This window comes from Choloepus didactylus, chromosome 1, assembly GCF_015220235.1.
Source record: "Choloepus didactylus isolate mChoDid1 chromosome 1, mChoDid1.pri, whole genome shotgun sequence".
NCBI classification, from domain to species: domain Eukaryota; kingdom Metazoa; phylum Chordata; class Mammalia; order Pilosa; family Megalonychidae; genus Choloepus; species Choloepus didactylus.
The window spans coordinates 49,519,720-49,591,808 of record NC_051307.1 but is presented as its reverse complement, the minus strand read 5'-3'; the positions used below and the strand labels follow the sequence as shown (position 1 = coordinate 49,591,808).

The 72,089-nt window shown below is 36.3% G+C and overlaps 1 protein-coding gene across 4 annotated transcripts in view; it reads right to left on the bottom strand.

Moving 5' to 3' along the window:
• Positions 1 to 71,377: 71,377 nt before the first annotated feature.
• The window catches only part of CADM2 (cell adhesion molecule 2), a 1,163,401-nt gene continuing 1,162,689 nt past the window's right edge, over positions 71,378 to 72,089 (bottom strand). For all 4 annotated transcript variants that reach the window (XM_037833793.1, XM_037833816.1, XM_037833802.1 and 1 more), the window contains one exon: positions 71,378 to 72,089. This exon is cut by the window's right edge and continues 7,034 nt beyond it. The gene's annotated coding sequence lies outside the window, so the exon portion shown is untranslated.

Below are 72,089 nucleotides of genomic sequence, written 5' to 3'. Positions count from 1 at the left end.
ACCCATTTGGCAAGGATTGGCTTTCTATCAATGTTTCCAAAGTTTATTATCTCTGGAAAAATACTAATCATTTATATTGGGACAGAATAAACATAAACATGTTTCACACCTGATATATGCCTTCAACTTTAGTCTTTTTTTCTCCATTTTACTATGAAAATTTTCAAACATATACCTAAGTTGTGAGATTTTACAGTGAAAAAATATATACCATCAATGTTTTCCTAAACTTGCTTTTTCTCAAAACAATTCCTCTATTCATCATTAAACAATTTTATTTTGACATCTTTCCAGTAAATTGTACATATTAGTAAACTTTTCCCTAAATACTTGAGAGCGCATATCATTGCTAGAGTTCAAAATTTGTTTACCACTTTTCTCTTTCTATATAATTTACATAGAAGTAACTCCATAGAGTGAGTGTACATTCACTAATTTTTTTTATCTTCATTTTATTGAGATATATTCACATACCACGCAGTCATACAAAACAAATCGTACTTTCGATTGTTCACAGTACCATTACATAGTTGTACATTCATCACCTAAATCAATCCCTGACACCTTCATTAGCACACACACAAAATAACAAGAATAATAATTAGAGTGAAAAAGAGCAATTGAAGTAAAAAAGAACACTGGGTACCTTTGTCTGTTGTTTCCTTCTATTTTTCTACTCATCCATCCATAAACTAGACAAAGTGGAGTGTGGTCCTTATGGCTTTCCCAGTCCCATTGTCACCCCTCATAAGCTACATTTTTATACAACCGTCTTCAAGATTCATGGGTTCTGGGTTGTAGTTTGATAGTTTCAGGTATCCACCACCAGCTACCCCAATTCTTTGTAACCTAAAAAGCGTTGTCTAAAGTGTGCATAAGAGTGCCCACCAGAGTGACCTCTCGGCTCCTTTTGGAATCTCTTTGCCACTGAAGCTTATTTCATTTTCTTTCACATCCCTTTTGGTCAAGAAGATGTTGTCCATCCCATGATGCTGGGTCTACATTCCTCCCCGGGAGTCATATTCCACGTTGCCAGGGAGATTCACTCCCTGGGTGTCTGATCCCACGTAGGGGGAGGGCAGCATTCACTAATTTTTGACAAAAGGCTATAGTTGTATGAACCAAACCCCAGTCAAGGTATAGACATTAACTTCACCCCCAATTTTTCCTCAGTCTCCCTTTCATGCCAATCCCCACTCTACTCCACCCTCTAAGGTAAACACAATTCTGAGTCCTTTGCACTATGGATTTAGGCAGCTACTAATCTATATCTTTGAGACAGGAGATTTAGGAACTTTTATACAGAAAAAACAAAATGAGGAAAAATGATCCACAATGACCTCTGAAAATCTGCTTCTCCATAAAAGCAACAACGATACTGAGAAACACTGTCAAAACCACTTTTTCAGAATTCAGGAAACTAATTAAAGGCTTACAAAGGAGCCTTTATTCAGGAAAAATGACTGAATCTCAGTAAGAATAGTGAGCTTCATGCCACTTTAACTTGCTACAATCCCACATCTGTCTCTCCAGTTCTGCAGTAGTTAGGAACACCAATAGCCATGTAACAATGGTAGATATGAAAATCATCAGCATAGCAGCTTTGGTGGAGGAAAGAACAGGTCAGATTTTCCACCAAAGCCTTATGCCTAGAGAACGATCACTATTTGAACTGTTCAGGAGTTTGCTGAAAATCTCTATCCTTAGGTTTCATCTTTATTTGACCTGACCCAGAGGTTTGTGTGTACAGCCCTACCCACAGGACATTTGTGTGAAACAGTCAGGAGTAATCATTTAACATTACAGCTGCCTGAGGCAATATTACCAATATATTTTGAAGAGCATAGATTTTCATTTTGATGAAATCTGTTTTTCACATTTTCCTTTTATTTTCCATGCTTCTTGTAGTCCTTTCTAAGAATTGTCTGACCCAATGCAAAATAAACTTTCTCCTATGTTTTCTTCTAAAATTGTTAATAGAGGATCTAAGATGGTGGCATAGAGAGGAGTGGAAGCTAAGTAGTCCCCCTGGAACAACTGAAAAAAAAAAAAAACAGAAACAACTTGTAAAGAATCCAGAATAACTATGGGGGAACAAACGTGACAGTCCATTCATCATACACCAACCTGAATTGGGAGGAATGCCCAAGATCACAGCATAAAATCTGTAAGTAAAAACTGTGCATCCAAATCAGGATACCCCTCCCCAACAGCCCAAGCTACAAAGCCTGGTGGTGCCAGAGAGAAGCTTTCTCCTAGTAAGTGAATATAGCTCAGCTGAGCTCCAACTGAGGTTTTAATTAGTGGGTGTGAACTGCTCACTACAAGGTTCAAATCCCCAACAAACAGACAGAGGCTTTGGGTGATGACTGACCTTGAAGAGCTGGAGGGTCACCTTGGACTAGCTCTGAAGGGGACTCTCTGTTCCTTTTTTGGCTCAGTGGAGAAAGCCTCAGCCATTTTCAGTTCCCAGTTCTGTGACCCAGACAAGGGTATAGCACAGGCAGAGACCATTGAAATGCTAATGACCTCCATGTAGGGGGTCTAGCTTCTCTAAGAGGAAAGGGGTGGGGCCCAGCTCTACTACCTGTCTTTCATTCAGAACTTGGGGAAAAAGAGCCACACCTCCTCACACCAGTCAAGAATTATAGGTTAACAGGTGCCACCTGCTGGGCAGAAAAGCACAGTGACTGGAGGCATTAGAGGGTGTACCAATTTTCTAAGACACACCCTCAGAGAAACTGGATACTGAATATTTCTTCCTTCTGGGACCTGAGCCCATTCTGGTCTGGGGAGGCCTGATTGAGGTAACCAAGGAAACCATGCCTAGACAACAGAAAACTACAACCTACACCAAGAAAAATGAGATTATGGCCCAGTCAGGGGAACAAACTTGCACTTCAACTGTGATGCAGGAATTGAAACAACTAATAATAAGTCAATTCAAAAAGTTTAGGGAAGATACGGTGAAAGAGCTGAACCATATAATGAAAACATAGGATGTACATAAGGTAGAAATTGAAAGTTCAGAAAACCAACTGGCAGAATCTATGGAAATGAAAGGCACAGCACAAGAGATGAAAGACACAATGGAAACACAACAGCAGATCTCAAGACACAGAAGAAAACACTCAGGAACTGGAGAACAAGGCATCTGAAAGCATACACACAAAAGAACAGATAGAGAAAAGAATGGAAAAATATGAGCAACATCTCTGGGAACTTAAAGACAAAATGAAAAGCAAGAATTTACATGTCATTGGTGCCCCAGAAGGAGAAGAGAAGGGAAAAGGGGCAGAAGCAATAATAGAGGAAATAATCAAAGAAAATTTCCCATTTCTTATGAAAGACATAAAATTATGGGTCCAAGAAGTGCAGCATACCCCAAACAGAATAGATCTGAATAGGCCTATGCCAAGACACTTAATAATCAGATTATCAAACATCAAAGGCAAAGAGAGAATCCTGAAAGCAGCAAGAGAAAAATGATCCATCACATACAAAGGAAGCTTGATAAGACTTTGTGTGGATTTCTCAATAAAAACCATGGAGGCAAGAAGGAAGTGGGTTGATATATTTAAGATACTGAAAAAGAAAAAACACTAACCAAGAATCCTATATCTGGCAAAACTATCCTTCAGATATGAGGGAAAACTTAAAATATTCTCTGACAAACAGGCAATGACAAAGTTTGTGAACAAGATACCTGCTCTACAGGAAACACTAAAGGAAGCACTGCAGACAGAAAGGAAAAGACAGGAGTGAGAGGTTTAGAAAACAATTTTGGGAGATAGTAGCCCAGCAATGTAAGTACACTGAACAAAGATGACTGTGAATATGGTTAAAAGAGGAAGGCTGGGTTCATGTGGGACACCAGAGCAAAAGATGAATGATAAAGACTGGAACTGTGTAACTCAGGGAAACCTAGGGTGCTCAACAATTGTAATAAAAGGTACAAATATGTTTTTACATGAGGTAGAACAAATGAATGTCAACATTGCAAGGTGTTAAAAAGAGGGTGGGATTGGGGGAAAATACAATCAATGCAAACTAGAGACTTGAATTAACAGAAACATTGTATTATGCTTCCTTTAATGTAACAAAAGCAATATACCAAAGCTAAATATGGGGGTGGGGTGAGGAGTAGGGGTAGGGTATGAGACTCCTGGCATTGGTGATGTTGTTTGACTTGTTATTCTACTTTAGGTTAATGCTGTCTTTCCTTTTGTCAGCTTCTAGCTATCAAGTTTTTTGTTTGTTTGTCTGCTTTTCTCTCTTTCTCTTGCCTTTTTCTTTTGCCTCTCTGCCTTCTTTGACTCTTCCTCTGCCTTTGTGGAAGAAATGTCCTTATATGCAGAGTGGCGATGGTACTCAATACATAAATACGTGACTACACAGGGAACAAACAATTGTTTACTTATGACAGAGTGTATAGTGTCTTAAAAGAAATGGGTTGATGAAGAAACCTTGAGGGCACTATATTGAGTGAAATAAGACAGACACATAAAGGCAAATATTGCAGGGTCTCATTGATATGAACTAATTATAATATGTAAACTCATAGACATGAAATATAAGTTACCAGGATATAGAATGAGGCTAAAGAATGGGGAGTGGTTGCTTATTATGAGCAGAATGTTCAACTGGGGTGAACTTAAATATTTCGAAATGGACAGGGGTGATGGTAGAATGTAATGAGAATAACTAACAGTGCTGAAAGGTGTGTGAAGGTGGTGGAAAGGGTAAGCTCAGAGTCATGCGTGTCACTAGAAGGAAAGTTGGAGGTTAAAAGATGGGAATATATAAAACAGTAAATCTTATGGTGAACAATGTCCATGATTAACTATATAAATATTAGAAATCTCTCTCATGAACTAGAACAAATATATGACACTATAACTAGAAGTTAATAATAGAGAGGAATATAGGGAAAAATATATACCTATTGCAAACTATATACTACAGTTAGTAGTAATTTAACATTCTTTCATCAACAGTAACAAATGTACTATACCAAAACTATGAATCAATAATGGAGAGGGGGCATGGTTAGGGGTATGGAAGGATGTGAGTTTCCTTTTTTTGTCTTTATTTCTTTTCTGGAGTAGTGAAAATGTTCTAAAAATTGAAAAAAAAATTGTTGATTGATGCACAGCTGTATGGTGGTGCCGTGGGAAATTGATTGTACACTTTGGATCTTTGGATACTTGTATGGTATCTGAACAATCTCAATTAAAAATATACATATAAAAAATAATAAGAATAAAAATTAAAGTGTAAAAGAGCAATTAAAGTAAAAAAGAACAAAAAATTGTTAATAGTTATAGTTCTTAAATTTAGGATCATCTTACTTAGAGGCAAATTTTTAATATAGTGTGAAGTAAAGTCAAGGTTTATTTCTGTGTTTGTGGACATTGTAAAGGAAGAGTAGAGTATGGATTTGAAAGCATGAGTCAAATGAAAGAAAATATTTTAAAAATAAACTTTCATTTGGAATAATTTTAGACTTACAGCAAAGTTGCAAAGGGAGTAGAGAATGTTCCTTTTTAACTTGTAAGGTTTACCATAATAGGAATGCCTGGACCTTTTTACTCTGTGGATCTTTAAAATGTAATGTCACTTCATTGTACTATTTAAAATATCAAGGTTTAAAAAGAATAAGTTTTTACTTGTAATCCCAAGGGCAACCACTAAGGAAATAATTCAAGATCATACAGTGAAAGAAACAAAAGTTAAAATTATATACTAGAAAATATTGCTTTAACCCCAAAGTAGGAAGTAATGAAAAGGAACAAAAAAGAAATGACATGCAGAAAATAAATAGCAATATGGCAGACATAGATCCTACTTTATCACTAATTATGTCAAATAAAAATGGAGTAAACACTACAATTCAAAGGCAGATTTCAACAGAGTGAAGGAAAAGAAATATGATCCTACCATATACTATCAAACAGCAGGGAATTTAGATTCAATGATACAAACAGGTCAAAAGTGAAAAGATAGAAAAAGCTATACCATATGATCCATATCCAAAACAGAGCTGGAGTGACTGTAGAAACATTAAACAAAGTAGATGCAGCAGGTTGAATACTGTTCCCTCCACCCCTGAATAAAAAAGTCATGTGGACACAGAACCTCCAAACGTAATTAGTTAAGTATCTTAAGGTGAAATCACCCTGGAGTGAGGGTGGAACCTAAATTCAATGACAGTGTCATCGTAAGATAAAAGTGAAGGATATTTGGATACAGAGAAACACACAGGCAAAGAAGAGATTGGAATGATGCCACTACAAGCCAAGGAATGCCAAGGACTGCCCAGAGTAGAAAGATGCAAGGAAGTATTCTTTCCTTGAGCCTACAGAGAAAGCATGGCCCTGCCAACACCTTGATTTCAGACCTCTAGCCTCTAGAACTGAAGGAATAGGTATCTGTTGCTTTAAGCTACCCAGTGTGTAGTCATTTGTTACTGAAGCCCTAGGAAGTTAATACAATATACTCTAAAAAAGTTTTTTACTAGACTTAACAGACATTTTAAAGTTACAAAAGGGGCAATCCATGTAGACACAACAATTATAAATATGCATGCATCTGAAAACAGAGGCCTAAAATACTTGAAGCAAACATGACAGAATTAAAAGTAGAAATAGACAATTGAAAAATAATACTGGAAACTTCCATACTGTATTTTCAAAAATGGGTATAACAACTTAAGCATAAGATAAAAAGGAATTAGAATGCTTGAATAATACTATAAACCAACTAGATCTGACAAATATCTATAGGATTCTCACAACAGCAGAGTACACATTCTTTTCATACCTTGAGATGAATAAAAAACAAAACACAACATGTCAAAATTTATGATTTGGAATGAAAGCAATGTCAAGAGGAAAATTTATAGATGAGAATGCCTATATTAAAAAAGATTATAAATCAATCTTCCATATACCTTAAAAAGAAGGGCAAACTAAATCCAAGGCAAGCAAAAGGAAAGAAATAGTAAAGATTAGGGTGGATGGGGGGAAAAATTAGAGGATAGAAAAACAATAGAGAAAGTCAAGGAAACCAAAAATTGGTTCTTTGAAAATATTAACAAATTTGGCAGAACTTTAGGCTAGACTAACCCAGAAAAAAGAGAAAATGCTCATATTCCTAAAATGAAAAGTGAAAGAGAAAGGACATTACTAGTTACTTTACAGAAACTAAAAGGATAATAAAGAACTACTATGAAAAGTCATATGAAAATAAATTAGATAACTATATGAAATGGGCACATTCCTAGAAAGACACAAATTGCTGAAACCAAACCAAGAAGAAATGGATAGTCTAAATAGATCTATAGCAACTAAGGTGATTGAATAATTTTAAAACAAAAACAACAAAACCAAAATCTTCCCACAAAGAAAAGCCCAACACAGATGGCTTAACTGAATATTTCTACCAAACTTTTTAAAAAGGGTAAATACACAATCAAAATCATGGAGTGAGAAGCTTTGGGGCTCCACTGACTCCAAAAGAAGCTTTGAACAACCAGCAAGAAGTAGCAGAAGGATCTTTCTCAAAGCTCTAGAAAACAGTTAAAAGACTGCAGTAAGAGAAAGAGAACCAAATCAAGAAAAAGATTACTTAAAAATGGTAGGATCTCATGGCTGGCCCCTCCCCTATCTCCTCACCAACTTGACATGGAGCAGGCCCAGGCCTCTAGGGCAGATCCCTGGTCCCAAATGTGGAGGGAGCAGAATAACCCTTGTGCACATACTGAGAGTTTGTAAAACTGGTTCATCATGTCTGGTGGTGGCATGTGGGACTCACTATTCCAGAACTTGTCCTGCATGTATAAGGTAGCTCAGGGAGTTCTCCAACACAACACTATTGGAGAGCAGTGAAGTTGTGCTGCCTGGGGCAAGGGATTGCAGGCTGTAGCACATTCTGCAATGTGCAGTGCCTTGCACTGTGAAGAAAGTGTTTCATAGGGAATATGGGGACAGCAGGAGAATATATAAACAGGGCAATTCCTATGGGCTCAGGCACATGCCCAAGAAAAGACATAGCCACAGAAAGGATCAGGGAGTCTCTATATTTTGGCCTGGAGATCTTCTCTAAACTCAGTGTATTGATAAACCCTGAAAGAGAGCACTTGTCCAGGTCAAACTACAAAGACTTGGAAAGGTGTTTTATTTTTCCTTTTACTTTTTTTGCTGGTAGCTCCTGGCATTCAAGGGAGGCTGTGTCATAAGACTAGCTGGATACTAGCTTAAGAAACAGGTGACTCAAAGTCTAAATTCCTGCAATAACACATTAAAATTCCAAAATGTCCATATTTCAACAGAAGGTTACAAAATGTATAAAGAACAGCAAAGAAGAAGATTAAAGCATTATAAGCAACCAATGAGGAGGGACAGGCCTGGGACACACAACTCAAAGACTTAATGAAAATAATTCTAAATATGCTCAAAGAGCTGAAAGGAAACATGGAGAAAGAACTAAAGGAAATCAGGGAAACAACAGATGAACAGAACAGAAAGAATATCAATAGAAATTGAAATTATGAAAGGAACCAAACAGCTGAACCACAAAAAGAGAAATTTAAATTCAATAAAGAGATTCAACAGCAGATTGGAGATGGCAGAAGAAAGAATCAGTAAATTTGAAATCATTCAGTCTGAGGAGCAGAAGGAAGAAAGAATGAAGAAAAGTGAGCAGAAGCTGAGGAAACTGTGGGACACCATCAAACATACCAATTTAAACACTGTGGGCATGTCAGAAGAGAATAAAAAGGAAAAAAGGGTAGAGACAATATTTAAAGAAATAATGGCTGAAAACTCCTCTTCACAGCCTGTGGGGGGTTTGTCACTTTTGCAACTGGAGGACTGTAGAAAGCACCTGACACCATCTGAGACACGAGCTTTTCTTTAAGGCTTACATACAGTGTGAGAAGTCAGTGTAGAGATCATAATGGCTCTCTCATGCCTGGTAGGCACCTCATTCACAGGGAAGTTGAGCATTCAATTAAAGAAGCTGGCCAAGCAACTTATAAGCATTTGAGACAAAGACATTCCTAAAGCCTGGGAACAGTGTCTTCTGACATGACGGAGGAGGGTTGGTGCAGGAAGGAGAGGAGGATCATAGGATGAGGCTTTGAAGATAACCACAAGAGTGATAACATTTTAGGGAGTCAGGAAGAAGGTAAATTAGATTAACATTTGATTGTGGGAGGTCTGACTTTACATTTACATTTTTCTCCTTTGTGAAACCAAGAGTTTCTCACCTCCTGCTTACTTCCTGTTTTAAAATTACATTTTGAGGAGGTGGGGCAAGATGACGGACTGGTGAGCTGTATGTTTTAGTTACTCCTCCAGGAAAGTAGGTAGAAAGCCAGGAACGGTGTGGACTGGACACCACAGAGCAATCTGACTTTGGGCATACTTCATACAACACTCATGAAAATGTTGAATTGCTGAGATCAGTGAAATCATTAAGTTTTTGTGGCCAGGGGACCTGCACCCCTCCCTGCCAGGCTCAGTCCTGTGGGAGGAGGGGCTGTCAGCTCCGGGAAGGAGAAGGGAGAACTGCAGTGGCAGCCCTTATCGGAAACTCATTCTACTGATCCAAACTCCAACCATAGACAGACTGAGACCAGACACCAGAGAATCTGAGAGCAGCCAGCCCAGCAGAGAGGAGACAGGCATAGAAAAAAACAACACGAAAAACTCCAAAAAAAAAGCAGAGGATTTTTGGAGTTCTGGTGAACATAGAAAGGGGAAGGGCAGAGCTCAGGCCCTGAGACTCATATGCAAATCCCAAAGAAAAGCTGATCTCTCTGCCCTGTGGACCTTTCCTTAATGGCCCTAATTGCTTTGTCTCTTAGCATTTCAATAACCCATTAGATCTCTGAGGAGGGCCCTTTTTTTTAATCCTTTTTTCTTTTTCTAAAACAATTACTCTAAGAAGCCCAATACAGAAAGCTTCAAAGACTTGCAATTTGGGCAGGTCAAGACAAGAGCAGAACTAAGAGAGCTCTGAGACAAAAGGCAATAATCCAGTGGCTCAGAAAATTCACTAAACACCACAACTTCCCAAGAAAAGGGGGGTGTCTGCTCACAGCCATCATCCTGGTGGACAGAAAACACTCCTGCCCGTCACCAGCCCCATAGCCCAGAGCTGCCCCAGACAATCCAGTGTGACGGAAGCGCTTCAAATAACAGGTACACACCACAAAACTGGGTGTGGACATTAGCCTTCCCTGCAACCTCAGCTGATTGTCCCAGAGTTGGGAAGGTGGAGCAGTGCGAATTAACAAAGCCCCATTCAGCCATCATTTCAGCAGACTGGGAGCCTCCCTACACAGCCCAGCAGCCCAGAACTGCCCTGGGGGGACAGCACTCACCTGTGACATAGCACAGTCATCCCTCAACAGAGGACCTGGGGTGCACAGCCTGGAAGAGGGGCCCACTTGCAAGTCTCAGGAGCCATATGCCAATACCAAGGACTTGTGGGTCAGTGGCAGAGACAAACTGTTGCAGGACTGAACTGAAGGATTAGAATATTGCAGCAGCTTTAAAACTCTAGGATCACCAGGGAGATTTGATTGTTAGAGCCACCCCCCCTCCCTGACTGCCCAGACACATGCCCCATATACAGGGCAGGCAACACCAACTACACACGCAACCTTGGTACACCAATTGGACCCCACAAGACTCACTCCCCCACTCACCAAAAAGGCTAAGCAGGGGAGAACTGGCTTGTGGAGAACAGGTGGCTTGTGGACACCACCTGCTGGTTAGTTAGAGAAAGTGTACTCCACGAAGCTGTAGATCTGATAAATTAGAGATAAGGACTTCAATTGGTCTACAAATCCTAAAAGAACACTATCAAGTTCAGCAAATGCCAAGAGGCCAAAAACAACAGAAAATTATAAAGCATATAAAAAAACCAGACGATATGGATAACCCAAGCCCAAGCACCCAAATCAAAAGATCAGAAGAGACACAGCACCTAGAGCAGCTACTCAAAGAACTAAAGATGAACAATGAGACCATAGTACGGGATACAAAGGATATCAAGAAGACCCTAGAAGAGCATAAAGAAGGCATTGCAAGACTAAATAAAAAAATGGATGATCTTATGGAAATTAAAGAAACTGTTGACCAAATTAAAAAGATTCTGGATACTCATAGTACAAGACTAGAGGAAGTTCAACAATGAATCAGTGACCTGGAAGATGACAGAATGGAAAATGAAAGCATAAAAGAACAAATGGGGAAAAAAATAGAAAAAATCGAAATGGACCTCAGGGATAGGATAGATAATATGAAATGTCCAAATATGACTCATTGGTGTTCCAGAAGGGGAAGAAAAGGGTAAAGGTCTAGGAAGAGTATTCAAAGAAATTGTTGGGGAAAACTTCCCAAATCTTCTAAACAACATAAATGCACAAATCATAAATGCTCAGTGAACTCCAAATAGCATAAATACAAATAAACCCACTCCAAGACATATTCTGATCACATTGTCAAACACAGAAGAGAAGGAGCAAGTTCTGAAAGCAGCAAGAGAAAAGCAATTCACCACATACAAAGGAAACAGCATAAGAAAAAGTAGTGACTACTCAGCAGCCACCATGGAGGCAAGAAGGCAGTGGCATGATATATTTAAAATTCTGAGTGAGAAAAATTTCCAACCAAGAATATTTTATCCAGCAAAGCTCTCCTTCAAATTTGAGAGAGAGCTTAAATTTTTTACAGACAAACAAATGCTGAGAGAATTTGCTAACAAGAGACCTGCCCTACTGGACATACTAAAGAGAGCCCTACAGACAGAGAAACAAAGAAAGGACAAGAGACTTGGAGAAAGGTTCAGTACTAAAGAGATTCGGTATGGGTACAATAAAGGATATTAATAGAGAGAGGGGAAAAATATGACAAACATAAACCAAAGGATAAGATGGCTGATTCAAGAAATGCCTTCACGGTTATAAAGTTGAAGGTAAATGGATTAAACTCCCAATTAAAAGATATAGATTCACAGAATGGACCAAAAAAAAAATGAACCATCAATATGTTGCATACAAGAGACTCATCTTAGACACAGGGACACAAAGAAACTGAAAGTGAAAGGATGGAAAAAATATTTCATGCAAGCTACAGCCAAAAGAAAGCAGGTGTAGCAATATTAATCTCAGATAAAATAGACTTTAAATGCAGGGATGTTTTGAGAGACAAAGAAGGCCACTACATACTAATAAAAGGGGCAATTAAACAAGAAGAAATAACAATCATAAATGTCTATGCACCCAATCAAGGTGCCACAAAATACATGAGAGAAACATTGGCAAAACTAAAGGAAGCAATGGACGTTTCCACAATAATTGTGGGAGACTTCAACACATCACTCTCTCCTATAGATAGATCAACCAGACAGAAGACCAATAAGGAAATTGAAAACCTAAACAATCTGATAAATGAATTAGATTTAACAGACATATACAGGACATTACATCCCAAATCACCAGGATACACATACTTTTCTAGTGCTCATGGAACTTTCTCCAGAATAGATCATATGCTGGGACATAAAACAAGCCTCAATAAATTTAAAAAGATTGAAATTATTCAAAGCACATTCTCTGACCACAATGGAATACAATTAGAAGTCAATAACCATCAGAGACTAGAAATTCACAAATACCTGGAGGTTAAACAACACACTCCTAAACAATCAGTGGGTTAAAGAAGAAATAGCAAGAGAAATTGCTAAATATATAGAGACGAATGAAAATGAGAACACAACATACCAAAACATATGGGATGCAGCAAAAGCAGTGCTAAGGGGGAAATTTATAGCACTAAACGCATATATTAAAAAGGAAGAAAGAGCCAAAATCAAAGAACTAATGGATCAGCTGAAGAAACTAGAAAATGAAGAGCAAACCAATCCTAAACCAAGTAGAAGAAAAGAAATAACAAGGATTAAAGCAGAAATAAATGACATAGAGAACAAAAAAACAACAGAGAGGATAAATATCACCAAAAGTTGGTTCTTTGAGATCAACAAGATTGACAAGCCCCTAGCTAGACAGACAAAATCAAAAAGAGAGAAGACCCATATAAACAAAGTAATGAATGAAAAAGGTGACATAAATGTAGATCGTGAAGAAATTAAAAAAATTATAAGAGGATACTATGAACAACTGTATGGCAACAAACTGGATAATGTAGAGGAAATGGACAATTTCCTGGAAACATATGAACAATTTAAACTGACCAGAGAAGAAATAGAAGACCTCAACCAACACATCACAAGCAAAGAGATCCAATCAGTCATCAAAAATATTCCCACAAATAAATGCCCAGGGCCAGATGGCTTCACAGGGGAATTCTACCAAACTTTCCAGAAAGAACTGACACCAATCTTACTCAAACTCTTTCAAAACATTGAAGAAAATGGAACACTACCTAACTCATTTTATGAAGCTAACATCAATCTAATACCAAAACCAGGCAAAGATGCTACAAAAAAGGAAAACTACTGGCCAATCTCCCTAATGAATATAGATGCAAAAATCCTCAACAAAATACTTGCAAATCGAATCCAAAGACACATTAAAAAAATCATACACCATGACCAAGTGGGGTTCATTCCAGGCATGCAAGGATGGTTCAACATAAGAAAAACAATCAATGTATTACAACACATTAAAACTCGAAAGGGAAAAATCAATGATCATCTCAATAGATGCTGAAAAAGCATTTGACAAAATCCAACATCCCTTTTTGATAAAAACACTTCAAAAGGTAGGAATTGAAGGAAACTTCCTCAACATGATAAAGAGCATATATGAAAAACCCACAGCCAGCATACTCAATGTGAGAGACTGAAAGCCTTCCCTCTAAGATCAGGAACAAGACAAGGATGCCCGCTGTCACCACTGTTATTCAACATTGTGCTGGAAGTGCTAGCCAGGGCAAATGGCAACAAAGAAATAAAAGGCATCCAAATTGGAAAAGAAGAAGTAAAACTGTCATTGTTTGCAGATGATTGATCTTATATCTAGAAAACCCTGAGAAATCGACGATACAGCTACTAGAGCTAATACACAAATTTAGCAAAGTAGCGGGATACAAGTTAATGCACATAAGTCAGTAATGTTTCTATATGCTAAATGAAAACAAACTGAAGAGACACTCAAGAAAAAGATACCATTTTCAATAGCAACTAAAAAAATCAAGTACCTAGGAATAAACTTAACCAAAGATGTAAAAGACCTATACAAAGAAAATTACATAACTCTACTAAAAGAAATAGCAGGGGACCTTAAAAGATGGAAAAATATTCCATGTTCATGGATAGGAAGACTAAATGTCATTAAGATGTCAATTCTACCCAAACTCATCTACAGATTCAATGCAATCCCAATCAAAATTCCAACAACCTACTTTGCAGACTTGGAAAAGCTAGTTATCAAATTTATTTGGAAAGGGAAGATGCCTCAAATTCCTAAAGACACTCTAAAAAAGAAAAACGAAGTGGGAGGACTTACCTTCCCTGACTTTGAAGCTTATTATAAAGCCACAGTTGCCAAAACAGCATGGTACTGGCACAAAGATAGACATATAGATCAATGGAATCGAATTGAGAATTCAGAGATAGACCCTCAGATCTATGGCCGACTGATCTTTGATAACGCCCCCAAAGTCACTGAACTGAGTCATAATGGTCTTTTCAACAAATGGGGCTGGGAGAGTTGGATATCCATATCCAAAAGAATGAAAGAGGACCCCTACCTCACCCCCTGCACAAAAATTAGCTCAAAATGGACCAAAGATCTCAATATAAAAGAAAGTACCATAAAACTCCTAGAAGATAATGTAGGAAAACATCTTCAAGACCTTGTGTTAGGCGGCCACTTCCTAGACTTTACACCAAAAGCACAAGCAACAAAAGAGAAAATAGATAAATGGGAACTCCTCAAGCTTAGAAGTTTCTGCTCCTCAAAGGAATTTCTCAAAAAGGTAAAGAGGCAGCCAACTCAATGGGAAAAATTTTTGGAAACCATGTATCTGACAAAAGACTGATATCTTGCATATATAAAGAAATCCTACAACTTAGTGACAATAGTACAGACAGCCCAATTATAAAATGGGCAAAAGATATGAAAAGACAGTTCTCTGAAGAGGAAATACAAATGGCCAAGAAACACATGAAAAAACGTTCAGCTTCACTAGCTATTAGAGAGATGGAAATTAAGACCACAATGAGATACCATCTAACACTGGTTAGAATGGCTGCCATTAAACAAACAGGAAATTACAAATGCTGGAGGGGATGTGGAGAAATTGGAACTCTTATTCATTGCTGGTGGGATTGTATAATGGTTCAGCCACTCTGGAAGTCAGTCTGGCAGCTCCTTAGAAAACTAGATATAGAGTTACCATTCGATCCAGCGATTGCACTTCTCGGTATATACCCGGAAGGTCGGAAAGCAGTGACACGAACAGATATCTGCACGCCAATGTTCATAGCAGCATTAGTCACAATTGCCAAGAGATGGAAACAACCCAAATGTCCTTCAACAGATGAGTGGATAAATAAAAGGTGGTATATACACACGATGGAATACTACGCGGCAGTAAGAAGGAACGATCTCGTGAAACATATGACAACATGGATGAACCTTGAAGACATAATGCTGAGCGAAATAAGCCAGGCACAAAAAGAGAAATAGTATATGCTACCAGTAATGTGAACTTTGAAAAATGTAAAACAAATGGGTTATAATATAGAATGTAGGGGAACTAGCAATAGAGAGCAATTAAGGACGGGGGAACAATAATACAAGAACAGATAAGCTATTTAATGTTCTGGGGAGGCCCAGGAATGACTATGGTCTGTTAATTTCTGATGGATATAGTAGGAACAAGTTCACAGAAATGTTGCTATATTATGTAACTGTCTTGGGGTAAAGTAGGAACATGTTGGAAGTTCAGCAGTTATCTTAGGTTAGTTGTCTTTTTTCTTACTCCCTTGTTCATGCGTTTCTTTGAAAGTTTCTTTTATTGTATGTTTGTTTCTTTTTAAACTTTTTTTTCATACAGTTGATTTAAAAAAGAAGGGAAAGTTAAAAAAAAAAAAGAAAAACAAGGAAAAAAGATGTAGTGCCCCCTTGATTAGCCTGTGGAGAATGCAGGGGTATTTGCCTACCCACCTCGATGGTTGCTAACATGACCACAGATATAGGGGACTGGTGATTTGATGGGTTGAGACCTCTACCATAGGTTTTACCCTTGGGAAGACGGTTGCTGCAAAGGAGAGGCTAGGCCTCCCTATAATTGTGCCTAAGAGCCTCCTCCCGAATGCCTCTTTGTTGCTCAGATGTGGCTCTCTCTCTCTAGCTAAGTCAAACTTGAAAGGTGAAATCACTGCCCTCCCCCTATGTGGGATCAGACACCCAGGGGAGTGAATCTCCCTGGCAACGTGGAATATGACTCCCGGGAGGAATGTAGACCTGGCATCGTGGGACGGAGAACATCTTCTTGACCAAAAGGGGGATGTGAAAGGAAATGAAATAAGCTTCAGTGGCAGAGAGATTCCAAAAGGAGCCGAGAGGTCACTCTGGATGGGCACTCTTACGCACACTTTAGACAACCCTTTTTAGGTTCTAAAGAATTGGGGTAGCTGTTGGTGGATACCTGAAACTATCAAACTACAACCCAGAACCCATGAATCTGAAGACAGTTATATAAAAATGTAGCTTATGAGGGGTGACAATGGGATTAGGAAAGCCATAAGGACCACACTCCCCTTTGTCTAGTTTATGGATGGATGAGTAGAAAAATAGGGGAAGGAAACAGACAAAGGTACCCAGTGTTCTTTTTTCCTTCAATTGCTCTTTTTCACTCTAAATATTATTCTTGTTATTTTTGTGTGTGTGCTAATGAAGGTGTCAGGGATTGATTTAGGTGATGAATGTACCACTATGTAATGGTACTGTGAACAATCGAAAGTGCTATTTGTTTTGTATTACTGTGTGGTATGTGAATATATCTCAATAAAATGAAGATAAAAAATAAAATAAAATAAAATTACATTTTAAGGTTAATTTGCCATTTTCTCTCTACTGATTTACAAAGATGACAAGTTAAACATCAGCGGTCCAGGTCATGCAGAGCGCTATGTATCAAGGTCCACAGGCTTGCTTTGCTCAGGCTGGGTGCTGCTACAATCCACCCCTGCACAGCAATCTGCATTGATCATAGAATGCACATCACATCCATAATCTACAAAAGCAATATGATAAACAATATAGTATTAATTTCCTGCTACAGAGAGATAATAAGCATATTAGGAAGTGGTGCTATGGCCAGGTTAATGAGTTTCACCATTTAGACAGTGAATCATTAGAGAAATGATCAATATTTGTATGTGATTTTTGCATATGGTCAAGAGTTTGTGTTACAGTTTGTGAAATACTAAGCATATACACAGAACATTGGGTATTAATGAGATCAGAAGTACAACCTTTGGTGGCAGTTAGAATATCTAACACCATTTTGTTTTGCAAAACTATTTTTCTAAGTTGTGAGGTTTTATTATTAAACAGTGATATAGCTAGTTTTTTTACCATTTTCTAACTTTGACCGCAGAAAAAATTTCCCTTTCCAAAAACTTTCTGTATCCATTCAGATTTTGTCTCACATTTTCTTTTTTTCCTTCATTCTGAGACAACCAGTCATTTAGGACAAAACTGCTTTCTTTTTCCTTTTAATACAGCACTTCCTTTATATCTTTGATTCTTAAGTTACCAAAATAATTTTGGAAATAGTTTTCAGGCAAAATTCTACAACATACTATTACCATTAAAATTTAACTTGTTAGAATAATGCTAAATACTCAAAACAATTTAGTTACTGCATTATTGAAACAGTAATACACAATTTTTTAACAAGAATTAAGAGCACATGTAGGCACCAAACTGGATGGCTGAATTGTTCAACAGTATACACACTGAGTCTTCATTAGTAGTGAGAAAAGTTCCAGGTGAGGGAGCCCTAGAACACTACACCTTCTCCCCCTGCATGGAGCTGTTCGGGGTCAGATATATAGTCACTTTGGGACATAATGAGTGTTTGCAAAGTTATGCATACAGTCCCCTGGGAAATGGGGGTCCCAGATGGGTAATACAAATAACTTTTGACATCCTATGTAATTCTAATACCACTTGGTCTTAGCATTCTCAACCAGCACGACTGCATGGGCCAGAACCAGAGACAATTGACTTTATTTTCCTCAATTTCTAGCATTTGTGGCACAGCCAAGAGTGCCTTTTGTGACTTGACAGCAGCTGGCCCCCTTATTTGAATTCACAAGGCCTGCATGGGCCCTGTGGTTACCACTTCCCCAGGAGCAAAAGCCGCCACTCTGGGTCTGGAGTTAATGCTGAACAGAGCTGGATTCAATCATCAAGTCCATTGTTGAAAGGAGTTTCTATCATCCTTTAAGTGTTCTTTTAAAAGGCCATTTATTCTTTCAATTAACCCAGCTGCTGTGGGATTATAGGGAAAATGAAATGTCCAAAGGACATCATGTTCTGTAGCCCAGGCCTGGGTAATTGCCCAGTGAAGGGGGCCCCCTATCACTCTCCACATGTGTAGGGACCCTGAAAAAGGCACTTACTTTTTCTAAGCTACCTATGATAGCTCATTGGTTGGCCTTGCTCACTGGGAAGGCCAGCAGCAGTCCTGTAGCCATATCCATTGCAGTGAGGGCATATTTTGCCCCTTTGGACAGAGGAAGGGGTCCAATATAGTCTACTTGCCACCAGTGAGAGGGATCTGGTGTCCTTGGTGCCCAGTTTTACAGTGCAGCCATTTAATTACTTGATGCATTGTTGGTGTTAGGCTGTGGAATTTTGCTAGGGCATTTGCTTCTATGTTACCTGGTAATGAATTGATGTTGTGGGCAGAGACATACAAAATGGCTACCTTGCATTTGTGTCAGACAGTCCAGATGTCTTCCCTCCAGTCAGTGTCAGTACTGGGATGGACAGTCATGGCAATCCAGTTAGTAGGTTCCCTGTGTGCCAATCCATCAGTATACCATGCAGAGTCAGTTCTACTTTCTTGTCCATCAATTGTGGGCATGAGAGGGGCTAGCTTGGGAAGATCAACAGGAAGTGGGACATGCTGATCATCTGCATAGGAGACAGGTTCTAAAATTTCATGCATCTCTGCACTTAAGGAGCTGTTGTTAAAATTGCATTATAGAAGGTAGGCTTTCCATTTTGTCAGCATGCTCACCTGAGTACTCTCCAAATAGGTCTTATTTATACTGTTCCATATCCACCCCTGTAAGGGTATGACCATCTGTAGGGTCACTGGTCACCTTTGAGTTAGAACTTTGACTTGTAACAGAGAATTATAAGCTGTGCATAATTGCTTTTCCAAAGGGCTGTATTTGAGTTCTGCATCCTTTCATAGTTGGGACCAGAATCTAATAGGTACATATTTAGCCTGTTGCCTTTGCCACAAACCCCACCCAAAGCCAGTATTAGCACTGGCCACATCCAATTCACAGGGTATATCAGGGCTCACCCTCATATCTTTTTCTAGCTTTAATTCATTCTCCAAGAGGTGCATGGCTGCCTTAGCTACTAAACTTTCCTCAGTAGCAGTGCATATAGCTTTTAGCAATGGCCAACCTGCCATGGTGGTGATTTGGCAGCCCTTTTTCTCTTTCTGAATCCCCATTGCTCCTGTGGCCTGCTGCAGGATGGCTATTAATCCCACTGGAGAGGTGCAAGCACCATTGTACTCCCTTGGCAGGCCCCATCCATCCAGGAGTGTAGCTACTCCTCCCCACATTGAAGTTCCAGGCCACCCCAGTATACTTCCAGGGGCCAATGTTCCTGCAGCTTGCTGCAGGATGGCTATTAGTCCAGCCAGAGAGTTACAAACATTTCCATACTCCCTCAGCAGATTCCATTAGTATAGTAAGGTAGCCATCCCTCCCCACATAGACATCCATTCATCTGTGAGGGTAGGAACACCTCTCCACATAGTCATCACAGGTCACCCCTGTACCCCACCCAGGGGTGTCCCTTCCCCAAGTTCATGTCATCAGTGCTTGAGATTTCTTTAGTCTTCAGGCTGGCAGCTATTTGATTCTCCTGGCTGTGTTTGCCAATTGTCACAGCCCTTGAGCACTTTGCCAGTCTTGCAACTGGAGGACTACAGAAAGCTCCAGACACTATCTGAGACATAAGCTTTTCCTTAAAGCTTACATACAGGGTGGGAAGTCAGTGTAGAGATCATGATGGCTCTCTCATGCCAGGCAGGTACCTCATTCACAGGGAAGTTGACCACGCAATTAAAGAAGCTGGCCAAGCCAGTTATAAGTGTTTGAGACAAAAACATTTCTAAAGCCTGGGAACAGTGTCTTCTGACATGTAGGAGGGGAGTTGGTGCAGGAAGGAGAGTAGGACCATAGGATGGGACTTTGTAGATAACCACAAGACTGATAACATTTTAGGGAGTCAGGAAGCAGGTAAATTAGATTAACATTTGATTGTGGGAGGTCTGACTTTACATTTATATTTTTCTCCTTTGTGAGACCAAGAGTTTCTTACCTGCCTACTTCCTGTTTTAAAGTTACATTTTAAGGTTTATTTACCATTTTCTCTCTACTGGTTTACAAAGATGATGGGTTAAACATCAGCTGCCTGGGTCATGCAGAGAGCCATGCACCAACATCTGAAGGTCTGCTTTGCTCATACAAAGTTTCATGAAAAGCATGAATATATGCATGTTCAACAAACTTCCAAACAGGTTAAACCCAAATAGACCCACATCATTGCACATTATAATCAAACCATTCAATGCCCAAAATAAAAAGAAAATTCTGAATGCCACAAGAGAGGATCAATATGTCACATACAAGGGAGCCTCAATAAGATTAAATGTTGATTTCTCACAGAAGTCTTGGAAGTGAGAAGACAGTTGGATGACATATTTAAAGTGCTAAAGGCAAAAATACTATCAGCCAAGAATTCTACATTCAGCAAAACTGTCTTCCAACAATGAGGGAAAGATTAAGACTTTCCCAGATAAACAAAAGCTGAGGGAGTTCCTCATCACTACAATGACCTTATAAGAAATGCAAGAGAGTTCTGTAGGAAGGGACAATAGACAATAGACAATAGGAAAGGACAATAGACAATAGATCAAAGCAACATGAAGAAATAAAGATATCCCTCCCCCCCACCCTCCAACCTGGAAAGACTAACAACAGGAGTAAATATAATTGCCAGTGCTATTGTATTTTTGGTTTTAAACTCTACTTTTTACTCCCTACAGGATCTAAAAGGAAATATGTAAAATTCAATGCTAAATCAACAGTTTGTGTTTCATAATGTATACATGTAATTTGTGACAAAAACTACTTAAAGGTGGGGGGATGCAGGTTTACAGGAATATAGTTTTTGTATACTATTAAATTTAAGTTGATATCAATCAAACGTTGTTAGAGATTTTGGAAGTTAAAGTTAAGCTCCATGATAACTACAAAGCAATATTGGAGAAAATTTAAGCCCATGGCAACAGTAATTAGAGAAAAGGTTTCAGGAGCAGGGGCCAGGGGTAAGGGGAAGTTAATGAATAAAGGGTATAAAGGTTCTGTTTGAGGATATTGGAAGGTATTCGTAATGGAAGGTGGGAAGATACTACAAGATTGAGAATGTGATCAATCCCACTGAGTTATAAGCTTGGGAGTCATTGAAATGGAAAAGTTTATGTTATGTACATGTTCCTACAATAAAAAAGGGCAACTAAAGAAACTTGTTGGACAATTAAATACAATACATGACCCTGGATGTATCTAACAAGGAAGGAGAAAAAATCTTCAATGGGAACATGTGAAAAAAAATGGAATCTAGAATAAGCTTCATATCAGTGGTGAATTTCTTAACTTGATAACTGCCCTTAAGGTGTTTACAGAAGTGAATATCCATGTTATTAGGAAATATTCAAGGCAGCATTATGATCAAGGAGCATGATACATGTAATGCACACTCAAGTGTTCAGAAAATAGATAGATAAATAGATAGATAGATAGATAGATAGATAGATAGATAGATAGAGTGTTATGAAAAATGCTGTAGAAAGTCAAAATTGGTGGATCTGGGTATTTGAGGGTGGGTAGGGGTTTGTTGGCGTTCTCTGTATGAGGCTTGTATTATTTTTGTAACTACCCTGCAAGTTTGAATATATTTAAAAGTAAAAAGTAAAAAAAAAGTTAACCATTCCTTCACAAACTCTTCAAAAATATAGAAGAGGAAAGAACTCTTCCTCTATTCTGTGAGATCAGTAGTACTCTTAAAAAATCAGACAAATCAGATAAAAATATCACAAGAGGAGTCTCACAAGACTATAGGACAGTATCCCTTGTGAATATAGATACACACATAAATCCTCAAGAAATATTTTCAAACTGAATCTGGCAACATATAAAAAATGTTATACATGATGACCAAGTGGGACCAACCCCAGCAATGTAAGATTGTTTTACCATGTGAAAAATGAATCACTGTAATACACCATATCAATACAGTAAAGACAAAAATCACATCATCTTAAAAAATAAGGCATTTGACAAAAACATAACACTTTTTCCTGAATAAAATATACAACAAACTAGGAACAGAAGTAAATTTCCTCATACTCATAGAGTATCCACAAAAACCTACAGCTGTCATCATACTTAATCTTGAAAGACTGAGTGTTTTCCCTCTGAAATCAGGAACAAGATGTCTGCCACTTCTATGCAAAATGGTACTGGAGGGTGTAACCAGGGCAATTAGGCAAAATAATAATAATAATTGTTATTATAAATAAAAGACATTCATCTTGAAATGGAAGAATGAAACTATCTGCAGATGGTATAATCCTGTACATAAAATGTCACCCAAAGAATCCACAAAAACACTGTCATAGGCAAGAAATGAGTTGAACAAGTTTAGAGGATAATAGACAAATACACAAAAATCAATTGAATTTCTATACACTCAGAACAAAGAATCTGTAACTGAAATATAGAAAATAATTCATTTTATGAAATACAGAAAATAATTCATTTTGTAGTAGCATCAAAATAAATACTTAGGAATAAATTAACAAAAAAGTGCAAGATTTGTGCGCTGATAACTACAAAATATAGTTGGAAGAATTAAAAGAAATCTAAATAAAATCCAAGATAGCTCCTGTTCATAGAAAACTTGATATCATTAGATGGCAATACCCCAAAATGGTCTGCAAATGCAATACATTACCCTTCAAAATCCTAGCTTCTAATTTGCATAAATTGACAAGCTAATGAAAGTCCAAGGGAAACAGAATAGGTAAATATTTAAAAAGAAAATAAATTTGTAGAACTCACACTTCCTATTTTCAAAACTGAATAAAAAATCTACAATAAATAAAGTAGTGTAGGGCTGGCATAAAGATAGACATATAGATAAGTGGATTAGAATTGAAAGTCTGACATAAACCCTTAGAATTCGGATCTATTGATTTTTGATAAGAGGACCAGGACAATTCAATGAGAAAATCAGTCTTTTCAACAAACGGAGTTTGGACAACTGGATAACCACATGCAAAAGAATAACTTGGACCTCTTTATGTGATACACAATAAATGAACTCAACCATGGATCATTTCTCTAAATGCAAGAAGTAAAACAATAAACTATTAGAATAAATTATAAGAGTAAATCTTCATGACCGTGGGTTAGGGCAAGTTTCTTACATGAAATACCAAAAGCACAAGTGACAAAAGAAAAACTTAAATGGACTTCATAAAAATTACAAATCTTATGCTTCAAAGGACACCATCAGTAAAGTGAAAAGACAAATCACAGAATGGGAGAAAATATTTGAATCTAGTTAAGGACTTGTGTCCCAAATTTATAAAGTACTCTTTCAATTCAATACCAAAGACCCAATTTAAAAAAATGGGCCAAGGATTTTACTAGACATTTCCCCAAAGAAAATATTCTAATGGCCTAAATACATATGAAAATATGTCCATCATCATTAATCATTAGGAAAATACAAATCAGAACCACACACACCCACTAGGACTATTATCAGAAAGATGTAAAATAACTATTGGTAAGAATGTGAAAACTTTCATACATTGCTGGTTGAAATTTAAAATAATGCACACGTTTTAAACAGTAAATAGTTCTGCAGTTTCTCAAATAGTTAAACATAGAGTTATCATATAACATAACAATTCCACTCCTAGGCATATACTCAAGAGAATTGAATAATTCAATTAAATATTGAATTAAAAATTTGCAAATGAATATTTATTGCAGCTTTATTCATAATAACCAAGAAGTGGAAACAACCAAAATATCCATCTACTGAAGAATGTATACACAAAATGTGTTATAACCATATAATGGTATATTATTCAAACATAAAAGCTAAGGAATAGTGTTATAACATGGTTGAAACTTGAAAGAATTGTATTAATTTTATTGAAAGAAGCTGGGCACAAAGGACTTCATATCTTATGACTACAATTATGTGAAATGTCCACAAAGGGAAATTCATAGATAGAAAATAGATTTTTCAGGCTTTGGGTGTGTGAAGGAATGGGTATTGACTAATGGTTACTGAGTTTCCTTTTTAGGTTATGAAAAATTTCTAGAATTAGAAAGTGATGATGCTTGCAAAGCTCTGTGGATATAATAAAAACTGAGAATTATGCATTTTAAAGAGATGAATTTTATTGTATGTATATCATATCTCGATAAATCTGTTGTAAGGGGGAAAAACTCAAGAGAAATTCACAATTTTCCTCCCCTATGTCACAGTTTCTTGGGATAGTTTGTTAGCTTCATTCCCCTTTCAGCTTATCATTTATTTTCCTCAAATTTAACATTTTATCAATATAAAATATTTTCAGTAAATGTGGAATATTTTCTTACTACAACATGTTATGTTATAATCAAAGAATAGCCAACAAAAATTGGGAAAACACCAAAGCACAACATTCCGTATAACTCTGTTTAGAGAGTTTATAAAAATTTAGATAATAGACTATTTAGAACTGAATGCAAATTGGTGTACTATATATTAAGATAAATGAGATGAGACAAAAGTGGCAGATGAGAGAAAATTTATGGTTTTTAGTATGAAAACTGAGAATGAAAAGAAATAAGATATTCAATACAGTAAATGGCCAAAAGGAAGAAAATAAACCTCAAAAAAGTGAAAGACTAAATTAAAAGGATAAAATGGATGTTTATGAAATGAAATATCAAAAAAACAATAGACTTGATTAAGAAAACCAAAAGCTAGTTCTTTCAAAATGAAGGAAAAAATTAAATAATAAAACTTTGTTAGATTTGATCAACAACAAAATGAAAATGTCATAATTAGATAGCATTAGGAATGAGAAGCATAATTTATATATGGAAGAGATTAAATTTTAAACAGATAATTTTATGTGTGACTAAGCATGGAAATGTAGATAAACGGATGATTTCTGTCGAAAAACATAGATTTTCTATTTCAGACCTTAACTGAATGAGAGCACTTTAAGTCATGTCCACCAAATCACAAAGCTTAAATCATTCTTATGTTTTACAAACTTTTCTAGGACACAAGTAAAGATGGGAATAATACCTGCACATTTTTTTTTTGAATCTAGAACTACCTTAACACTAAAAAAAATAGAAAACTATCACAAAAATGAAAATTGTAAATTGAATTGTGTTGTATAGAAAAATGCAATAATCCCTGAATAAAGTATAAGTAAAATGAACCCAGAGATATATTAAAAGAATGTTACTTAATGACAAATTTAATATAATATCCTAAAAAATATATGAATATGATTTTTGTTATTCTTTTTTAATTCAATTTTATTGAGATATATTCAAAAAACATACAATCATACACAGTGTACAATCATTCATAGTATAATTATATGGTTGTGCATTCAACACAACAATTTTTGAACATTTTCATTACCACAAAAAAGAATAAGAATAAAAATTAAGGTAAAAAAGAACACTCAAACATCTGATACCTCCATCCCTCCCTATTATTCATTTACTTTTCACCCCATTTTTCTATTCACCTGTCAATACACAGGATTAAGGGAGTGGAAGCCACAAGGTTTTCACAATCACACATTCACACCATGTAAGCTATATAGTTATACAATCATTTCCAAGAATAAAGCCTACTGGGTGCAGTTCAACAGTTTCAAGTATTTCCTTCTAGCTATTCCAATACACTAAAAACAAAAAAGGGATATCTATATAATGCATAAGAATAACCTCCAGAATGACCTCTCAACTCTATTTGAAGTCTCTCAGCCACTGAAACTTTATTTTGTTTCATTTCTCTTCCCCTTTTGGTACAACAAGTCTTTCTCAATCCCTTGATGCCAGGGCCAGGCTCACTCCCATGAGTTATGTCCCATATTGCCAGGGAGATTTAAACCCCTAGGAGTCATGTCCCATGTAGGGGGCAGGGCAGTGAGTTTACATGCAGTTGACTTAGAGAGAGAGGCCACATCTGAGCAACAAAAGTTGTTCTCTGGGGGTGACTCAGACACAATTTTAAGTAGGCTTTGCCTCTCCTTTGCAGTAACAAACTTCATGAGGGCAAGCTCCAGGATCGAGGGCTCAGCCTTCTAATTTGGTAGCCCTCACTACTTGTGAAACTATCATTAATTCCCCAGGTGGAGAAATTTAATATTTCCACATTTCCCCCCAGTCCCTCAAGGGGGCTTTGGAATACATTTTTATTCTCTGCCAAAATTACTTTGGGATGTATCAGGGAGTCATGCTAATCTGTACAAACCAACACAATTTCACTCCCTAGTCAAAGTTTGTGTAGTTATAGTGTTTGAACAAACTGACCACGCAAGTTAAACTATATAGTATGTTACAAAAAATATAGATTTTGTAACATCACTTCCTTCTAATAAACATCACTAATAAACATCACTTCCTTCAGTCTCACATGGAATTTGAAGTTTTAAAATGCTGTCAATATCATCCTTTAGCCTTTAGTCTGATTTACCTTAGTCCTAACATAGTCCATTTCATTCATATCTAACTGAAGTATGATATTTTTTTCAGACTCTAACATTTGCCTTATGGGGTAATGCTGACATTCATAATTGCTGGACTCTGGCTCTGAGTCTCAGGTGTCACACAGGTACACAAATTTCCAGGGACTGACTAGATTATACACAAAGAGTTCTGCATCTCAGAATTTAGAAATAGCCATTACAACTCATGAATAGATGTAACTGATGTGAGTGCTTACAGTCTAGGAACCTTTACAATAAGCCTTGCCCTGAGAACCTATGCTCTCAGATTTAATTCTCAGAGTTTGAACATTATAGTTAGTCCATATTAGTGAGGGATTATAGTGTTTTTCTTTTCATTTCTTGTTTGTTTCTCTCATTTCTTGTTTATTTCTCTCAACATACTGTCCTCAATGCCTATTTACCTCACAACTTCATTCCTTCTTGTAGCAGCTCAATATTCCATTGTATGCATACTCCACAGCTTGCCATTCCTTTCATCAGTCAATATACCCTTAGACCACCACCATCCACTGCAAGTGGTGAATACTGCCAACATAAATTCCACTGTGCAAATGCCCATTATTGTCTCTTTTTCAGTTCTTCCAAGCATATACCCAATAACATGGTTGCAGGACCATAAGGCAGCCCCCTGATTAGCTTCCTGTGGAACCACCATGATTAGCTTCCTGTGGAACCACCACAGCCATTCAGGCACACTGCAGCATTCTACTTCCCCGCCAATGGTGATTAGGTGCATCCCTTTCTCCACATTTTCTCTAGCACTTTTACCCCTCTGTTTATTTTTAGATGGTTTTATTCACACCTCACACATTCCATCCTAAGTAAGTAATCAGCGGTTCCCTGTATAATCACATAGTTATGCATTCATCCCTACTATGTATGAGGTCATTTCCATTTCTTCCTCAAAGAAAGAGGAAGAGCCAAAAAAGAAAAAAAAAAGAAAACAACTAAAAAGCAACAAAAGAAATAATAAAATTAAAATTAAATACATTAAAAAAGTCAGACAACACCAGTGCCAAGAATCCTATACCCCTCACTTATATCCCCCTCTTAGAGACATTTAGCATTTGTATATTGCCTATGTTTACAATTAATGGAAGCCTATTACAATGTTACTGTTAACTATAGACTCTAGTTTGCATTGATTATATTTTTCATCAATACCATCACATTTTTAACAACTGACAAAGTTGACATTCATTTGTTCTCCTTCTTATAAAAACATTCTTATATTTGTACATTTAATCACTATCATTGACCACTCTATGTTTCACTAAGTTATACCATCCCAGTCTTTATTTTCTATCTTTACTTCTGGCTTCTTACATGACTGTAACCTTCCCCTTTCAACCATATTCACAGTCATCTTTGTTCAGTGTACTTACAATATTGTGCTACCATCACCCAATATTCTGCCATCATTTATGGATGTATACAGTCAATCAATCCTATTGATATTTTGTACTCATTCAGCATCAAATGTCTGAACTTTAGCCTCTTTCAATCTTCTGGTATCCTCAGTTTTACACTCTTCTCCAAATCTCTCTCTCCTGTCTTTTCCTTTCTGTAGCACTCAATTTAGTATTTCTTGTAGAGGGGGTCTCCTGTTCCTGAACTCTCTGTGTATATTTATCTGTAAATACTTAAAACTCTCCCTCATTTTTGAAGGACAGCTTTGCTGGATATAGGATCCTTGGTTGGAAGTTTTTCTCTTTCAATATCTTGAATATACCATACCACTGTCTTCTCACCTCCATGGATTCTACTTAGAAATCCACACTTAGTCTTATTGAGCTTCCATTTATGTGATGGATAGCTTTTCTCTTGCTTCTGTCAGAGTTCTCTGTCTTTGACATTTGACAATCTGTCTTGTAGTAGGCCTAATTGGATCAATTTTGTTTGTGGTATGCTGCACTTCTATGACCTGTAATTTTATGTCATTCATAAAAGTTGGAAAATTTTCAATGACTATTTCCTCTATTATTCTTTTTGCCCCTTTTCCCTTCTCTTATCCTTCTAAGACCATGACATGTACATTCATGTGCTTCATGTTGTTATTCAATTCTCTGATATACTGCTCATATTTTTCCATTCTTTTCCCTCTCTGTTCTTTTGTGTGTAGAATTTCAGATGTCCTATCTTCTAGTTCAGTAATTATTTCTTCTTCCTCTCCAAGTCTGTTGTGGTATGTCTCCATTTTGTTTTTTATCTCTTCTAATAGCCTTTCATTCCCATAATTTCTGCCATTTGTTTTTTCAAGCTTATGAATTTGTCCTTGTGGTCACTGAGTGCTTTCTTTATATCCTTCATCTCTTTTGTCACATTTTCTTTCAACTCATTGATTTGATTTAGAACATTTGTTTGATATGTTTAATTAGTCATTTCAACTCTTGAATCTCAGTTGAGATATTAGTTTGTTCCTTTGACTGGGCCATATCTTCATGGTGTGACTTGTGATTTTTTGCTGTCTAGGCATCTGACTTTGTTGATTAGTTTATTCTGGAGGTTTGTTTATCTTTTTTTTTGCCTTGGGTTTTCTTGTTGGTTTTCTTTGATCTTTTTGTTTCTTTGTTTCTCTTGCTGGCCAGTTGTCAGATTGGCTTTGCCTCCCAGTCTTCTCCCCAAATCAGGCACCCATGGTGGACTGCCACAAGGATGGGAGTTAGGCAATGAGCACCCCAGCAAGTTCACTGTGTGTGGTAATACAGATCTGCTGGCTTCCTGTGCTCTGTTTCCTGCCAGTCAGCAAGACCTGGGTTTGTTTTAGAGCCCTGCTTTGACAGTTGGGTTGTCTGTATTTCTCAGTGAAAACCAGGCTGTATTTCTGCACAAGGCACGTAGACCAGATCCTGTGGTCCTAATAAAGGATCCAAAGCATCTTTTTTAAAAGGGTTTCTATTCCCTTGCACTTTCTGGACTTCCCAGCAGATGGCACTGTTCGGTAACTTAAACATCCTCAGAGGCTGTTTTGTATCTGAGCACAGGCTGCATCTACACCGGTGAGCTGAAACTGTGGGGTTCTTATGCCCTCACCTTGCTGGTCAAAATCTGGCTCAATGTGGGGTTACACCTGTGGCAGAGTACTCCAGCCATCCCCAATGCAAGGAAACAGCTGCCAGCTGCAGCTTCCCTCAAGGGTGGGGGAAGAGCTTTTAGACCCAGTGCTGGAAATGCAGTCTTCATTCACATTTTCTCAGTCTCTTTGTCCCTCACTGACATGGGCCTTGAAATGTCTTTCCTTGCCCCCAGGTCTTCAAAGACTGGTGGTATGTCTCACTGCTGTGAGAGATTTTGAACTCAGTGTTCCTGGTGGGAGGGTTACTGTCTGCTGAGCCTGAGTGAGGGTGAGGGGAAAGGACCAGCTGGTCTGGGATGGAAGATTCCTACCTGATATTTCTTTCTTTCTTCAGTTTGGCATTTGCAGTGTCCTACTCCAGTCTATATCCTCCTCCAGAGTTTCAAACAACTGAGAATTATCCCCCCCCCCTTTTTTTTTCATTGAATCCCTGGAGAGAAGTTTTCAGTAGCTGTTTATGTTGCCATGTTGATGACATCACCCTTAATGAATATGATTTTATGTTATATAACACTCTAAAATTTTCCTCTAAATATTTAAAGGTAATAATGTAGGAATTAAGCATTTGCAAATGACACTGTCAATTGATTTAAAAAATGTGTTCATTAGTATAATGATAATCTATTAACATACATCAAGTCAACACATAATAATTTTGTATCTTATAGACAATATCCTCAATTTTTCTTCAATAATAAAGTGCTTCCATCTTCTAATTATTTGAACAGCAGCAGTCTAAGCCAAGAAATTTAAAGGCTGACATTTCTGAATGAATGAAATCTTACATACTAAAAGACAAAAACAGAATTCTGGATCTACCAGAGATAATGGTACCATTTAGCCAAACCTCTCATTTCTAGGAACTAAGACATTTTTAACACATGACATTTTCTTTAAGTAATGATTAAACACACATATGTGAGCATCATACACACACACACAGACAATGATTAACACCATAGAAATAAAAGTATAAATGAAGTAGACCATTTTATAAAATCTGTGTTGCCTGCTTCTCTCTCTCTCTCTTTCTCTCTTTCTCTCCAAACTTCACAGTTTTATATGATTTACTCTTCTCATTTTCTGACAGAGATTCTGAACTTTAAGCACAGTAATGCTCAAAAACATCATATATTATTTAGGGGAGGAGAACATTTCTGTAGATATTATTAGCCTCTAGGGAGATCTCTTTGAAAATTTTGCTTAGTGCTTAGGAATAGACTATATATTCTTAGATACACTGAATTCCATATTCTATCCCATATACAGTTTACAAGTACCTGGTCTGTGTTCTACTGTTATTAACTCTTGATAATTCACAGTGAGCCAAGCTTTATATCCTACATCTTTTTAAGCATTTAAATGAAAGCAGGCATTGTGACTGACAGACTAACTTGGTGGAAATTTTTCCCTTAATAAAATTAATCATTGCCTCTAGCAGTGAGTCAAACTTGCTCTGAATTCAATTTGACCATGCAGATTTTACAACTCACTTCAAATATTTTGCTATTGGCAAAGAATTTCTGTCAGCCACTGCTGTAAACTTTGTATTTGTCATCTTTTGAACCATGAAGACAAACATAACAATAAAAGGATAGGACTAAGAAGCTAACAGCTTTTGCATCAGTGTTTCTGACATTAGTGGTAGTTTAGCAGATTGTATGTAATTTTTACCTGGGGATAGCTAAGATAGGAAATATGTCTTCTGATGGTAAAGGTCAAAGGTCCTAATTTCCTAGACAAGTATAGATGAAAAGAGAATTATAATATGCCAGTAGAGAACTGAGGAATTGTAATAAATGATATATGACCTTAAAGCAGTTTCTTAAAAAGATAGATGGATAAACATACTTAATAAGTCCTACACACATCATTTTCTCACATCCTTCTAAAACCTGACACCTGTCAAGGGATATACTAAATTGGCTATGAAACCATTTTAACTCAGTCATTTAATGAGTTCTGACCCTAAGTTGGAAGGAGAAGAGAGTTAAATGAGAGCCGCAATAACAGATATGGGTTAAAATTGGGAAAAGGAGAGTTAATAATTGAAAAAAGAATCAAATTTTAATTGTAGTATTTTTGTGTAAACAGCAGTCAAATGAATTCTGGTTCTACTCAATGAAGGATCATCCTTCAGTCATCTTGTGTTTAACCCTATCATTAGTACATCAAACTATTGCAGTTGTCATACATACATTGTATCATCCATACATCTGTGATTCCCTTGAAGGTAGAGCTTATTTGTATTATTTTTGAGTGTTCAGCACAGAGCCTAGAACTTGTTAGACACTGGAAAAGTTTGTTGAATGAGTTAATGAATGACCGATGCTATGTGAAATTAATTTAATAATAATTCACATTATAAAGCATTTGAAAGTTGCCAAAGCACTTTTGCATGCTTTATTTAATTTAAACATTGAATATATTCCCAAAAGGTATGTTTAGTGAACAACAGTTTGAAAATAAAGAAATGGAGTCTTAGGAAGATTAAGTTACTATCTAAGCCTTGCATCATTTATCAGAGCATACATTTTAAATCAATTTGTTTCTTTCCATTGACTCCCCCTGTATTTTAGGACTGTGTCCATAAGCATATATTTTAACAAATGGAGAAAGTTACAGAAATACATTTAATGGACTCTGAATTTACTTCTAATTTGGGACCATTATAGAATCCAAGATTCTCTGAGGATTGCACATCAATTCTGATAACAAAGATATGATAAATTCAACCTGAATCAACACAGATGACATAAAGATAACACTTAGCAGGATCAATGAACACTAGTGCAGTAAATGAAGAAAATATATGAAAAATATATAGACAGTTAATCTAACCATTCTTGGCAAATAGATCCACTTATTCCTGAAAGAAGAAATTATACTTGCACTGACAGATTTCTTCTAGCTTTTAATAGAAGGAAATATAGGTAGATTGATATAGACAGATGATGATAGATACAGATAGATAAATATATAGGTATATGTAATTGTATACACTTGAGGTAGCAGCTATTTGGTTTTCTTCATATAGTTAATTCTGTAAAATAATTTTATTTCATCAACTTCCCCTTTCCAGTGTATAATGTCCCTAAATTTAGAGAACACCACCACACCATATTTTTCAAAAAAAACTTCTTTAGTAACAGAACATTCAATTGACATTCAAAAGCAAGAATTTGATTAATGATTTTTTGCTGTCATGCCTTCACATTCTAAGGTACTAAGGAAGTTAAATTGATCCACGTCTGCAAGGAATTTACAATGTAATGAGAAACAAAGCATAATATTTTAATAGCAGCAAAAATAGAAAACAAATTTAGTTTGAGAAGCACACCTCCAGGTTCAGTTTGGACCCACTGCCCTTGAAGATGTCCAGGTTGACATGCTCACCAAGCTCTTTCAATAAAAGACACCTCAAGTGAAAAATGGAGGCCAGAGATAAAGATGTGGAAGTCAAGTGCTTTAAAGTAATTATTTCAAGTTGTATTTGAATAAAGTTTTAGTATTTTTGTCTCCTATTAATCACACAAATATATAACAATAGATTTTTTATTCAATTTTATTGAGATATATTCACATACAATAGAATCATCTAAAGCCTACAATCAATTATTCACAGTATCATCCTATAGTTATGCATTCATCACCACGATTATTTTTTCAAACTCAGAAAAGACAGTTTTAATAACACACACAAACATTCATAGGACTTTAAACAAGATGTAGTATAAAATCTCAAAAAAGAAAAAATAAGACAAAGAAGAAGAAAAAGGAAATCTGCATTTGCCTGTAAGCTGCCTAAGAGCTGGTGGATTAACTGGCCAGCAGGGCTCCCCAGGGGAAATAAATGCACAGATAATAAGGTGCACCAACACTGTTAATGAGTAAGAAATAACAACTGCAGATCATGCTAATTGCTTCACTGGCCCAGCCACCTGTACCCTACTCTTGCATCCTTAGAGACAAACCAGGACAGTCCTTCCCTAATTCTCTAACTCAGTTGCTTTTTACTGGGTCACCTCTTAATTTTTTTTTCTTTTAAATATAAAAACAACTCAGTAAAGACTCCACACATTATTATTGGCCAGTCCCCACCAACTGTACTTGTTTTGATAGAACTACACAGGCAAATGCTCCAACAGCCTGGATGACAGCACACCATTTCTATCTTTTACATCTGGGGAGATTTTGTGAAGTCAAAAGCAAGCTACTAGTTGCACTTTAAAACAGAAACAAAAAGCCAACCTTTCAAAAGGCATCACCACAATTTTTGAACATTTTTATTATTCCAAAAAAATTAAAAACAGGAATAAAAATAAAAGTAAAAAATAACACCCAAAACATCCTATATCCCCCATTCCCTCCTACAATTCATTTATTTTTTATCCCCATTTTCTACTCATCTGTCCATACACTGGATAAAAGGAGAGGGAGCCACAAGGTTATCACAATCACAGTCACACCATTTAAGCTAGATAGTTATAAAATAAACTTCAAAAATCAAGGATACTGGGCTGCAGTTCAAAAGTTTCAGATATTTCCTTCTAGCTATTGCAATACACTAAAAACCAAAAAAGGGATATCTATATAACGACTAAGAATAACTTCCAGAATGACCTCTCAACTCTATTTAAAATCTGTTAGCCACTGGAACTTTATTTTGTTTTATTTCTCTTCCCACTTTTGGCCCAGAAGGTTTTCTCAATCTCACACTGCTGGGTCCAGGCTCATTCCTGGGAATCATGTTCCACTTTGCCAGGGAGACCTACACCCCTGGGAGTCATGTCACACACAGTGGGGAGGGCAGTGAGTTTACCTGCAGTTGGCTTAGAGAGAGAGGCCACATCTGAGCAACAAAAGAGGTCCTCTGGGGGTGACTAGGCACAATTATAAGTAGACTTAACCTCTCCTTTAGGGTAGTAGATCTTAATTAGCAATTTGTTAAAAAACAGATTGTGTTACATAGGGTACAGTTCCCTCAATAACATAGTATTTTGGAGTGGAGAACTAAATCCCTAACAAAGGACAATCTTCTTTAGTACTTGTAAAGAAACACAAAATTAATAAAAGATTTATGTTCAATACAGCATGCTTTAAACAAAGAACATAAGTGGAGTTTAAACATAACATCAAACTAAATATGCTTTTGTGTTTACTTTTAAACACCTGGAAGCCAATCAAGAATACATGAAGAATTCATGTCAAACTAATTGTTTTCCTTGGGGGAAAAAAGCTACATAAATAAGTCAGCAAAGTCAGTATTTATAAATTTTGATGATATGAACTATATATTCTGGATAAACTTTTGGGTAAGGTAGCAACATGAATACAATTTCCTTATAACCAGTCTTGGAAGAGTGACATTGGCATCAATATTTTACACAAGGAAATAATAGCATATACATGTCAAGAATCTGAATTAATTTCTGTTAAATAAGGTCCAAATTGGACAAAATAGAAGGAAGATGGCAAGGCCAGACTCTCATAATTATCCTATCAGAGAAAGCAGAATTATAGAAAGGTATCAGATATTGTGGCCTTGTGAAATTGGGAGAAAATGGTAGGCTTGGGGCAGATGTGGAGATGACAATTAACCACTATTTGTCGGTGAGGATCAGCAGTTTTCCAAGACAGTTTTATTCTGTGAACCACAGGACAAGAATAGTCACACCAAACCGAAAGCTGGCAGATGTCAGGCCAATCTTCTGGAAGCAAATTTGCAAACAACAGCCCTCCCACCAATAAGAACAGAGAAGAAAATTGTGACAAACAATTTCATCAAAAAGCACAAAGTACATAAACAGGACATAAGCCTTTTTCCTAAAATATACAGACCACTAACAAACATATGCTTATAATTGCATTCACTAGCAATTATTAAGTATATATCACATATGAGTAACTCTACATGCAATATTTTAGTTAAACCTTCTAAAAACCTTTCAGGAAGATACAGTAATTTTTCCTATTTCACAGATGAAGAATCTGAGTCTAGGACAGATTAATCTATATAAGGATATGTTGTCAGAAATCAGCTAATTCAAGACATGGATTTAAAAACATGACTCTCAAACCCAGTTTCACATTTACTCAATATGGTCTTTCAAGTAACAAATGATAAGCAAAATCAAGCAATAAAATACCGTTTTCATCTTCGAGATTGAAAACAATTAAAGTAGATTCTGATAATAGCTGGCAGAGGTATAAACAGGAACTTTCAGTGCTAATAAGAACATGAGTTGCTATAACTTTTAAGAAGAATTTTTTTTTTTTTGAAACAAGCATAAGCAATCATTTGAAACAACAATTATATGTCTAGGAATTTATTCGAAGGAAATACAATGGATGAGCTTAAATATGTCAACAAAAGAATTTATCACAACATTCTTTGAAATTGCAGAAAAACAAATAAAAACTGAAGGCTTCAAAATGGGGTATTGGTAAAATAAATTATAGTACAACCAGGAGAGCATTATATAACATTGAAAGATCCACAAAACACATTACTTTGGGGAAGGAGGGTTAGTTACCCAGCTACTATGACAAATACCACACAATGTGTTGGCTAAATAACAGGAATTTATTATCTCATGGTTTTGGAGGCTGGGCAGCTTGCCTCCTCCTGTGGTTGGTAGTATCCTGGAGAGCTGGCAATCTTGAAGTTCTTTGGATTCCCCATCACATGGCAATGTCCTCTCCTTTCTCTTACAGCTTCCAGCTGATATCTAGTTTCCAGCTTCTCTCCTTGGCTGGTGTCTCTGTATAAGGCCTCCAGTAACAGTATTAAGACCAATTCTGCTTCAGTTGGCCACACCTTAACTAAAAATAACATCTTCAGAAGGTCCAATAACAATGGATTTACACTCACAGGAATGGAATTAGAATTCAGGACCTGGGGGGTGGAGTTACTCAATGTACTGCAAGGGGCATCAAGAGAAAACAAGATAAAGATAGATACATTATTTAAAACACACACACACGAAATACAATACCATTATATATATTCTTTAAGAAAGAATTGTAATAATTTATTTATTCTAAATTAGGGAATAGTAAAATTTATATTGATGGAGAAATTCAGCTTTATTTCTCTTTCATAGAATCCATGGAAATAGAAAAAGGAAACCTCTAGGCCATTCAAGTCTCTTTTAAATTCAATTTTATTAAGATATATTCATATACCATGCAGTCATTCATGGCGTACAATCAACTGTTCACAGTACCATCATATAGCTGTGCATTCATCACCCCAATCCATTTTTTGAACATTTTCCTTGTACCAGAAAAAGTAAAAATAAGAATTAAAAAAAAAAAAAAAGTAAAAAGAACACCCAAATCATTCCCCCTTCCTACCCTCTTTTTCATTTAGTTTTTTTGTCCCCATTTTTCTACTCATCCTCCATACACTGGATAAAGGGAGTGTGATCCACAAGGCTTTCACAATCACACTGTCACTGCTTGTAAGCTACATTGCTACACAGTAGTCTTCAAGTCAAGGCTACTGGATTGAACTCTGATAGTTTCAGGTATTTACTTCTAGTTATTCCAGTGCATTAAAACCTAAAAAAGGGTTATCTACATAGTGCATAGGGATGTCCACCAGAGTGACCTCTTGACTCCCTTTGGAATCCCTAAGCCACTGAAACTTCATTTCATTTCATTCTGCATCCCCCTTTTGGTCAAGATGTTCTCAATCTCATGATGGGTGTCATATCCTGTGTTGCCAGGGAGATTTACACCCCTGGGAGTCAGATCCCATGTAGGGAGGAGGGCAGTGAGTTCACCTGCTAAGGTGACTTTCCTAGAGAGAGAGGGCCACTTCTGAGCAACAAAGAGGTAATCAGGGGGAGACTCCTAGGCATCAAGTCTCTTTTACAAAGCATTAATCTTGGACATGATATTTGAACCCAGTCAGTCTGAGTTCAAGACTCAGTTCTTAAAAAGAACCATATACTTTATTTAAAGAATACTTTTCCAGTGATTATCATGTGCCAAGCCCTGTTCTAAGTATTCTACAAATATTCATTTAGACCAAGGCTTTTAATGACTGCATGACGTAAGCACACCATGATGCACCTTTAGGCAGATGTGAAGTAGGAGGTTCATGGAGGTTACACAATTTGTCTGCCACTAATAAGTGGCAGAGTCAGGCTTCCAACCCAACAAATCTAACAGCAGAGCTATCCTTAATCACTGTGTAGTGTAACTCCATATTATTTTTCTTCCCTCCATCTCCCCCACAGCCTTATCCCATCATTCACCTTCTTTACATCCTCATCTTCTGGATTTTATTGGTTTTATTTTTATTATTTACACATCACCATGATATACAAAACCTTTTTTTTTTCATTCTGCATTCTTTAATTCTAAATCACTTTAATTGCCACAATTGTGTGAATTAATTTGTATTTTACCAAAAATTTAAAACTCACTTGCTTTATCAAGTTACTCTATTTATCTCTTTGCTAAACTTATTCTCTAAATTGGCTTATTATGTTTCATGTTTCCTGAAGTTATAAATTTCTCTAATGCCTTCATGGTTGAATAAGAGATTAGCTTGGTCTAAAATTCTTGAATCATACTTTACTTCCCAGATGATTTGGAAACAATGCTTCTTCATTTTCTGACTCTTCATGTTATTATGGCTTGATTCTGAAGCCAGCCTTACTTTCTTCCAATTTATAGACAAATTGACTCCCCATTACTACCCTAGATGTCATAGGATTATTCTTTTTTCCTTGAATTATGCTTGCAATAATTGCCCTGCATCTTTTTTTTCCTTCTCCTAAACATAAGTTATAGTTTTAGTATGCAGCTTCAAATTTTCTTTTATTTCAAGGTTTTCTTTAATTGAAAAACATTTTTCATTTGTTTCTTCTTTGATTTCTCCCATTACACTTGTTCTGCTTTTCTTTTTTCTTTTTTTTTTTATGTATTTATTTTTTTATTTATTTTTTATTTTTTTAATCTTCATTTTATTGAGATATATTCACATACCATGCAGTCATACAAAACAAATCGTACTTTCGATTGTTTACAGTACCATTACATAGTTGTACATTCATCACCTAAATCAATCCCTGACACCTTCATTAGCACACACACAAAAATAACAAGAATAATAATTAGAGTGAAAAAGAGCAATTGAAGTAAAAAAGAACACTGGGAACCTTTGTCTGTTTGTTTCCTTCCCCTATTTTTCTACTCATCCATCCATAAACTAGACAAAGTGGAGTGTGGTCCTTATGGCTTTCCCAGTCCCACTGTCACCCCTCATAAGCTACATTTTTATACAACTGTCTTCGAGATTCATGGGTTCTGGGTTGTAGTTTGATAGTTTCAGGTATCCACCACCAGCTACCCCAATTCTTTACAACCTAAAAAGCGTTGTCTAAAGTGTGCATAAGAGTGCCCACCAGAGTGACCTCTCGGCTCCTTTTGGAATCTCTCTGCCACCGAAGCTTATTTCATTTCCTTTCACATCCCCGTTTTGGTCAAGAAGATGTTCTCCGTCCAACGATGCCAGGTCTACATTCCTCCCCGGGAGTCATATTCCATGTTGCCAGGGAGATTCACTCCCCTGGGTGTCTGATCCCACGTAGGGGGGAGGGCAGTGATTTCACCTTTCAAGTTGGCTTAGGTAGAGAGAGAGGGCCACATCTGAGCAACAAAGAGGCATTCGGGAGGAGGCTCTTAGGCACAATAATAGGGAGGCCTAGCCTCTCCTTTGCAGCAACCGTCTTCCCAAGGGTAAAACCTATGGTAGAGGGCTCAACCCATCAAACCACCAGTCCCCTATGTCTGTGGTCATGTTAGCAACCATGGAGGTGGGGTAGGCCAATACCCCTGCATTCTCCACAGGCTACTCAAGGGGGCACTACATCTTTTTTTCCTTGTTTTTCTTTTTTTTTTTTTAACTTTCCCTTCTTTTTTAAATCAACTGTATGAAAAAAAGTTAAAAAGAAAACAAACATACAATAAAAGAACATTTCAAAGAGACCATAACAAGGGAGAAAGAAAAAGACAACTAACTTAAGATAACTGCTTAACTTCCAACATGTTCCTACTTTACCCCAAGACAGTTACATAATATAGCAACATTTCTGTGAACTTGTTCCTACTATATCCATCAGAAATTAACAGACCATAGTCATCCCTGGGCATCCCCAGAACGTTAAATAGCTTATCTGTTCTTCTTGGATTATTGTTCCCCCTTCCTTAATGGCTCTCTACTGCTAGTTCCCCTACATTCTACATTATAAACCATTTGTTTTACATTTTTCAAAGTTCACATTAGTGGTAGCATATAATATTTCTCTTTTTGTGCCTGGCTTATTTCGCTCAGCATTATGTCTTCAAGGTTCATCCATGTTGTCATATGTTTCACCAGATCGTTCCTTCTTACTGCCGTGTAGTATTCCATCATGTATATATACCACATTTTATTTATCCACTCATCTGTTGAAGGACATTTGGGTTGTTTCCATCCCTTGGAAGTTGTGAATAATGCTGTTATGAACATTGGCGTGCAGATATCTGTTTGTGTCACTGCTTTCTGATCTTCCAGGAATATACTGAGGAGTGCAATTACTGGATTGAACAGTAACTCTACATCTAGTTTTCTAAGGAACTGCCAGACTGACTTCCAGAGTGGCTGAACCATTATACAGTCCCACCAGCAATGAATAAGAGTTCCAATTTCTCCACATCCCCTCCAGCATTTGTAGTTTCCTGTTTGTTTAATGGCAGCCATTCTAATCGGTGTTAGATGGTATCTCATTGTGGTCTTAATTTGCATCTCTCTAATAGCTAGTGAAGCTCAACATTTTTTCATGTGTTTCTTGGCCATTTGTATTTCCTCTTCAGAGAACTGTCTTTTCATATCTTTTGCCCATTTTATAATTGGGCTGTCTGTACTATTGTCATTGAGTTGTAGGATTTCTTTGTATATGCAAGATATCAGTCTTTTGTCAGATACATGGTTTCCAAAAATTTTTTCCCAGTGAGTTGGCTGCCTCTTTACCTTTTTGAGAAATTCCTTTGAGGTGCAGAAACTTCTAAGCTTGAGGAGTTCCCATTTATCTATTTTCTCTTTTGTTGCTTGTGCTTTGGGTGTAAAGTCTAGGAAGTGGCCTCCTAATACAAGGTCTTGAAGATGTTTTCCTACATTATCTTCTAGGAGTTTAATGGTACTTTCTTTTATATTGAGATCTTTGGTCCATTTTGAGTTAATTTTTGTGTAGGGGGTGAGGTAGGGGTCCTCTTTCATTCTTTTGGATATGGATATCCAACTCTCCCAGCCCCATTTGTTGAAAAGACCATTATGGCTCAGTTCAGTGACTTTGGGGGCCTTATCAAAGATCAGTCGGCCATAGATCTGAGGGTCTATCTCTGAATTCTCAATTCGATTCCATTGATCTATATGTCTATCTTTGTGCCAGTACCATGCTGTTTTGGCAACTGTGGCTTTATAATAAGCTTCAAAGTCAGGGAGTGTAAGTCCTCCCACTTCGTTTTTCTTTTTTAGAGCGTCTTTAGCAATTCGAGGCATCTTCCCTTTCCAAATAAATTTGATAACTAGCTTTTCCAAGTCTGCAAAGTAGGTTGTTGGAATTTTGATTGGGATTGCATTGAATCTGTAGATGAGTTTGGGTAGAATTGACATCTTAATGACATTTAGTCTTCCTATCCATGAACATGGAATATTTTTCCATCTTTTAAGGTCCCCTTCTATTTCTTTTAGTAGAGTTATGTAGTTTTCTTTGTATAGGTCTTTTACATCTTTGGTTAAGTTGATTCCTAGGTACTTGATTTTTTTAGTTGCTATTGAAAATGGTATCTTTTTCTTGAGTGTCTCTTCAGTTTGTTCATTTCTAGCATATAGAAACATTATTGACTTATGTGCATTAATCTTGTATCCCGCTACTTTGCTAAATTTGTTTATTGGCTCTAGTAGCTGTATCATCGATTTCTCAGGGTTTTCTAGATATAAGATCATATCATCTGCAAACAATGACAGTTTTACTTCTTCTTTTCCAGTTTGGATGCCTTTTATTTCTTTGTCTTGCCGGATTGCCCTGGCTAGCACTTCCAGCACAATGTTGAATAACAGTGGTGACAGCGGGCATCCTTGTCTTGTTCCTGATCTTAGAGGGAAGGCTTTCAGTCTCTCACCATTGAGTACTATGCTGGCTGTGGGTTTTTCATATATGCTCTTTATCATGTTGAGGAAGTTTCCTTCAATTCCTACCTTTTGAAGTGTTTTTATCAAAAAGGGACGTTGGATTTTGTCAAATGCTTTTTCAGCATCTATTGAGATGATCAATTGATTTTTCCCTTTTGACTTGTTAATGTGTTGTAATACATTGATTGATTTTCTTATGTTGAACCATCCTTGCATGCCTGGAATGAACCCCACTTGGTCATGGTGTATGATTTTTTTAATGTGTCTTTGGATTCGATTTGCAAGTATTTTGTTGAGGATTTTTACATCTATATTCATTAGGGAGATTGGCCGGTAGTTTTCCTTTTTTGTAGCATCTTTGCCTAGTTTTGGTATTAGATTGATGTTAGCTTCATAAAATGAGTTAGGTAGTGTTCCATTTTCTTCAATGTTTTGAAAGAGTTTGAGTAAGATTGGTGTCAGTTCTTTCTGGAAAGTTTGGTAGAATTCCCCTGTGAAGCCATCTGGCCCTGGGCATTTATTTGTGGGAAGATTTTTGGTGACTGATTGGATCTCTTTGCTTGTGATGGGTTGGTTGAGGTCTTCTATTTCTTCTCTGGTCAGTCTAGGTTGTTCATATGTTTCCAGGAAATTGTCCATTTCCTCTACATTATCCAGTTTGTTGCCATACAGTTGTTCATAGTATCCTCTTATAATTTTTTAAATTTCTTCAGGATCTGCAGTTATGTCACCTTTTTCATTCATTATTTTGTTTATATGGGTCTTCTCTCTTTTTGATTTTGTCAGTCTAGCTAGGGGCTTGTCAATCTTGTTGATCTTCTCAAAGAACCAACTTTTGGTGATATTTATCCTCTCTATTGTTTTTTTTGTTCTCTGTGTCATTGATTTATGCTTTAATCCTTGTTATTTCTTTTCTTCTACTTGGTTTAGGATTGGTTTGCTGTTCATTTTCTAGCTTCTTCAGTTGATCCATTAGTTCTTTGATTTTGGCTCTTTCTTCCTTTTTGATATATGCGTTTAGTGCTATAAATTTCCCCCTTAGCACTGCTTTTGCTGCATCCCATAGGTTTTGGTATGTTGTGTTCTCATTTTCATTCGTCTCTATATATTTAGCAATTTCTCTTGCTATTTCTTCTTTAACCCACTGATTGTTTAGGAGTGTGTTGTTTAACCTCCAGGTATTTGTGAATTTTCTAAGTCTCTGATGGTTATTGACTTCTAATTGTACTCCATTGTGGTCAGAGAATGTGCTTTGAATAATTTCAATCTTTCTAAATTTACTGAGGCTTGTTTTATGTCCCAGCATATGATCTATTCTGGAGAATGTTCCATGAGCACTAGAAAAGTATGTGTATCCTGGTGATTTGGGATGTAATGTCCTGTATATGTCTGTTAAATCTAATTCATTTATCAGATTGTTTAGGTTTTCAATTTCCTTATTGGTCTTCTGTTTGGTTGATCTATCTATAGGAGAGAGTGATGTGTTGAAGTCTCCCACAATTATTGTGGAAACATCAATTGCTTCCTTTAGTTTTGCCAGTGTTTCTCTCATGTATTTTGTGGCACCTTGATTGGGTGCATAGACATTTATGATTGTTATTTCTTCTTGCTGAATTGCCCCTTTTATTAGTATGTAGTGGCCTTCTTTGTCTCTCAAAATATCCCTGCATTTGAAGTCTATTTTATCTGAGATTAATATTGCTACACCTGCTTTCTTTTGGCTGTGGCTTGCATGAAATATTTTTTTCCATCCTTTCACTTTCAGTTTCTTTGTGTCCCTGTGTCTAAGATGAATCTCTTGTATGCAACATATTGATGGTTCATTTTTTTTGATCCATTCTGCGAATCTATATCTTTTAATTGGGGAGTTTAATCCATTTACATTCAACGTTATAACCGTGAAGGCATTTCTTGAATCAGCCATCTTATCCTTTGGTTTATGTTTGTCATATTTTTCCCCTCTCTCTATTAATATCCTTTATTGTACCCATACTGAATCTCTTTAGTACTGAACCTTTCTCCAAGTCTCTCTGTCATTTCTTTGTTTCTCTGTCTGTTGGGCTCCCTTTAGTATCTCCAGTAGGGCAGGTCTCTTGTTAGCAAATTCTCTCAGCATTTTTTTGTCTGTGAAAAATTTAAGCTCTCCCTCAAATTTGAAGGAGAGTTTTGCTGGATAAAGTATTCTTGGCTGGAAATTTTTCTCACTCAGAATTTTAAATATATCATGCCACTGCCTTCTCGCCTCCATGGTGGCTGCTGAGTAGTCACTACTTAGTCTTATGCTGTTTCCTTTGTATGTGGTGAGTTGCTTTTCTCTTGCTGCTTTCAGAACTTGCTCCTTCTCTTCTGTGTTTGACAGTGTGATCAGTATATGTCTCGGAGTGGGTTTATTTGGATTTATTCTATTTGGAGTTCGCTGAGCATTTATGATTTGTGTATTTATGTTGTTTAGAAGATTTGGGAAGTTTTCCCCAACAATTTCTTTGAATACTCTTCCTAGACCTTTACCCTTTTCTTCCCCTTCTGGAACACCAATGACTCTTATATTTGGATGTTTCATATTATCTATCATATCCCTGAGGTCCATTTCGATTTTTTCAATTTTTTTCCCCATTCTTTCTTTTATGGTTTCATTTTCCATTCTGTCATCTTCCAGGTCACTGATTCATTGTTCAACTTCCTCTAGTCTTGTACTATGAGTGTCCAGAATCTTTTTAATTTGGTCAACAGTTTCTTTAATTTCCATAAGATCATCCATTTTTTTTATTTAGTCTTGCAATGTCTTCTTTATGCTCTTGTAAGGTCTTCTTGATTTCCTTTGTATCCCGTACTATGGTCTCATTGTTCATCTTTAGTTCTTTGAGTAGCTGCACTAGGTGCTGTTTCTCTTCTGATCTTTTGATTTGGGTGCTTGGGCTTGGGTTATCCATATCGTCTGGTTTTTTCATATGCTTTATAATTTTCTGTTGTTTTTGGCCTCGTGGCATTTGCTGTCCTTGATAGGGTTCTTTTAGGGTTTGTAGACCAGTTGAAGTCCTTATCTCTAATTTATCAGATCTACAGCTTCGTGGAGTACACTTTCTCTAACTAACCAGCAGGTGGCGTCCACGAGCCACCTGTTCTCCACAAGCCAGATCTCCCCTGCTTAGCCTTTTTGGTGAGTGGGGGAGTGAGTCTTGTGGGGCCCAATTGGTGTCCCAAGCTTGCGTGTGTAGTTGGTGTTGCCTGCCCTGTATGTGGGGCGTGTTTCTGGGCAGTCGGGGAGGGGGGGTGGCCCTAACAATCAAATCTCCCTGATGATCCTAGAGTTTTAAAGCTACTGCAATAGTCTAATCCTTCAGTTCAGTCCTGCCACAGTTTGTCTCTGCCACTGACCCACAAGTCCTTGGTATTGGCATATGGCTCCTGAGACTTGCAAGTGGGCCCCTCTTCCAGGCCTGTGCACCCCGGGTCCTCTGTTGAGGGATGACTGTGCTATGTCACAGGTGAGTGCCATCCCCCCAGGGCAGTTCTGGGCTGCTGGGCTGTGTAGGGAGGCTCCCAGTCTGCTGAAATGATGGAGATTTCGCTGATCTCAGCAGTTCCACGTTTTCATGAGTGTTGTATGAAGTATGCCCAAAGTCAGATTGCTCTGTGGTGTCCAGTCCATGCAGTTCCTGGCTTTCTACCTACTTTCCTGGAGGAGTAACTGTGAGTCTTGGGTCAGCACAGTGCCTCTGTTCACTGTAGTCACTCGGGTTCCTGGGATAAACGATTAGCCTCCGCCTTCAGTACTGTCAGTCTCCATCCTCGGAAGCCATCATGGAAAAGCTGGTTGGAGAATCCCATGAACAGCATGCGAGTCCTCTGCTTTTCTTATAAGAGCCACCAGTAATGCATATATTGGATATTTTTCTATCAAATATGGTTATTTTTTTCAAAATCATTTTATTCACTCATTTTCTTTTCCATTTCACATTGATAAGTTTTCTTAATTATCTCCTCTGTGTCCATAATTATTTTAGGAGGGTATATTTTCCTTCATCCATTTCCAATATAGCTTTTATTTGTGTGATGATGTCATTTTTCTCCTTATACTGAATTTTTTCACAAAAATTTTCATTTTTTCCATTGTCTCATTTTCTCTTGGGGTCTTGTATCTCACTTTGCTATCTTGTTTCATAGAGATGATATTTAACTCAATTTATTTGATATAGTAGATATGTGTACTTCATTTTCACCTGCTTTATGCTGTAATCTTTCTAGTATGTTTCTAGGATCTTTTATATGCCAATCACATGTTCACATTTTGTTTTCAGTATGTTTTCTAAGGCCCTTTTATTTCTTTTTTGTTTCCTTTTTAATTTTGTTTAATCTTAAAACTTCTTCCTAAAACTCTTTGCAAAAGTATAGTTGTAAAGAAGAAAGTAGAGTAGTGACTTAAGGTAACAGATGGCTTAAATACCAGGGAACTTAAATTTTAGTCTCTTGTTTTCTCATCAGCATCTGCCCTGTGGTACAAGACAATGTGGGAATCACAGAAATATGACAGTGGGACCCCATGGTGTATTACTGCCCTTTCATCTGCAAGGATGCGTACATGTACACACACACACACACACACACACACACACACACACACACACACACATGCAGACATACCAACACTCAAACCAGATTAAGAGACTTTATCTGAATTCTCCTGTGCTGGTTTGAAACTGTTATGGACCCCAGAAGAGCCATCATTTTTTAATCCAATCTTGTTAGGTGGAACCTCTTGATTGAGTGTTTCCATGGAGATCTGACTCACCCAACTCTGGGTGAGATCTTGGATTAAATTATTTCTATGGATTTGTGACCCTGACCATTCTGGATGGGTCTTAATTAGATCACTGGAGTCCTTTAAAAAAAGCTCAAACAGAGATCAGAAAAGTCAAGATGCCCCAAGGGAAGCTAAGAGAGACATTTTAGAGAGAGGATAAAATATGTAATCCAGAGTTTGCCCTTGGGAAAAGCTAAGAGTTGGCATAGACCCAGATGCTTAGAGATGCAGTCAGAAAGATGTTTGGAGATGCTAAACTAAGAGATGAAGCCCAGACTTTGCCCTAGAGTAGCTAATAGAGGACCTCCAGATGCTTAGAGAGAAATGCTCTGGAAGAACAAGCATGGAGGCATAGGAGCTGAGAGAGAGAATCTAAGAGAAACAGAAGCCCAAGGACATTTTGGAGAACGCCATTTTGAAATGCAGTCTGGGAGCAAAAAACAAGCAGATGCTGACAATGTGCCTTCCCATCTGACAGAGGAGTTCTGGATGCCATTGACCTTCTTTCAATGAAGGTATCCTCTTGTTGGTGCCCTGGTTTCAACACTTTTATGGCCTTAGAACTGTAAATTTGTAACCCAATAAATCTCCCTTTTAAAAGCCAATCCATTTCTGGTATTTTGCATAATGGCAGCATTAGCAGACTGGAGCATCCCCTAACTTAGATTTTGAAAATGTCAGGGTAGAGCTGACAAGCACACAGGAGCCAGAATCTCAAACAATATCTTAAGCAGTTGGTTTTACTCTCTTCAACATACAGCCTTCTTTCCTTCTGTGCTGTCTCCATTTCCAGCAGCTCCAGGTTTTAATACTCCTCTCAGCAAATTCAGCATACAATGCTAGTTGACTATACAATATCTATTTGCTCTTTCTTATTTACTAAGAGAAGCCCAATTTTGTTTAGGACTGCAATGATGTATTCAGTTAACCAATATTCATGTACCCATACTGTGGCAGCAAGGGATAACCATAAGAGCCTGTTCTTGAAATGAAATGGAGATAGAATTCTACTGGCTTTTTTTCCAAAATTAATTCTATATTCCTGAAATAACTGAAAAACTGGAGCTGACCCATGTGTTAGCGCCTCAGCATTTCCTCCTTCTTTTCTGCCTAGAGATGGAACAACCATTTTTCAACCACACTAAGAGTCAAATTATAGGGAGAATAGAGAATGAAGCAGGAAGGATCCTGGTTTCCTGATGCCTTTTAATGACTGTTATTTACACTAGACTTACTTTCTCCTGTACACAAGTATTTACAAGATAAAAATAAACTTCATTTTCTTATTAGAGACTAAAGATGATTTTCCAACACAAAGAAATCATAAAATCCAAAATGATATGGGCAAACTCACAAAGTTAAAAAAAAAAATTCACATCCTACCAATTCCCCAAAATTTAGTCTAATTCAATCTTATTTATTCTGTTGGTTTCTGGTCTCATTCTTAAACAAATAACAATGTCTGGGAGGTAGGGGTGGTGGCCATACTAAGATTTCATTCTCATCTTTAAAGTCAGGGATACAGTCAGGTTTACCTGAAGCATAGAGACTATAAATGATACAACAGCAACAAAAGAGGGTAACATTAGCAGGAGAAAGTAAGTATGTGCAAAGGAGGCAAAACCACTCCTCAGGGTGAGAGCATATGTGTGTGTGTGATAATTTAGTTTTTATTTAACTTTAGTTGACAAATATTAGCACCAGTAAGGCTGTTTGCAACCCAGTTTCTCCTCTAACTTGTCACACTAAAAGCTGACTTTTGCAATGATGATAAGTCTGCATAATTTCTAGCTTCTGCTCTAACCTAAGTATCATCAATTCAGGTTGAAAAGGTTACTACAAGCAACTTCTACACTTTGATCTGTTTGTTCAAAATAAGCTAGTTTTTCTGCTTGACTTGTGCCATGTTGTTTAGAAAATCCTGTTCCCTGCTGTATCTCACTAAAGTCTGACATCCTGTTTCACACATCTGTTCATATATAGAGGTTGCAGTATCAGTTTCCTGATTCTGACTAAAACGGAATTTCTTTGCTTGTTTACTTTTCTTGTTTTGTTGTTGCTGCTGTTCATGCTTATTCTCCTTATTGTTTACTGGTTCCAGATAAGAGGTGACAAGTTATCTTTATTCCACCATCTTAAACCAAAAGTATATCATACTATTTATATATGTCAAAAAGGAAATACACTCTAAAACTGAATTTATAGCCCAAGATTTTTGATTGATTTAGACTTTCATATTGTTTCTAAACACAGTTTTTATCATGCCAATTCTACTTTCAAAACATCAATGGCAGTTTTATTAAAGGATAATATCCAATATTCTCAACTTAAAATTTATGTACCTATCAAAGTCAACTCAACTATGTACTGACTCCAGTTATGTTCTGTGCTTCTCCAAGTTTGTGAGTGCTCAGTCTCTTTACTCTCTGTGTGTGCTGGTTTGAATCTGCTATGCACCCCAGAAAAGACTGTTCTTTTAATCCATTGTTGTGTGGGGGGGTAGATCTATTATGGGTGGGACCTTTTGGTTAAGCTATTTCAATTGAGATTTGTCCAGCCCATTCAAGGTGTGTCTTAATCCCCTTGCCATACTCCCTTATGAGAGGATAAGTTAGAGATGAAACTCAGAGAGCTCAGAGAAGCTAAGAGATTACATCAAGAGTTTGCCCCAGAGAAGCTAAGATAGGAAAAGCCCCTGGGGGTACTGAGAGAGAAAGCCATTGAAACCAGAACCAGGAGAGAAGGACCAGCAGATGTTGCCATGTGTTTTCCCATGTGACAGAGGAGACCTCAATGCCAGCAGCCTTTCTTCAGAGATGATATCCTCTTGTTGATGCCTTAATTTGGACATTTTTCATGGCCTTGGAATTGTAACTTGTAACAATAAATCCCCAATGTTAAAAGCCAATGAACTTTTCATATATTATATTCCAGCAGCTTTAGCAAACCAAAACTCTGAAATACCTTCTTGGTCAATCATCAATATGAAAATATTTGTTGGCCAGTATAATGGAAAAACTTCTTCCCTTGACTCTACAGCCAGATATTATCACTTTGAATTTCTATGTTATTTTGATATTGACCATGCTCTGTTCCATATTTTATATGCTTTTTCAGTTGAAATGTCTCATATTCTTAATAGATATTTATACCTTTAAAGGCACATGTTTCCACTTCTCATGAATCTTTGAAACCATGATGCAATTTAAAAATCACATTTTAAATTACTAACAATCTTTTTTTTTTTTTTTTTTTGGCTATAAGCAGTTATCCACATTCCTGTGCTTAACAATTTTTACATGTGTTTTCAAAATTTCTACATGCTTGCACTTTATTTTTTTTGTTTAAACTTAATGAAAGTAGAGAAAGGGCAAAGGATACTATAACATAAACTTATTAATTCACATTCAAAATGTCAACAATTTATTTTTCATGTTTTCTTCATATCTCTTTTCTCCTTTCTTTCACTCTTACTTTCACTCTTGCTTGCCAACTGTAACAATAGGACTTTATAATGAAATGAAATGATGAAATGAAATGAAAATGATGTTTTATGAACTCTTCTTCCTTCCTTTTTAGTCTACCTAAAATTCATTTTTAAATAGTATATGATGTAGGTAGGAAAGTTACATTTTTCCATATGCATAATAATAATCCAAATACAATTATCATACAGTCTATCTTATCACCAATATTTTTAATCAGCTTGAGATAAATTACATACAATGAAGTCAATTAATTTTGCATGTGTAACTTTAAAGCATTGACAAAAAAAGTATTGACAAAAAAGTATGTGTAACTTTAAAGTATTGACAAATTTAGTTGTGTAACTAAAAATACACATTATACTGAACATTTCCACAACCCCCTTCCTACACCCCATACACATTTCTTTATGCTACTTTTCAGTCAATCTCCTTCCTGACTCCATCCCTGAGAAACCATTGATTGGCTTTTTGTCACTATGTTTTTCTTCTTTTAGAATTTTATGTAGTGGAATCATAAGTCATGTATGCCTGGCTTCTTATACCTAGTGTTATTCATTTACTTTACATCCATGCTGTTGCTTTCTATCAGCAATTCATTCCATTTCATTGTTGAGTAGTATTGATTGCATGGATAAATAAGTTTTAAAGCATTCAATAGTTGATGAACATTTGTATTCTTCCCAATTTTAAACTATTATGAATAAAACTGCTATTATGATTATTCATGAATAGTGTTGTTTAGACATAAGTTTTCATTTATCTTGAGTTACTACATTTCCCTTGGATTTCCTAAGTCATAAGGGCAATGCATGTTTAACTTAATAAGCAATGGCTAACCTATTCTCTCAAGTTGCTGCACCATTTCACATACCCACCAATGACAGATGAGGATTTCAGTTTTTCCACATCTTCACCAACACATGTTATTCTATATCTTTTTGACTACAGCAATTCTTGTGGTTATGCAGTGGTAATAAATTTTGGTTTACATTGTATTTTTCTCATGAAATGATTTTGTGCATCTCTTCATGTGCTAATTTGCTACTTGTATATTTCTCTAGTGAAGAGTCATCTCTTGCCTATTTTTAGTCAGGTGGTTTGTCTTATTATTGAGTTGTAAAGGGGAGAAAGGCCTTTATCAGTAGCTTTGTAAATATTTTCCCCAAATTGGAGCTTTACTTTTTATTTTCTTAATTTTGATAAAGTCTTTATGTAAAAATATGACAGTTGAGTAGACAGGAATTACTCACCAAACACTAAATAAAGTTTCCCTTGGGTAATATTTAGGAAGTCAGTAGATCCTATTAAAATTGAGAAATCACAGCTTGGGTAGCAAAGATGGCAGCCTAAGATTCTCCAGGGTGTGGTTCCCCCACAGATTCTTTAAACAACTAGCAAAAACTGGTGAAGCCATTTAGCTTTGAATTTCCCAAAATAGCTAAACATTGAAGTAATTGCAAAAGTTATGAATCAAGCAAATGAAGCTTTAAAAAAATGTAGAAGCAACATGTGACAACATTTCTGACAACTCCTCCACCATGTGATGTGGAGAGAGCCAATACTCCCATTATGGGTTCATGGGCCTGCTCTGGAAGGAGGATATCAAACACTATGTGCATACAGGGGTGCCTACATGTCAGTGCCAATCTATCCAGTGGCAATCTGAAAGACTGAACCAGGAAACTCATCTCTGGTTCACCCTCTGAGAACATCCCTGCAGGCAGAAGCAGTTTACTGACAACTAAAGCAGTATGGAAACAATTACATCAAAGAAACCTGGGACAAAGGATTACCTGTCTTAATAAATAAAATAAAGCACCAAGAAGAGGGGGAATCTATCTCAGAGAGAGTAGACGAGACATCTGAATTACTGTAAACAGGGGAATTACTAAGGCTATTAGCAAACAAAAGCCCAGGGCAAAGATCAGGCTAAAAAAAGAAGGAGAGGACATACACATCACATTTTCCTCAGGCTTATCTTCTTAAGACAAAGACTGAACAGTAAATGTGGCACTAACCAATTTAAAAAGAATGTGAAAGGTGTGTTTTCCTTTGATTTAGCTCTTGGTATGCAAGGAAATGTCCGTCATGTCACTGGCTGGGTACAAACTTAATGCACAGACAGCTCAAGGCCTAAATTTCAAAGTTAACACTTTAAAATATTAAAACGTACAATGTGCAACAAAAGATTACAAGACAAACAAAGAAATAGGAAATGATGATCCATCCAAAGTAACAAAACAAAAATCCAGCAATGATCAGTGAGGACTTTACTTTGGACATACTAGACAAAGATATATTTTTTAAAATTGATATTCCATATGCTCAAGGGCATAAAACAAAACATGTAGAAAAAACTAAAAAATATTAACAAATCAATGAATGAACAATTTGAGAAACTCAATAAAGAGACAGAGATTTTAAAAAGGAACCAAATGGAAAAACTGGAGTAGAGACCACAGTAACTGAAATAAAAAATTCTTAGAGGATTTCAATGATAGATTGGAACTAATAGAAGAAAGAATGACTGAACTCAAAAATAAGAAAACTGAATGATTCAGGCTGAGAAACAGAGAGAAATAAAGGGAAAAGTATAAATAGTTTTGGAAACTTGTGGGACACCAGCAAGCATACCAATATGCATATTATGGGAATCCCAGAAGGAAAATAAAAGATCTCAGGGCAGAAGGAACATTCAAATATATAATGGCAGAAAACTTCTCAAGTTTAATGAAAGACATGTATATGCTCATTCAAGAAGTCTGTCAAACCACAAACTGGATAAAAAGAGAACCAGTAGTCAAAATAGCATGAAACTGTCATAAGGACATGCATATAGGCAAATGGAATTGAACTGAGTGTTCAGAAATAAACCCTCACATCTATGGCCAATTGATTTTTGACAAGGGTACCAAGACAATTCAATGGGGAAAGAATAGTCTTTTCAACAAATGGTGCTGGGAAAACTGGATCTTCATATGTGAAAGAATGACAGTGGACCCTTACTTCACACCATACACAAAAATTAGTTCAAAATGGATCAAAGATCTAAGTATAAGATCTGAAACTATAAAACTCCCATAAGAAAGCATGATATAGCATCTTCAGGACTTTGTATTTGGCAATGGTTTCTTAGACTTTATACCAAGGTAAGAGAAACAAAAGAAAAAATAGATAACTGGAACTTTGACAAAATGAAAAACTTTTGTTCATCAAAGGACTTCATCATGAAAATAAAAAGACTGACTACAAAAAAGAGAAAAAATTTGGAAAGCACATATCTGATTAGTGTTTAATAGCCAGAATATATAAAGAAATCCTTCAATTCAACAACAAAAAGACAAACAACCATATTTATAAATGGACAAAGGACTTGAATACATATTTCTACAAAGAAGATATATACATGGCCAATAAACACATGAAAGATACTCAACATCATTAGCTATTAGGGAAATGCAAATCAAAATCACAATGAGATATTTTATACCCATTAGAATTACATCTACTTAAAAAAGGGTAAATAGCAAGTGTCAGAGAGGATGTGGAAAAATAGGAACATTTGTTCAGTGTTGGTAGGAATGTAAAGTGTGCAGGTGCTCTGAAAAACAGTTTGGCGGCCTCAGGAAGTAAAGTATAGGGTTATCATATGACGTGGCAAACCCATTTCTAGTGATGTACCTCAAAGAACTGAAAACAGGGATTTGAACAGATATTTGCACAATTATGTTCTTAGTGGAATATTCACAATGGACAAAAGATGAAAGCAACCCAAGAGCCCATCAACAGATTAACTTTCAAAATGTAGTGTGTGTGTGTGTGTATATATATATATATGTGTGTGTGTGTGTGTGTGTGTGTGTGTGTGTATTGAGAGAGAGAGAAACCAATAGTTAGATAGATAATGGTTTGATACTGTAGATACCCTATAAAACCATGTTCTTAAATTTATTCCATTCCTGTGGGTGTGAATCCATTGGAAGGAGGATCTTTTTGATGAGGTTATTTCATTAACCTGTGGCCCACCTCAATTAGAATGGGTATTCATCCTGATACTGGTGTCCTTTACAAGCGGAGTGAAGTTTGGACAGAGGGAGAGAAAGCTACAGAGGTTGTCGTCAGAAGCTGAAGTCAATGGAACCCACAAGAAAAGGGAGGGACCAGGAGATGCCACTATGTGTCTTCCATGTGACAAGTCAGGGATCAAGGATTGCTAGCAGCCACCCCCAGAACAGCAGCCTTTGGGAAGAAAACATCACCTTGATGAAACTTTCATTTGGACTTTCTCCCATCCTCAAACTATCAGCAAATACATTCCAGTTGTTTTATCCAATCCGTTTCATGTTATTTGCTTGCACAGCCTAGGAAACTAAATCAACAAACAATGGCACATCATTAAGCCTTAAAAAGGAAAAAAAAATTCTGATACATAAGACAGCATGGATAAACCTTGAAGACATCATATTGAGGGAAATGTCAGAAACAAAAGTCAAATATTGTTGAGCTTACTGATATGAAATAGTTATAATATTTAAATGGAAACTAGAATACAGGTTACCAGGGGCCAGAATGGGGTTGGGAATAGGGAGTTAATGCTTAACTGGTACAGAGGTTTTGTTTGGGATGATGGAAAAGTTTTGAAAATGGATAGTGATGATGATAACACAATAGTGAGGATGTAATTAATGCCACTGAATTATTATTTGCATGTGGTTAAAAGGGGAAAATTTAGGTTGTTTATATATTGCTAGTATAAAAATAAAAAAAAAATAGGGCTTTTCAACACAAATAGTGAACTTTAATGTAAACTATGGACTATAGTTAATAGCATAATTATAAAAAACATTGTTTCATCAATTGTAACAAAGCTACCACAGTAAAGTGTTAACAATAGTGAAGTGTGTAATGAGTGTACATGGGAACTCTGTAGTTTCTGCATGATTTTTCTATAACCTAAAACTTCTCCAATTAAAAAAAACATAAAAATTAAAGAAACTAATTCATAAATCAAGAAATCATGTTAAAAGCACTGTTTAAAATCACAGAGAATATTCAAAAAAATGTGCTAAAATAATTGTAAATCTTTGCCTCAGTAATAAAACTTAACGGGTGATGTGGAGAAGATGAGACAGAGGATTACTATTTTCTTATACCATGGGAGTGTAATTAACTTTTTTAAAAATATTGCACAAAAAAGCACATCCATAAAGCAGAGACAAACTACAACAAAACCTTCAGCATGAATTGTATTAAACAAATACTATTTTATTTTTTATAGAATAATGTTAAACAAGAATTGACCAAATGAGAAAAGTAAATTGATGTAAAGCTCAAAAACCACCTCAGATATAAAGTTATAAGAAGAATAAGAGAAAATAGATTTGTGAGAATATATAAAAGGATGTTGAGAGAATAAATAAATTTAGTCAAAAAAAAAACAAACAAAAAGGAGTAGAATAGGTCTGAAAGAAAAGTTTATAACTGCCAAAAATTTAGAAAATTAGGTTAGAATCAGAACTTTGCAATGGCAACCTTCATTGCAAGTCAAGAATGCAGCTATAATATGATGAAACTAAGGGAGCAGCGAGAAGTGTGAGGAAAAGAATTGTATACATAGTCAATCTGTCATGCAGGAATCATGGCAATATTTATACTTTCCAATAAGCAAGAAGTCAGGTATTTTTCCAGAGTAATCTACTACAGAATACAAGTTCTGACAAAATGGAAATATTAGGCTTAAAAAAAAATGGGTCAATAAGATACAGAGAAAGAGGAAAGCAGAATTATCTCATTAATTGCCATATAGATAGTAGGTGGGAGTCAAATAAAATAATTTAAAGCTTGAAAACCAAATAATTTTAAGAAATGAGAGAAAGTAAAATGCAGCCTACAACGGGGTCAGCAAACTACAGGCCATAGCCTGTCCCCACTAGTCAAATTCAGTCAGGCTCATTTGTTTATTGATTGTCTGTGATTTCTTTTGAGCTTCATTGGCACAAGTTGTAGTTAGTGCAAAGACTGCATGACCCATAAAACTGAAAAAATTTGTTATCTGTCCTTTTCAGAAAACTTCTGTTGACCCCTGGTCTAATGAGATCCCAATTGGTATTGCTATAAAATGAACACTATACAAAAATCTTTGCTTTTGGAGGGGCAAGATGGCAGCATAGAGAGGAGTGGAAGCTAAGTAGTCCCCCTGGAACAACTACAAAAAACCAGAAACAACTAGTAAATAATCCAGAATAACTGCGGGGGGACAAACGAGACCATCCACTCATCATACACCAACCTGAATTGGGAGGAATGCCCGAGAACACAGCATAAAATTTGTAAGTAAAACCTGCGGAATCAGGTCGGGAGACCCCCTCCCCCATAGCCCGAGCTGTGGAGACTCGTGGTGCCAGAGAGAAGCTCTCTCCCAGCAAGCGAATATAGCTCAGCTGAGCTCCAACTGGGGTTTTAAGTAGCGAATGTGAACTGCTCACTACAGGTATGCAGCGCCAAAAAACAGACAGAGGCTTTGGGTGATGACTGACCTGGGAGAGCCGGAGGGTCGCCTTGACTGGGTCTGAAGGGGACTATCTGTTTCTTTTTTGGCTCAGTGGAGAAAGCCCTAGTCATTTTAAGTTTCCAGGGCTGTGACTCGGGGAAGGGCGGAGACAGCACAAGCAGAGAGCGAGACCATTGAAATGCTAATGACCTCCACCTGGGGGCTCTGTCTTCTCTAGGAGGAAAGGGGTGGGGCCCTTTCCATTCAGAACCAGACCCCAGAGCCTGGGGGAACACAGCCATACTGCCTCACACCAGTCAAGAATTATAGGCTAACCGGCGTCACCTGCTGGGCAGAAAAGCACAGTGACCTGAGGCATCACAGGGTGGAGCAATTTTCTAAGACACACCCGCAGGGAAACCAGATACTGAATATTTCTTCCCTCTGAGACCTGAGCCTGTTCTGGTCTGGGAAAACCTGATTTGGATAACCAAGGAAACCATGCCTAGACAACAGAAAATTACAACCTATACTAAGAAAAACAAAGTTATCGCCCAGTCAAAGGAACAAACGTACACTTCAACTGAGATACAGGAATTTAAACAACTAATGCTAAATCAATTCAAAAAGTTTAGAGAAGATATTGCAAAAGAGATAAAGGCTGTAAAGGAAGCACTGGACATGTATACGGCAGAAATCAAAAGTTCAAAAAACCTACTAGTAGAATCTATGGAAATGAAAGGCAAAACACAAGAGATGAAAGACACAATGGAAACATACAACAGCAGATCTCAAGAGGCAGAAGAAAACACTCAGGAACTGGAGAACAAAATACCTGAAAGCCTACACGCAAAGGAGCAGATGGAGAAAAGAATGAAATAATATGAGCAACATCTCCGGGAACTCAAGGATGAAACAAAGTACAATAATGTACGTATCATTGGTGTCCCAGAAGGAGAAGAGAAGGGAAAGGGGGCAGAAGCAATAATAGAGGAAATAATTAATGAAAAATTCCCATCTCTTATGAAAGACATAAAATTACAGATCCAAGAAGCGCAGCGTACTCCAAACAGAAGAGATATGAATAGGCCTACGCCAAGACACTTAATAATCAGATTATCAAATGTCAAAGACAAAGAGAGAATCCTGAAAGCAGCAAGATAAAAGCAATCCATTACACACAAAGGAAGCTTAATAAGACTATGTGCGGATCTCTCAGCAGAAACCATGGAGGCAAGAAGGAAGTGGTGTGATATATTTAAGATACTGAAACAGAAAAACCACCAACCAAGAATCCTGTATCCAGCAAAGCTGTCCTTCAAATATGAGGGAGAGCTCAAAATATTTTCTGACAAACAGACAATGAGAGACTTTGTGAACAAGACACCTGCCCTACAGGAAATACTAAAGGGAGCACTACAGGGTGATAGAAGACAGGAGTGTGTGGTTTGGAACACAATTTTGGGAGATGGTAGCACAACAATGTAAGTACACTGAACAAAGGTAACTATGAATACGGTTGAGAGAGGAAGATGGGGAGCATGTGAGACACCACAAGAAAGGAGGAAAGATAAAGACTGGGACTGTGTAACTTGGTGAAATCTAGAGTATTCAACAATTGTGATAAAATGTACAAATATGTTCTTTTACGAGGGAGAACAAGCAAATGTCAACCTTGCAAGGTGTTAAAAATGGGGAGGCATTGGGGGAGGGATGCAATCAGCATAAACTAGAGACTGTAACTAATAGAATCATTGTATTATGCTTCCTTTAATGTAACAAAGGTGATATACCAAGGTGAATGCAGATAAGAGGGGGGGATAGGGGAGGCATATTAGACACTTGACATTGGTGGTATTGTCTGATTCTTTATTCTACTTTGATTTAAGGTTATTTTTCCTTTTGCTGCTTCCTAGCTGTCATTTTTTTTTCCTCTTTCTTTTGCCTCTCTACCTTCTTTGAGTCTCCCTCCTGCCTTGTGGAAGTAATGTAGATGCTCTTATATAGATAGTGATGAAGGTGGTGGACACATAAATGTATGACCATGCAGAAAACCATCGAGTATTTACTTGGGATGGAATGTATGGTGAGTGAACAAAACCATATTAAAAAAAATGGGTTGATGACAAAACCTCGAAGGCAATATACTGAGTGAAATAAGCCAGACACATTAGGACAATTATTGCAGGGTCTCACTGATAGGAACTAATTACAATATGTAAACTCATAGACATGAAATATAAGGTACCAGGATATAGGATGAGGCTTAAGAATGGGGAGTGGTTGCTTAGTATGAGCAGAATGTTCAATTAGGATGAACTTAAATGTTTGGAAATGAACAGGGGTGTTGGTAGCAAGATGTGAGAATAACTAACAGTGCCGAATGGTGTGTGAATGAGGTGGAAAGGGGAAGCTCAGAGTCATATATGTCACCAGAAGGAAAGTTGGAGGTCAAAAGATGGAAATGTATAAAACTGAATCCTATGGTGGGCAATGTCCATGATCAACTGTACAAATACTAGAAATCACTTCATGAACCAGAACAAATGTATGACAATACAATTAGAAGTTAATAATAGAGGGGCATATAGGAAAGAATTATATACCTATTACAAACTATATACTACAGTTAGTAGTATTTCAACATTTTTTCATAAACAGTAACAAACGTACTATATCAATACTAGGAGTCAACAATTGAGGGGGGTTGGTTAGGGATAGGGGAGGATTAGAGTTTCCTTTTCTTTTTTTCTTTTTTCATCTTTCACTTTATTTCTTGTCTGGAGTAATGAAAAGTTTCTAAAAATTGAACAAAAATTAAGTGTAGTGATGGATGCACAGCTGTATGAGGGTACCCAGGGGCAAGTGATTGTACACTTTGGATCTTTGGATAATTGTATGGTATCTGAACAATCTCAATAAAAATGAAAAAAAAAAAATCTTTGCTTTTCTAAATACTGAAAGAAATTTTTAAGAAAGAGTAAAGAGAGACCATATATATGACAATTTACATAGTTAATGTAATATAAATTATAAATGACAGTTTAAATTAAATATATTAGTCATATCAATAAATGCAAATGGGTTTAACTCACCTATTAAAAGAAATATTTTCTGATTAGCTCCACATAAAACACAATTATTTGTTGTACTCAGAAGAAGCATGATACAATAAGACAAAAATAAAGGGATGGACAAAGGTTTTGCTTAATAAGAAAGCAAAGATTTCCATCTTATCTCATAATGGTGGATTTCAGTTCAAAAGCCATTACAGAAGACAAAGAAGGACATTTTATTAAACTAAAGGCCACAATCACTATGACAATGTAACAGTTATAAATATTTATATACCAGACAACACAGCAAGTCTTTTGGTATTGGCTTATATAGACTTTACTTTAAAAATGACTGCTTAAGTTGGGCCAGACCAGGAGAACTAGTCAAGGGCTTGAAGATTGGTAGTAATGAGGTCTTCAATAGAGTCCAAGATTTCTTTTACTTCAATTTATTAGGAAATTACCAAACAAGTTTGTAATGAATACATATTGGCCCCATTAGCACGGGTCTAGAGGGGGTTGGTGTGTTTGGAGTGTAAATGCATTTCCCGTTTCCCCCATTTTCAGAAACAGAAGTCAAGAAAGAACTCCAGAACTTTTCACTCTCCTGGAAAGAATCCCACTGTCCCTACCTCTTAACCATCAATCTCTATGTTAAAACCATTAAGATAAATATAATCTTGTCTTTATTCAATTTATGTCACAAGATTTGCAATAAAACTAGGGCTTCATTTTCCTAACAGAACCAGGCTTAAAGGTGGAGTGTGAGATCTCCTTGTTTCTGACTGACACTTCCACATCATTTGTCCATCCTTTTCCATAGCCCTTTTGTATCTTTCATCTCATCAGATTACAGAACCTCTGCTTGTTTCTGTAATCTGATAACCACTAAATCAGTCATTCCTTGAATATTCTTGCTTCTAGTTTACCATCTCTCATTCCAGCAAAACTCAAGTCCTAATTCCTGGTGATTTCAATATCTACATAGATAATCCGGCCTAATATTTCCTCTACTTCCTCTCCTTTACCAATTTTGCTCTCCACCCTACCTCAGACACAGTCTTCTTTCTCCTCCTGGTTTGGTTGAATTACTGTTTCTTGCTTTTCCCATGGCTTCAGCTTCTGCATTCAATTTCCTTTGCTTATAAGGACTTCAGCCAAATTAGATTAAGGCCCATCCTCATTCAGTTTGGGCACACCATAACCAAAGACGTCTTCAAAGATACTATTTATAAATGGGTTTGTAATCACAGGACCAGGGATTGGAACCTCAACATACCTTTTGTGGTAGACAAGATTTGGTCCCCAGCTGGCCCTCACTCCCGGGATCATATTGTGTAGATTTTATCATTACCATTAGGTTCAGCCTTTCATAATCTTCAGTTAAGTACCCAAACCACCAACCCAAACATCTCAGTCCTTCTACTACCTGACTCTAATAATCATACAACCGTTCTAGCAACTATAATCCATTAATGGTGCCTCATTTTAATGTCCCTTCCTCCTCTCAGGTCTTCACTTTCTTCTTTACCCATTTTGCAGTCTGTGGTTCCTCATAACAGTTGCTTTAATTTCCTTGTACATTTATGCTCCTTTATGGATTCATCCTACTTGTCAAAACAACAATCTTATTTACATATGACCATCACATTCTAAACAATTGTACAAAACCACACAATGAAGCTCTCCAGGCTCCTTTAAATGAATTGGAATTAACTAGTGACTATTTTTGCTCTCTAGCAATCTTAGAAGAGTTTCCTAGTCACCCATTCCCCTAATCTATTCAAATACCCATTCATCCAGAAGTCTATTTTCTGCCATCTCTTCTGTTCTCCAACAAATTCTATACTCCCATTCTCACTCTGCTCTTTACTTTACCATAAATAATAAGAAAAATAAGAAAATAACCTTCACAAACTCCAGTCACTATAGTTGCCCACCCACCAGCATCAGAATCTAAATACTCTTCCCTATTCAGGTTAAAAATGAATTGTCCATGCTCCTGGAGATAGCTGGTATACCAGTTCCCAACCCTTTTACCCACTCACAGTTATCTTTCCTCAAATTTTCCCCTTCCTCTCCTGAATCATCATTTTTTTCCTTTCTTTTCCTGTTGCCCTATTCTCATCAAATAAGAATGTATGTTTTTAAAATTTTCTCACATTTAAAAAAAAAAGAAAAATCTGTTTAACAGTGCTTTCCCTTCAACTACCACGCAAATCTCTGTTCCTCCTAAGAGCAAACTTCCTTAAAAGAGTTTCCCTTTATTTCTTCTCCAAGTGCCCCAAATCACTCTAAAATGGATTTCACCAGAAAATATTGTCTTGTCAAGGTCATCAGTGACCTCTCCTTTGCCAAATCCAATGTTCAAACATTGCCCTTTTCTTACCTGGCTTTCAACAATATTGGACACCATTGATGATTCCCTTTTTTGAAACACTTTCTTCAATTAGCTTCAAGTGCTCTGCCCTATCCCTATTGACACCTCATTGACCATTCCCTCCTAAACTCCTTTTCTGGTTTCTCCTTTTTGACCTGATTTCTAAATGTTGGAGTGCTCTAAAGTTCTGTCCCTGAATCTTTTCCTATAGATACTTCATTCAGTTTCACCATCTTAAATACTCTCTATAAGCCATGACTGCCACCTTAATATGTCTAGCCTAATCCCTATTGCTTGGATGTCTAAAAGGCTTTTAAAACCAAAGATGTACTGACTTTTTTCCAAATCTATTCACCCTATATTTCAGCAAATGGAATATTTTTTCCTGTTGTCAAGGCTGCACACCTTGCAGTTATCTTTGATTTCTACCCATTTTTTATACCCCATATCCAATTCTTCAAAAAATACTCAGCTTATCCTTCAAAATATATCCAGTGTCTTCTGACCACTTCTTGCCTTCTCTCCTGTTATTATCTTGGTAAATCAGCATCATTTTGACCAGAACTGTTTCAAAATCTATTAACAGATATCCCTGCTTCTGTTCTTTCCCATCTATAGTCAATTCTTATCACTGATACTTACTAGGGTGATGCAGTTAAAACATGTTAGAATATGTCTCTCATCTGCTCAAAATCTTTCTACGGTTTCCATTTTACTTATAGTAAAAGCCAACAGATTTAAATTGGCCTTCCAGGTACTTAAAAACCTGCCCATCCCACCCAATTACTTCTCTGACTTCATTTCCATTTCTTCTGCTCCACTCCCATGTAACTCTTGGCTATCTTCCAACATGCTATGGATGCTCCTATTTTGGAGCCTTTGCATTGCTGCTCCCTCAGCCTGAAAAAGCTCTCTCCCGATAACCACATGCTTCACTGCCTCTTCTGTCGACTCTTGGTTCAAATGCTACCATCTCAGTAAAACATTTCTAATCACCCTTAAAAATTGAAACCTTCCATTTCTATACATCCTAGTTTACTTTCATGCTTCATTATTCTCCCCAACCTTGATTGCAATCTGATAACATATCTTACCCCCAAAAGAATAATCCCTTGAGAGTAGAAATTGTCTTCTTTATAATTTACAGAAGTACACCAGTGTCTAGAACAGTGTCTGGTACCAAGGAAGCAGTCAGTAACTTTAGTTTAATTAGTGAATGAACATACTATCCTTAGAACTACATGAAGGAATTTGAGTGGACCATTCATTCATTCATTCATTCAACATATATTTATTGGGCACCTCCCGAATTTTTAGATATTCAAGATCTGCTATTAAATAGGTACCTCAGTTTGGACTATACCTCCATACCCTAACACACTGCATTGCATATGAAAGATGTAGTACTTTACAGAACTTTCAGTTGCTTCAACAAAGAAAAGGGTTTTGAGAATTAATATCATCACACTTGAGCAAAGTTCACAAAAGTTTCTTTAAAGAAGGCTTTGGTTTTTGACAAAGAAAGGATAGAAGGAATCTAAGTAAATATGTGATCACGACAAATGGACTAATATTCTATGGGTAAGGTTATGTCTATGAATGGTAGGCAAATAGAGTTGAGGGAAGAAAGATGGGGATATATAATCCCATTTCCTTATTTGTGCTTTGCATTTAGATTGTCTCCTATCAGCTAATACAGTGACATGCAAAATCACACAAATTTTGGGAACTCAATACTTTTATTTCTGAAATGTTGGAATCTCTCAGCATATGTGGAGAGTCCTGTCATTTGAGAGCCTAATGGGTGACCCTACATGTCTTCCTGACTTGAAACACTTCAATGGCACAGCATTTCTCTAAGGATAAAGTCCAGAATCCTTAATGGGACTTGCAAGAATTCATGCTCTGGCCATTGCTTATTTTTTCAAAATTTTCTCTCAATCCTTTTTGTAATCTGTACACACATCCTGAAAAGTGCTTCCCCAAAATCTCCACATTTCTTTTTACCCCTGTCCTTGAATGTGCTGTACCATCTACCTGAAATGTTCTCTTATCTTCTCTCTTTCTCTCCTCTCTGCCAGGGGAAATCCTACTCATCCTCTTAATCTCTATTTACATGTCACTTTCCTCAGGAGTCTCCATTTCTCAAGATGAAAAAGATGCTTGCTTGATATTAAACTTAGCCCAAACACAGCCCTTAATATCCTAAATTTAGGTTGCTCATTTATATCTGCCTTCTTCACTAGCATCCAAAATGTATAAACTGGATCTTGTTCGCTTTAGTATTTCTAGTATTTAGCGCTGAGCTAAGGAAAAGGCTGGTGCTCAATATATGTCTATAAAAACATCAGCAAGTAAATTGCTTCCTCTTCTCCTTTATCCCCTTTGCTCTCATAAGAATTTTCTTTTGAAAAATTAAATTATTTCATTTCTATATTTAAGTATCCCTGCTGACTCTCCAATATATAGCAATAGTTTTCTCATGGATCCCATGGAGCTGCACTCAGTTACCTTGGGGTGGTGAAGGGAAGATTAGCAAAAAGTGAATATAAGCTTTCCCAAGTCCATTTACCCTATCAGCTACACTTTTATTTTTCTTTCATTGTACTTCAGCATTTGATTTTGTTAGAAAAACTGAAATAAGCTTCCATGGCTTAAAAAAAAGAAAACAACAAAGAACAGTCTTTAAAAAAATGTTACAGAATTAAATGCACACTCCTTTGCAAGCAAACAAAACACAACCTCCCTTACAAGTTTCATTTTCCTCACTGCTGCACAAAAATCCTATAAACACCATATTTGAATTGATGTCATGGTCTTATTGACCTCTATGCTTGCTAGTGCCCCTCCCTGAGCTTGGAGAGTAGCTTACCATATTTTCTTCATAGCATACTTGTTCTTCAAGAATTTGCTAATATTTTACCTTCTTCTCTGGAACCATTACCCAACCATATTTATGCCTTTCATTATGACATCACAGAATTTTCCTTAAATTTTTACTGTAGTATAAAATACTATATTGAGGTTATCTTTTAAAGTGCCTCATTCATTACTTGGTTTATCAAGAATATACTTTAGATCTTTGTCATCTTCATATTCCCAACACACTGCATAGTTTGTGTCACCAAGTAGGTGCTCAATAAAATTTATTGCTTGAATAACATAAAAAGATCTGGGGACATCTTCAAATATACAAAGGTAATTTAGGATATATCAATATTTGGAGTACTCGAAAGAAATGAAATAAAATAAATTTAAACCACAGCGGTCAGGTATTTATAATAGTCTTCCTTGAGTATTATATACATGCCCATCAAATTTATCAGAATTGACAATCCTATATAATTTTGGTGAATATTTGCTTAACATCTGTCTCCCTCTGTACATTATACATTTTATAAAGAAAGAGACACGGTCTGATTTGCTCTTGTTCACTATTGTATCTCCAGCTCAGAGCCCTGGCCTGTTATCTTCTAGTGATTGATAAATTCTTAATGAATAAATGTGCAATATTTTTACATGAAATATTCATAAAAAGAAAGATTATTAAGAAAACTGGATGACAAAATAGGAGTAAAGGCAATGAAAAGATTTTACATTGAATCCTAAGGGAGGGTTAAATTAGAAAGAGTCACATGTGTAATTTGATCCAAAAGTAGTGGGGTATTACTGAAGTTTTTAGTCAGAGGAATAAGTGAAATCTGATTTGCATTTCAACAAGATCAACGATAATGTTCTGAACTACTCATTTTGGGTAAATTCATAAGAACACAGGGACTATGATTCAGAATCAGAATGAAATTCCACCTGGTTCATAACTTTAACCATAAAGGGGAAGTAAATTGCTTTTTACTCTTTATCTGCTGTTTGTTTTTAATCTGTTACTCATGTTATGCTATCATGTTGGCCCTTTGTTGCTACTGTAATACATTAACTCTTGTCCTCAGGGAATAATCTGAAATGATCAGCCAAGCCTTTCCTGAGTTGCATAAAATAGCACTGGGCCATTTATTATACGTGTGCAGTTTGTATTATTTATTTTCGAAAGAATGTACCATCTTTCATTTGTGTTGTTTCTTTATGTTGTTCACACAAAGGTTAGAATGTGGAAAGAGACAATTAAAATGTTAATTTCCTAAGTAACTTTTGCCTCAAGAGCTTGAACCATTAACACGACCTGTGAGTCTCTTCTGAAATAGACTAAAGATTTATAATGTTATAACTAAAAGAGAGAGAAAATCGCAATTCCTTATCATCTTCCATACCCATTAAATCAAGGTATCTGAAGATATTCAAACGTTATTCTAAAAATACCTTTGAAAACAATATATTGCTGTTGCATGATTGAAATGGTAAGCAGTGCCAGCTATGAAATTTGCCAGGCTCAGTGCAAAATGAAAATGTGGGGCCTTTTGTTAAAAAAATCAGAAAGATTAAAAAAAAGCTTTCTTTTTCTTCCATTGTCTCTCTTGACCTGTCACAGTGGTTGGGTGCGAACTCTCCTGGGCCTGGGCTTCTGCAGCAATGGCCACGGCGCATGCCAGGGGCAGTGGATGGCTGAGAACTGGTTCCTGGGAGGCAGACAGGTGTAAAAGGTGGGACCACATGAGCTTGTGGTCACATGGTCCATTGTCCCATTGGAATTCACTTAACGAAATACAAATTCAAAGATGTAATTTTTAAGAATTTTGTAGTGCTTTAGAGCGCTATGTATCCCAGAAAACTAATTGTAAGTAGGACCTTTTAGAGAAAGTCTAAATCTTCAGTTAAGTTGTGACCCACCTTAATCAGAGTGGGTCTTAATCCTATTACTAGAATCCTTTATAAGCAGAATGAAATTCAGCCTGTGAAAAAGTCAGAGAGAGCAACCAGAAGCTGAAATCAACAGGACCCTGAAAAGAAGGAGGAGGCCAGGAGAGGCTACCATTTGCAATGCCATATGACAGAAGAGTCAGGGACAGAAGATCGGCAGCCAGCCCCAGGGGAAGAGAGTATCACCTTGATGACGCCTTGATTTAGACTTTCTCTTAGCCTCGCAACCATGATTTTTAATAAGTTCCATTGCATGGTATTTACTTGAGCAGCCAGAGGAAACTAACACAGTTTCAAGATGATGACTGCAGAATATTTATTAAACCCCAAGTATGGGGTCCTGTGAGACTGCACTGGCCACGCAGCCATGAAGACGTCCCTGATGGTAAGTGTTGGCACTATAACCTCAACTAACAAATCACGTTAAATAAGAATTGGTAATGCCTGGGCTTTTAAATATAAACAGACTCCTAGTTACATAAATTTAGACTTAAACTGATTCATGTTTATACATTTGACAAGATGCAACTATTTTTTTCAATAAATGGAGTTTGTTGCTTTTGTTTGCTTATCATGTTGTACTTTGACCACCTCTAGTAGCATGTCAAAAGATAGTTTCCAATGGTGTTTCAGTGGCTCTACCTCCAAAACTTCATATCAATTTGTATAATACAATAAGTTGGAAAATGTACTTGTCTTTACCAGTTCATAAACCAGTTCAGTTCTTACACTGTCTCTTTCTTTTCCACACATCCCCATATAAAAACTTACTGTTAACAACCTCATTAAATAGCCTTTATTCCCAATTGTACTTTACTCACTCATTTGCGAGGACACTGAGAAACTCAGAAAAATACACATTTTATAAATTGTGAATCTAAAATTCCTGCAATATGGCTTGATTATGCTTCTGACAAATGAACACTGCTAATAATGCTCTACAAATGATATTGTGGGAAGAATAGTCTGACTGTAAGTTCCCAGTGGCACAAAATTACCCAAGAGAGAGTCCAGTACTCAGATTTATATTCGAAATCTGGCTCTTCCACTAAATAGCTATGTGACCTCTCATGTCTGAGTTTCTTTTTTTTGTTTTTTAAATAATAATGTGGTGTTAGTTTTGAAGATTTCTTAAAAATTAAATTTTAGTGGGAAAATGATATACCTTTTTTGTCTCTGGGGAAGCAGAAGGTATTTGGAGAAGTAGAGAATCCCACGGTGAGGATTTTCCAGCACTTCAGCAGGATTACAGATAGTGGTTGGATACAAGAACAAACGTGAATGAGAAATGTTTCCAGAACTTGGGAATATGATGTTTGGTGCCAAGCTATATGGCAGAAATACTTATCCTAGAGTACAGGTTTGGACATAAAATGTGTTCCAGTTTCTAAGCAAAGTACTGAGTGTATGTAAATTTTACATTGACTCCATCATATTGGCAAGAAAATCTGTAATCAAAATATGATTAAAAATACTACAGCCTTATATGACTGCCAGAGGCTGTAGAAGAAATTTTAGGGTTACATGAGATAATATATGTGTTATTTGGTGCTTAGAAACTAGGCATTGCCTGAAGGAGGGCAATGAGTAATTTATAACATGAGGTCATAAAAGTAGATACGTTTAGATTTTCATGGTTTTAAAATCCAGCCTTAAGGAGTTACTTTTTAAAGCAAATGAATATGAAATGAATATGAAATGGAGAGTTTGTGGGATAACTGACTTTTTGAAATCTCATTTCATAACGCTTCTCTGATCTCTAGAAGAAAGGTACTGTGACATGTTCCCATTCTTTGGTAAAATTACAAAATAGGCAAACTTTTTCTTTGGGAGTTTTCCAATTCCCTTCTTTATCTATTTTCCCAAACACTTTGTAACACATTGAAACAATTCTACTTCTTGATATTCCCTTAATTTGTGAGTAAAAGAAATATATATTTCTCATGTATGAATTTAATTAGTTAAATATGTTTTTAAATCTTAGTCAAGTTGAATGGCTCCAGTATCTTATGGGCATTATATTGCTTTCTAGCGTATTTCTTGAGTTTAATAAGACCTAAATTAAATTTTTGTGGCATACAGGCTCCAATCTATGTGGAAATGTATTCTTTAAATCTATTTTCTTACCACAAGTACCTTTCAGCTGTGTAATGATTTGGTTTGGTAAAGAAAAACTGAATTAAAGTTCTGGTAATATAAGCAGGACATGTGTTTTTAGGATTTTCAACAATGTACTGATTCTGGTGGTTGTGTGGTCACTCTTCAGAAGATGACATAATTTTGTGAATATTCTAACACAAGAAAGCATTTGCTTATTCATCAGATCTACTTTTTTTTTTTAATTAGCATAGAAAATCTTCAGAGGAAAATATCCATTGTTTGACACCGCTAACAGTGTTTCAAAGATAGGTCAGTTCCATCATGATTAAATCATGATAATTCTTTCATAATTATACTTTTTGTAATTATTGAAATTCCCCACTCATTCCTCGAATATCAGAATCTCAAAAATTCAGAAAATGCCCATTATTTGGAAGGGTAATTTACTTTATAAATAGGCTTTGAAATCCTGAGCATAAAATGCTATATTGAACTTCTTTATGTATTTTATGAGGTGGACTAGATACATTTAATGACTGTCTTTCTACATAATGGAAAAAATGACTTTATTTTTCTAGTTTATAAATATACCAAATCACTACAGTGGATGAAACAATTACTGCCTGAGAAGAATTTTAGTATCTCACATGTTTCTAATGTGTTCATGTTATTCAGAACCTGTATTTGATTTTATTTTAAATAAAAAGCCAAAATGTATAAAGCAAGATTCTTACCAATGTATGATTAATTATTAAATTATTTTGTATGAGGTTCAATCTGAATTCAGAAAAATATTTTACTACAGGTATTATTCTTAGAAAAACAAATTCTTTTTTCTTGTTTAAAAAAATCACAGAGATACTACTGTTTAATAGAGACCTTACATTAAAACTAGATGAAGATATCTCATGGGAATAAAGTCCTATGTTTTAGAATTCAAGAAACTCTGCACTACAGATAAAAAACATTGCTTGAAATTAGAAATGGTATGTTTATACATAAGGGTAGAGACACTATATTGTTTACTGCTGGATACCAAATTCCTGGAGCACAGTTAGCATATAGTAGGGGTTCAATAACTGTGTTTTTATGAAATAAACATGCAATGGAGAGGATCACTACGTGGCATGTAGAATACAAATGGGAAAATGTTTTTCCCCTTTCATCTTTTCTCATCTTTTCTCTATCTAATCTGTATTTGCTAGTTTTCAAAAATTAGCATAAAATTTTTTAAAAATCCTTAAATTGCACAAAACAATTTAGTATGGTTTGAAATTTTTTTTAAAAAATAAACAACTCCTGGAACTCTTTGTTGTTTTAAGGAAATATACTGGTATTTTTAGAATTATCCCAGGATTGCCTTAAAATGAAAACCTTCCCATACACCATACAGCACTATTCAATTATTAATTGTTATTAATTAAGAGCACTTAGGCTAACCATTATTCTTTGTTTAATCATATGAAGTAGACTTTTTAGTGTGCCTCCTTGCTAAATAAATAAATAAATAAATAAATACCATGGACTATTTTGACAGAAATAAGAATTGTCATTAGGAAAAAGTGTTGATTTACCTAGGAGGCATGAGTGTATGTTTGTAGAGCTGAATAAGAGTGGAAATTTTGATTAATATAAATAGAAAAAGAAAAAGATAAATAAAAAAGAAATTCATTTCTGTGGATGTGTTCCTTCAAATATGATCATTTTCTTTTAGCCGTGCTGAATCTGATATTTTATTCAGTATCAAAGTCCCTTAAGTGAATCCCAGTGCTTCTTTTGCTGGGAAAATAAATAAATAAATAATAAGATAATTGTTAACATAATAAATAAACCAGATACAAATTCTTGCCTTGTATTTACAGATAAATTTTAATGGAATATTTCATGGTCTAACACAAATATCAGACCCAATGACACTAATTCTTGAACAGCCTTTGGCTTACCCTGTATAACAAAATCTGTTCTTTAAAGTAGACTACAAAATACTTTATGGTAAGTGAACTTCCAAAGACACAAAGAAAATTCTCCATAAATTTAAAAGCTTATCTCAAATCCTTATTGGCATAAACTTAGGATGTATATATTATTAATTGCATTATCTTAGGTAGTTGGAATATATAATATTGGTTGGAGTGTGAAAATTAAAAAAAAAATAGGTTTAGGTATTTTTGTTTCTGTTCCTAGTCAACCTTAGTAAATGCACATAAGTAAATGCAAAATCACCTTTTAGAGTTTTGAAATGTTGGCATTTTCAAGCAAATTTCTCTATGACAGCAACATATTTTACCCTTAGTCAGCATATTACAAGGTTCATATATTCCAAAGAGTAATGGTTAAATATTGTACAAATAAGACAACATTTATTTTACCATTGATTAATTTTTCAAACTTCATTTGGAAATTTACAAGAAAAATGGGCATCATTGAAGAATTCTAAAATCAATGGATAATACATGCAGTTGAATGAAAGTACTCAAAATTATGTTTTTGTAAAATATTTTATAACCTGTCAATGGGAAAAGAAAGTTCCATCTTTCAATGTCTGCTAAAAGCCTAAGAAAA